General features: G+C 39.8%; 3 protein-coding genes and 1 pseudogene across 3 annotated transcripts; 3 read left to right on the forward strand and 1 right to left on the reverse strand.

Moving 5' to 3' along the window:
* Window positions 1-5,747: 5,747 nt before the first annotated feature.
* On the forward strand, window positions 5,748-6,188 carry LOC149811396 (auxin-responsive protein SAUR71-like). The gene has a single exon (XM_089993873.1). It carries the CDS (start codon window positions 5,748-5,750, stop codon window positions 6,186-6,188), a length of 441 nt encoding a protein of 146 aa, XP_089849999.1.
* A 4,325-nt stretch (window positions 6,189-10,513) lies between these two features.
* LOC149811397 (pentatricopeptide repeat-containing protein At5g66520 pseudogene) lies at window positions 10,514-12,037 on the forward strand (annotated as a pseudogene).
* A 2,469-nt stretch (window positions 12,038-14,506) lies between these two features.
* On the forward strand, window positions 14,507-30,608 carry ARP2 (actin related protein 2). The gene is made up of 15 exons (XM_089992747.1): window positions 14,507-14,823; window positions 16,661-16,771; window positions 17,942-18,076; window positions 18,228-18,299; window positions 18,471-18,549; window positions 19,642-19,691; window positions 20,018-20,121; window positions 20,219-20,287; window positions 26,558-26,621; window positions 27,597-27,665; window positions 27,838-27,921; window positions 29,369-29,427; window positions 29,868-29,934; window positions 30,021-30,104; window positions 30,327-30,608. Exons 1-15 carry the CDS (start codon window positions 14,782-14,784, stop codon window positions 30,405-30,407), a joined length of 1,170 nt encoding a protein of 389 aa, XP_089848873.1. The 5' UTR covers window positions 14,507-14,781; the 3' UTR covers window positions 30,408-30,608.
* Window positions 30,609-33,819: 3,211 nt separating this feature from the next.
* LOC149811399 (uncharacterized) lies at window positions 33,820-36,667 on the reverse strand. Its single transcript, XM_089993874.1, has 2 exons — window positions 36,532-36,667; window positions 33,820-35,045 (listed from the first exon to the last, which is right to left on the reverse strand). Exons 1-2 carry the CDS (start codon window positions 36,665-36,667, stop codon window positions 33,820-33,822), a joined length of 1,362 nt encoding a protein of 453 aa, XP_089850000.1.
* Window positions 36,668-72,089: the final 35,422 nt, after the last annotated feature.

The raw sequence follows: 72,089 nt of genomic DNA on the forward strand, positions 1-72,089 counted from the left end.
GAGAATCCTCTGTGGTGCGATGACTCGCACAGGAAAATAATTGAGAAATCAAATATGAGATTTATGAGGCTCTAGGTATACCTTAAAGAAGGTATGGGTTACCAGACCCCTCGTAGTGCGATAGCTCGCACTTGGTTATAAAGAAAATGTAAAATGAAATATAAAACCTTTGAGACTCTGGGTATACCTGAAAGACGGTATATGTTACCGAATTCTTCGGGCTCTGGGTACACCTGAAAGATGGTGTATGTTACTGGACCCATGATCTACCTTTGAGAGGGTAGGTGGTACAAGCTTCGTGGACATTCTTGTTTTCGTGAGAGCTAGGCGTTTCACCAGGTCCCCAGTCCACGAAGTTAGGGGACCAGGACTACCAGTGCGTCCTAGGTGGTAGATCCAAGTCTTCTGCAGAAGTACAGGGTGCATCCTAATTTTTGTTCTAGCCACTGGGGAGTTCTCTCTCGGTCACTGACCATTCCCTTTGGATATCCGTACGGCTAGTCATACGGGTTATTAATTAATAGACCCCCGTATGGTCTCGGTCCGCTACGAGGTCAATGCCTGTGCGTACCCACAGGGTAAGAGTAAGATAAACATTAAATAATTTAAGTTAAATGAAATACTCATTCTTGAAGAATCGTGAATTGTTGATATGACTTTCGTAAAACTTGTAGAATCTACAGATTATGCCAATGTGAATAATTGTATCTTTAGTTCAGTTATCTTTTGCACTATATCATGAATTAGAAAGCATAATCATTTTTTTAGAATGATATAAATTTCCATGCTAGTTATATCTACAGTTGTTGCACATATTTGTACACAGGACACTGAGCACCACATATAAATATAATGTTTCTTACGCAGACAGGGGAGTCTGACCCTTCTGCTTTAAATATTTTTTTTCATGAAGCAACTAAATCGGAGCATCGAGGAGTCGTTATGGAAATAGCCAAGAGATCTAATTTATTTCAGTATTTTATGTTTGAACTCTGATTAGTAGATTTACATTTCTGTTATGAGATATAGTTAATGACATTAATGTTTTAATTAATGAATGGTATGCTTTTTGGTACTTCTCTGTTTTACCCTATAATGCACCCGACTTGTGTTTTTCGCACTTCCGCTATTTAAAAAAAAAATTTACTCTAAAATTTTTACTATAAAAAGTTGGGGTGTTACACGACCCGTTTACTAAACAGGTTAACCGTGTCGTGTCGGGTTACCCATTTAATAAATGGGTCAGGTTCATTTTTGCCATAGCCGACCCGTTTAATAAATGGGTCGGGTTCGTGTTGAGGTATGCTGACCCGCCGACCTGACCCGCCAACCCGACACGATTGCCACCCCTAGTTGTATGCAGAGAGGGTGAGGGGAGAGAGGGGTGTACGACGGTGAGAAAGGAGATGGGGAGGGGTTTAGGGTGGGATCTTATGGGGCAATCGTAGACCCAATAAAATCTATTGAGAGAGATTAGGTTGCAAAGAGAGAGAGAGAGAGAGAGAGAGAGAGAGAGAGAGAGAGAGAGAGAGAGAGAGAGAGGCAAAGAGAGGAGAAAGGGCAAACTGTTTAGATTGGGTTGCTTGGCTTGACTGATAGGGAGGAGCACTAACGTGCTCTAGAGTGCTTGGCCTCCGGCAATGTTTGGCGGCAGGGCCTTAGGCGACACTCGCAGCACGAGGGAGAGGGGTATGTGTGTTTTGGGTTAAAATGAGTATTTAAATACCCTTAGTGCTGGTTGTTGGTTCTAAGAAAATATCTATAATGTGTAGGCTTAGAGTTGCCAGTCGAGAAAGCGAAAGCGGGAAACGAGGCACTTTTAAAATTTTAGAAAGCGTGAGATAACTTAAAAGCGAATCAAGAATCATCTCGGAAAGCGAATTGAAAGCGACTTAGGAAACAAAGAGAATGCAAAAAAATAAAGATAAAGATAAAAATTATAAAATTATAAAAAAAAAGAAGCAAAGGAGAAGCAAGCTTCCCATTTTTTTGTGTTTCTTTAGCACATTTCGAAAGCACGACATTTCACGTTTTCAAGGCACAAGCCATTAAGCACCTACCACATACTCCCTAAAAGGAAACTATAAAATTGGCCACATTGGTTGGTGGTTGAAGTGATACAATAGTCATTTCATTTCTATCTCAATTAGTATAAACTTCTAAAACGTGGGTCAACCTGTTTTAGTGGTTTTGATAAATCTAGGACAGTAGTAATTTCTTAATTGCATTTTCTAAGAATAAAAATTTAATATCTTGTATGATAATTGAATCCACCTTCCAGTGCAAGCCAAGGTTGAGACGCGGATGCAATAGTGAAATGAATGCAGGAGACGCGGCAATGGATGCAATGACAGATGAAGATAAATCAAACAGAATGCAACAACTATGAAATGATGATCAAAAGCATTCAGATGATGTGTGATAAAGCAAAAATGATGCAACAAATAACAAGAGGAAAAAACATAACAGAGAATTGAAAAATCTATTACGCAAGAACATAAGGAAGAAAATGAGAAATACATATGAACAGATGCACAAAAATGCAGATGCAGAATCAAACAAAACACACAGGATTTAAAAATGCACAATACAGGGAAGTGAAAGCAAATCGCAGGATGATCCGATGGATGATGTGATATATATGAATGCAAATGCTATGGATGCATAGGAAATCCGATGAAATGCTGTAATGCACAGAATGAGCAACACGATACAGAGGAAATGAATAGGCTGGATCAAATCCGATGTAGCAGATGAAAGAATGCAAATACTGAGATGCGAATGAGTGTAGAGGATGGATCAATGTACACCGAATGCAAGATGCCGATGTTGGAATATGAGGATGCGGTGATGATCCGATGTTGCATAGATGCAATGGATGAACAAAGAAACAACATGAATGAATATGATACGTTACAAAGATGTTGATGCAGAGGAAAGATGCAATTAACTACCCACAGATTCAGATCAGCTAACACATGCAGAGGTGATGAAACACATTTCAGATGCAACACGATTGAAGATGATGTGATGATGCGATGCAGAATGGCAGATGAAGAAAGAGGGAAATTATAATATCGTGAAGTGTAGATGCAGATATGAAACAAGGAATGGAAGCGTTGTGCTGTGAGATGCACAGGAAATGAAAATTATGAATGTGTTGGTGTTGCAGAATATTTTATTGCACAATAGATGCACAAATCGCTGAAATGAACACGCAGCGCACACACAACTCAATGAAAATAAATATAAATGAAAATGCAGCCGATGAAAATGAATGTAATAGAGAATACAATGCTGATTTTGGATCGAATCCAATGCGAATGAGATGCAGGATGCTTATGCGATGAAGATCACAGTGCAAATGCTGAGACGCTGAAGCACAAACAAAATGCACATGAGGATGAAACAAAAAATGCGTACACAGGTGAATTGAGGATGCTGAATGCAAATTCAATGATACGCAAAGGTGATTGAATCCAATGTTGTAGCTGCTGATTCGATCCGGATTTGATTAGATTGAGAAGAGAGGGAACCTTCTTCCTTTGCACTGCCGCCAGATTGATCTTCTTCAGCCGTGAGAAAAGAAAAGAAAAGGATAAGAAGAGAGAAAGGGGAAAGGGAAGAAGCGGAAGAGAGAAAGGGAAAAGAGAAAGAGGAGGGAAAAATCAGAGGAGCTTGTGTTCTTTTTTGAAAGATCCTCCCCTTTTTTTTTCTTCTCTTTACGTGAATTTATAAGAGGAGTTAGTTATTTTTTTTTTCAAAAGCGACCTTGCTTATTTTAACAAAATTCTAAAAAAAGCTCAGCTATGAGAATTTTCCGAAAACCCCCTTTTTTATTTAACAAAAACCCACTTTTATAACACTTTCTCTTTTTTTTTTGAAATTTTGCTTTCTTTTTACTTTTCAAAATTAATCCAAGAAAATGTTATGAGGATTACAAGTGACTGAGGAGGTGGGACCCGGAGTTAAAAAAAAAAAGTAATTTTGGAAAATTTGGGATGTTTACACTCGGCTTGACTGATAGGGAGAAACACTGACTTGCTCAACCGTGCTTGGCCTCTGGCAACGTTTGGCGGTACACAACCTCAGGCGACACTCGTTGCAGCAAGAGGAAGAGGGGTCTGTGTGTTTTTGGTTAAAAGGAGTATTTAAATACTCTTAGTGTTGATTGTTGGCTCAAGGAAAATATCCACAATGTTTACGCTTAGAGTTGCCAGTCGAGGAAGCGAAAGCGGGAAGCGAGGCACTTTCAAAATTTTAGAAAGCGGAAAACGTGAGACGACTTAAAAGCGAATCAAGAATCATCTTGGGAAGCGAACTGAAAGCGACCTAGAAAATGAGGAGAACGCAAAAAAAAAAGAAAAAAGATAAAGATAAAAAAATATAAAAAAAAAGAAAAGCAAAGGGAAAGCAAGCATCTCAATTTTTTTGTGCGCTTCCCCAACACATTTCGAAAGCACGACATTGCTCACTTTCAAAATGTGCTTCCCCACTCTCTATGGTGCTTCCGATGACTCCGTGTTGGCTCACAAACCATTAAGCAGCTAAAACTATAAAATTGGCGACATTGGTTGGTGGTTGAAGGGACACAATAGTCATTTCATTTTTATCTCAATTAGTATAAACTCCTAAAACGTGGCTCAACCTGTTTTAGTGGTTTTGATAAATCTAGGACAGTAGTAATTTCTTAATTACATTTTTTTAAGAATAAAAATTTAATATCTTGTATAATAATTGAATCCACCTTCCAGTGCAAGCCAAGGTTGAGAATGAGAATCTAAGGCCGGAGGTCCAACTACCGTCCCCAGATACCTCTACTCCTATGAAAGAAAACAAAAGAAGAACCTTCTCTCTCTACTGTCAACTGTTTCGTGTTGTAGTTGAATTTGATTACTTATTTTCTACGCATGTTATAATATCAAATTGCTTTTTTTTCTTTAAAACTTTGAAGCTATCACGTAGATGATGCCTTTGTTTTCAATTGCAGTTGACTATTTGAGTTATTCACTATAATATTTGCACATATAACCTTGAAGATGGCTGCCTGTTTTCTCATACTGCTAGAGAGTCCTATTACACACGCAAGGCAGGAGGGTGTATCCTGTGAGGTGCTTTCTTCTCTTGTTTGTTTCAGTTGGTCTTCTATAAATGCAATCTCTGCACTAAGATCCCCTTCCAAAAGCAACCATCCATTTTTCTCTTCTGAAAATCTTTTTCCTTATAGCATTTTGGGTATATATCATTAAGTACAGCCATGGTAACCCAGGCCAACCCCAAAACAGGTTTCCTTTAAAAGCAAAAGAGAGAGAGAGAGAGAGAGTCTTTTGTTACTTTTCTTGTTTCCTTTGCAGAATTCTTCCTTGAGTTGTTTGAGAACTTACATTGTCACATCCCTTTTGTTTTCTTTCTTTTTATTTTTAATCCTTTTTTCCCTTGTTTCCTTTCTCCCTTTGAATGGTTTTGGAGTCTGGTTGTTGGTCATGAGTAACACCATGAGACCAAGAATGAAGGCACTTATCCACCTTGCCTATGATAGAGGCTGAACTTCACCATACAACAGAGAACACCCTCTCATCCAAAAATTGTGGGTTCTCTTCTTTGTACCTTAATTTTGTTGTCTTTATCACCTTCATATTGTTGGGTGATCCATAGAGGGTAAAACTTCACCTGCCAACCAGACCAACTTGTGGGCCACATCCGGCTAGAGTAGATCCTTTCCTTCAGAGTTGAAACAAAGCCAAGAAATGGAGAGGGTGCAGATGGGCAAGGGCAAAGCGACCAAGCTGGGCATGCTGTTGAGGGGCCTAGCCAAGACCCCACTTGGCCAGGGGAGCCCAAAGTGGGCTCGGTCGGCCGAGTCGGAAGAGGGTGGTGGGCGTGGTCGCAGCAGGAGCAGGGTGGCTCCAGAGGGCTGCTTCTCGGTGTACGTGGGCCCGGAGAGGGAACGGTTCGTGGTAAGGGCGGAGCACGCAAACCACCCGCTCTTCCCGATGCTGCTGGAAGATATTGAGTCAGAGTATGGCTTCTGCAGCGGGGGCCCGCTCGCCCTACCCTGTGGCATCGAGTTGTTCCACCGCGTGCTGCGGGAGATGGATGCAGACTCAGAGAAGGTTACTCGTCGTGGGTGTGCCTTCTCCTCCGGTGGGCTCGCAGGGTACCAGCTTCTCAGCCCCTATAGTTTCTAAGTCATATAATTCGATACAATTCGGTCATTGCATCGTCTCGGTTTCTTACTTTTTTTTTAAATTGGGGAGGCCGGAGACTTTTTATTATGGTAGGGTAAGAAATAGACATATGCTTAGTGCATGAAACGGGAAACATTTAGAAAGCGCAAGAGACAATATGAGAAAAATGAATTACAATGCAAAGGGTAAGCCCAAGGAGATTCAGTCAGAGGGTACTGTACTGTAGATTGTAGACAATATTTTCCCAAATAAAGTACCATTGTTCTCGTGCGGAAAAGCACGCTTTGGGTTCTTAACTGTGCGAGTTTTTACTTTTTACTACTCATATTAGCAGTAGATTAATCTGTGCTTTTGAGTTAAGGTGCCTTGACTGGTTGTGTTAATGTTACAAGGTCGTTGACTTTGACCAAACTTGGTCCATATCAAAGTGAATCTATAGAGCCCAGATTTGACTCGGGTGGATGGGTCAAACCTGAGCTAGTCTTACAAGAAACAAGGTGATTGCTAAGCTAAGCCTTGTGTTGACTTAGCTCAAATCACATTAATTCTAGCGATCAAGAGCACCGATTTGACCTAGAGCCACAAGTAAAACTTAGATCAATCTCAGTTTATATGCTTAGGCACACAATCTTAGTTCATAAAGGTTAGGTGAAAAGCTGGCTTTTGGAAAACTGGCTTCAGAAGCTTTATCCTCCTCGTTTTAGAAACTTGATGAGAATCTCAATTATCTCGTGGGCAATTCTATATTGAAGTTTAAAGTCAATGAATTGGGTGTGAAAGATCCTTTTCCCGGAAATTCTTTATGTTGAGTTAACAATTGATGCAGAGCAAGACCGGACGTCCCAGATCCAGCAGAAAACAAGAGTTGTCCCGGGTCCAAGGCCGGACCCGAGATCCGGATCCAATTGCAGCATGAAGAATGATCGGGTCCAAGGGCTGAACCCGAGACCCAGATCCAGCCAATCCTTATTAATACCCTGTCTAGTGTTTCGTGCAGGGGGAGATGGGAATTAACGCAGCCTCTCTTTTCTTTTTTGGGTTCCCTGTAACTTTTCTTTCTTTTCAGCACAACAGCCTTTGTCATTCCTTTTGGTTTTCTTTATTACTTTCTTGTCATTCCATTATTGCTTTTGTCATTACTTCTTTGTCTTTCCTATTGTTTTATTTTTACTGAGTTTTCCCTTTTCACGCACAGTCGGCAGCAGCCTCCCATTAGCCTCATACTTTATTGTTTCCTTTTCTTTCATGTTATTTCTTTTCACTGTTTGATTAAGTTGTTTTTTTTATTTTTGAAATAATGCAACCATTGTTCTTTCTACGGTGATCCTTATTATTAATCCTCTGTTATTGTTTCCTGTGGCAGCAGTCGTTATTATCTATTTTCCCACGTTATTTCTCATTCTTCATTGTAGTACGTTACTTTCAATAATCGACTTAAGGAGGATTGATTGACCCGATTCCCAGTGTCATACTCCCAGTGAGTATTTTGTGGTTTCAGGACTGTTGTGCATTGGAGAACCATCGCCAACGTCGGCACCCAACAGCCGACATCGTCACCCCACTTAACGTGACTGCTCCAAATTCCTCGCTGCATCACAGCGATCTGAACATCCAATCTCTATGCTGCCCTCCTTGCTGCACCCAAGTGCATCCCGGGGTTCGATCTCCACGCTGCGTCAAAGAGTGTCAACGCAACACCCATTAACGTGAAGACCACGGTTCCCTCTCTGCATCAAATGGTATCAGAGCCCATCCCCTCCTTCGTCAACGGCATGGCGCAAGGGGCGAGGAACGATCCTACGAACCGAAAGGCACGAGAGGAGATCATGAAGCGGATGCTCGACATGGTGACTGAGATGCAGGAAGATATGCTACGCCTAGAAATTGAGGTAGCTGGCCTGTCGAAGCGTATGGATGGATTTGAAGATCGGCTTGCTGTCCTAGAATCGACGGTGGAAACGCACCCAACGTCCACATTGAAAGCGATTGGTGGATTGGGCGTCTATGTGGTTGGCCTCCCTAGTGCGATGACAGTTGACCCATGCCCAGCGAACCTCCAACTGTCGACCGTGCCACCGGAGTTCATCGAAGCGAGCCTGCACTGGGATGCCGGATGCACCAGCAAGAGGCATGTGCAATGTTTGATAACCAGTTTGAGAGTCACCTTTTGCATCAGAAATTGTCTCAACCATTCAGTGAATATCAGCAACGACAATTGCAAGAGGATAATGAGTCATTTCATCATACAAGTAGTCAACGACCACAATTGTCCTTTTTGTTTGCCTTGTGCCAAAAGCCTCTCTCTGCAGATTCAAGTGATCTTGCGATGGCTGAGGGCCATGTTGACATGTTCGTCCTGCAATTTACTACTTCTGGGTTCCAAAATCCTATGCTAAGTGGTTATGGTTGTCTTGTAGACTCACCAGGAAATCCCCAAATTTCGGGTGAGTTTGGCTGTGTTGGGCGATCACTAGACATTGCTCGATTTAGCAGCTACCATGAGCTTTTCACTCTGTTTGGGATTGCTTTTGGGAACAAGATCCTCGATGGGTATTCCTTTATGAACGGTGAGCAAAGCCACTATGCATCCGGGGCAGATATAGTGAAGTTTTCAGAAGGTGGTCCAGTTTTTGGTAATCATGCTTGTATTGTTGGGATTCTAGCCAAACCCTTAAGACCACGTGCTGGAGGGACAGAAATTCAGCTTGTGCTTCCATGGGACGACATAGCAGATGGTACAGACGGTCCATTTCAAAACAAATCTACAGGCTTTGATTTGGGGTCGTCCAGGAATATCGATACATGTTGTCTATCGTGAATGTGTCTGGTTTATATGCATATCGTGGTGACAACAAGTCGTCAGAGCCGACTTCTTCACAACCAGGGGAGAATGATGCAGAGCAAAACCGGACGTCCCAGATCCAGCAGAAAACAAGAGTTGTCCCGGGTCCAAGGCCGGACCCAAGATCCGGATCCAATTGCAGCATGAAGAATGATCAGGTCCAAGGGCTGGACCCGAGACCCAGATCCAGCCAACCCTTATTAATACCCTTTCATGCAGGGGGAGATGAGAATTAAGGCAACCTCTCTTTTCTTTTTTGGGTTTCTTGTAACTTTTTTTTCTTTTCAGCACAACAGCCTTTTTGTCATTCCTTTTGGTTTTCTTTCTAGGGTGATCCTTATTATTAATCCTCTGTTATTGTTTCCTGTGAGCCTTTCTTTTTTTGTTTCCTGTGGCAGCAGTCGTTATTATCCATTTTCCCACGTTATTTCTCATTCTTCGTTGTAGTACGTTACTTTCAATAATCGACTTAAGGAGGATTGATTGACCCGATTCCCAGCGTCATACTCCCAGTGAGTATTTTGTGGTTTAGGACTGTTGTGCATTGGAGAACCATCGCCAACGTCGGCACCCAACAGCAGTGGCGGAGCCAGGGGTGGGCATGGGTGGGCGGTCGCCCACCCCAGAATTAGAAACCGAGTCGAAATATGATACGACTCGGGTCTTCTTCTTCATTCCCCACGATTTGGAGGTTGCATTCTTGGGAATGCTTGTCGAAGAAGATCAGAGCAGGGTCGTGCAGGAGTGGAGATCACGCCTCCCTGCGATACAGAGTTGCTCTGCCTCGATGCTGTGGCGAGGACCGTCCCCTCCGAGAGAGAGCTGAGGAGGCACCTCAGTTGGAAGACCTTCGGCTTGCTGCTGGATCACCACCGAGAAGGAGGTGGCTCAACTACCGAAACAGGCTTTCGATCTCGATGTATGATCTTCACCACCATGGAAGCTTCGTGCCACTGTGCCACCGACAGAGGTAGATGATCACCACCCGAAGTCTGCCCACCCAACAAAAAACTTCTGGCTCCGCCACTGCCCAACAGCCGACATCGTCACCCCGACTTAACGTGACTGCTCCAAATTCCTCTCTGCATCACAGCGATCTGAACATCCAATCTCTACGCTGCCCTCCTTGCTGCACCCAAGTGCATCCCGGGGTTCGATCTCCACGCTGCGTCAAAGAGTGTCAACGCAACACCCATTAACGTGAAGACCACGGTTCCCTCTCTGCATCAACAATCCCACGAAGGTAATGGAGAATTAGCTCCGATCGCAATTCTCAATGGTGGCGATTGCATCCACTCACGCACCACGGACAGTACCACCATCTTCAGCTACTCCCACCAAAACTCTAAACCCCACCCACCTCCAAGCATGCACCAACCTTCCCCAACTGAAGCAAATCCACGCTCAGATCTTCAAAACCCATCTCCACAACCACACCTTCCTTCTCAAGAGACTCGTAGACTTCTACATCTCAAACGGAGATATGAAACTCGCCAAGAAAACGTTTGAACAAATGGACGACCCCAACGCACACGTATGGAAAAGCCTGATCAAAGGATATGCGTACAGCGGCCAATGCGACGCAGCACTCCGTCTCTATGCTCGCATGCTTCAATGTGGTATCAGACCCTCCGATTTCTGCTTCCCTCTTGCGCTCAAATCCTCCGCCTGTCTCGCCGCCCTTGCCGAAGGAGAGCAGATCCACGCCCACGTCGTAAAATCTGGCTCTGCTGCCGCCGATGTCTTCGTCGCTAATTCTTTGCTCAACATGTATGCTAAGTGCGGCCAGTTTGAATGTGCTCGCCAAATGTTCGACAAAATGCCTGAGAGAAATATAGTCTCCTGGACTGCGTTGCTTGATGCCTGCACCAAGTCTGGTGACATGGAGGGGGCGTGCAGAGTGTTTGATGAAATGCCTGAGAGAAATCTTTTCTCGTGGACGGCAATGGTTTCGGGTTATACCCAGAACGGGATGTGGGAGGAGGCGTTAGGAGTGTTCCGGCAGATGCAGATGGAAGATGTGAGGCCGGATGAAGTTGCTGTCTTGAGTGCACTTGCGGCTTGTGCACATGTGGGTGCGTTGGGGTTGGGCCGATGGATCCATGACTATGCTAGAAAGAGCGGATTGAATATGCAGAAGGTTTCTTTGTGTAATGCACTCATGGACATGTATGCTAAATGTGGGGATGTAAATGAAGCACGGAGAGTTTTCGATCAGATGGTTCGGAGGAGTATAGTGTCATGGAACTCTATGATAGTTGGTCTTGCCGTCCATGGACATGTAGAGGAAGCTATTCAAGTGTATCTGTGCATGCAAGAAGCTGGGTTTAAACCTAATGAAGTGAGTTTTACTGGGCTCTTGCTTGCTTGCTCCCATGGCGGGTTAGTTGACAAAGGAACCAAGTATTTTTATTCAATGAAGAGTGAGTATGGGATTGAGCCTAACATCAAGCACTATGGATGCATGGTAGATCTTCTAGGTCGAGCTGGACGTCTTAGCGATGCCTATGAGCTTATAAAGCAGATGCCTATTGAGCCTAATTCTGTAGTATGGGGTACTTTACTTGCAGCTTGTAGGAATCATGGTGATCTAGAGGTCGCAGAGTATGTAATTGGAAAGGTTACAGAGTTAGAGCCACAGAGCACCGGAAGCTACATTATGCTGTCCAATGTTTATGCTGCTAGCAGGCAATGGGATAATGCTGCAAGGGCTCGAGCAATGCTGAGAGAGAAGGGCATCACAAAGCTGCCAGGGTGCAGTTGGATTGAGCTAAATAACAAGGTTCATTTGTTCATTTCTGGGGACAAGTCACACCCTCAAACAAATGAGATCAATGTGATGTTGGATCAGCTGGGGGAGAGGCTAAAATTGGAGGGCTATGTTTCTGATCCTAATTCGGTATTGCATGTGGAGGTGGAAGATAAGAATTGCTTGGGTGGCACAGATGAGAATCTGGCCGTTGCCTTTACGTTGATCAACATGGAGAATTCGGACCTTGCAACCTGATTCGGATTGCAAAGAACCTTGTGTCTGCAGAGACTGCCACTATAGGACCAAATACATGTCCAAAGTAGGGATCGGCATCGGGCTTCATCATTTCTGTATGGGTTCATGATCATATGGAATTACTGGTCAGGAAGATCTAGATAGTATGTGGTACCAACTTCTTAGTCGCTATTGGTTCCCTACTCATCAGGAATGCTGAAGCAAGGCTAAACTAGCCAAGTAACAATTCTTGCAAATTTTTGGTGGAAGAGAAAGTTATTAATCGTTTGAAGTACATGAGCGACAAGAAGTTACATTAATGCTGAATGTGCAAAGTGGCATATGCTAGTTACAGAGCTCCAAATCTGCTGAGCTCAATCCATTCAATATTGGATTCTCCCCATCTTTTAACCTCATACAGCCTAACATGCCCTGTATTCTGTAAGTAACCTCCTTGAATGAAATCATTTTACTTCCATATATATTTCACCAACGTTATCAAAGGAAAGAAGTGCTTTGTAGATTCAGGATTTCCCTAGGCAGTTTGGGATTCCTTGCTAGTTAAGCATCACTGTATTAGAAGCGTGGAGCTCCCTTGTACAAGTGTTCATGCATGCACAGTTCAATGATTGTTATGTATCAATGACATTATTTATTCCTCATTGATTTTCCCTCTTTATTGATGTGTTTGCTTAATGAAGTAAATTGAAAGTTGAAACTTGTGTAACCAGGTTTTGTTAAGTCTATGATGAGGAACTTCTTTTTCTTTCAAAGATTATGGGATAAACCAGCTATCTCATGAAATTGTTTTCTGAAGAAAATGACAATTCGAAGCCCAATTCCCAAATCTAGTATTATTAAACAATGGGAACTGAGATTTTTTACATTAATTTGGAAAATAATTGCAAATACTAAACGAGCTCCCATGATGGCCTACTAGCACATGACTGCTTTTTCCATGTGAATCTTTCCTCCGCATTTGTGAGAGGATGATTCTCTATCCCCATTTTCTCACGTCATTGGAAACATGACAAAATGTGGTTGTGAAAAAATGAATCAAATATTCGTTATCTGATGAAAGAGAGTTTCATTCATCAGAATTCTCTCATGAGAGTAAGCAAGTGTGCCTTTGTAAATGGAAAAACTAAGAAGCCATTGTTGGATGCAACAGTAAAGTTCTCAAACCGTTAGCATGGAAATGCAGATTCGAGTCCTTTCTCCCAAGAGTAGCTGCCTCATGCAGAAGGCAAAAATATGCGACCATATGAAATCAGCATAGTACCAAAACTTTTAAAATAGCAAATCTTGGCAGCCAAAATCTCGTGAGAAATTGGGAATTTTTTTATATTTCTCTCATTTTTGGTAAAATATCAGCAACAATAAGTAAATTAAAATTTTTTAGAAACAAATTTAAGAATAAATAAAAATAAAACCACATGTTTTTTTTTCATGAAAAATAGCTGTTAAGAAATGCCCATTTTCTTAGTGTGGGACATGCCTGATCTGACATGGCTCAATGGCCATTAGATAGGGATGTAAACTGTCAGATTCAGGTCGGATCTAGGCATTACCAAGTCCGACTTAATCGGGTTTGGCATAATTGGATTCAGATTTGGATGAAAAAGATAAAACCAATCCTGGATAGACTAGCTTAAAACCCGGTATTTACACTTAATCGGTTTGGGTTTTTAGTTGGATTCGGGTTTTAGTCAGTTTTGGGTTCGAGTTTGAATGCAAAACATAATACCAAACTCGGATCCGCTTATTAATCAGATCCAGATTTGGCTACCGAATCCGACTAATGGATTTGGATTCGGATCAGGTGCTGGGTTGCACCCAACCCGTTGACATTACTACCATTAGATCTAGGGCTGTCAATGGGTCGGGTACCCGACCTATCAGGGTCCCAAATAATAAACTGCCGGGTTCGTGTTTTGTCGGGTCACAAAAAATGGAATCCCATACCCAGACCCACATGATTTCATAAATATACTTTTGCTGAAAATACATATAGAATACTCGCTTCAGGTGGGGGTACCCAGCAAAAAAAAATGGGTCGGGTATCCGACAAAAATCATAATCCAAACCTAGCCTGCATATTGCTCAGGTCGGGTTTGAGTCGACCTGAATATTATTCAGGTCAGCACTTTTCATGCCCATACTCGAGAATTCGATTTCCAGATACTCGATACAAACTGGACCCACTGACAGCCCTAATTAGAGCCTCATGGGTCTCATGGAAGATATGTGACCCTTGGTCCCCTAAATTCATGGATCAGTGGTTCGATGGGTACGGGAGTTGGGCTAGATTTCCGGATATGAGATCTAAGGCAATCAAATGCACCCTTTTGTGAAAATCCCTAACGGTAGTTGGTGCCAAAGGGGACAATCAAATAATGCCTAAGCGGATCTGCATCGTGTAAGAATTCCTGAATGCCGGACCCAAATAGCCTGAATCCACTTCGATCCGACCCATTTCTGTATGGTGACATCAGGCTGCAAATTTCTGATGAGATTTTCAAATTTTTCATTTTCCTTGGGGTTTTTACGTTCTCCCCGTGTAAAAGCATAAATATCGCCATGAGAAGCGATATATTTATTATAATATCAGAAGTTTATAACAGATAGCAGCGTGGGGGTATCGCTTTTCTTGCGATATTTTTGAAAATATCGCACTCCAGCTACAAAAAAGGCAACAGGCCTCCCTGGCAGAATCAGAAAGAGCTCGTCTTCGTCCTTTTCTCTCATTTTCCGACGGATCGCTCATGGACAACGGATCCGTCGTCGTCTGCGACAATGGCACCGGTGTAATCTCTCTTTCTCTCAAGATTTACTGTTTTCTTGAAAAATCTGGGACGTTTGTCCTTACATTGAAGGGTGAATAGAATTCCAGAGATGGAGTTGTTTATCGTAATTATTCAATTTTGATCGCTCTATTTTAGATTCAAATCCCTGGCTGTGGTAATATGGGGATAGTCTGATTCGATCTTCTTCGTCAAAGGATCGGCAGTTCTAGGATTCAATCGCTTCTAGTCGACGCTGGTTTCGATCGAATTAGGAATAACCATCGATATGTTTTCTTGAGTTCCTTTCTGATCTCCGCTTCGAACTCTAGATGGGACCAGTTGTTGATCTTCCTCTCTGTAAAATATTTGCATATTCACTGTTGATTGGCTTTTTTATTTTTTTTGGTTGATTGGACACGTTCTTGGAGCATATTTTGCTTGATTCTTTTATGGATTTGTGGCATTCAGATTCTTCGTTTTGAAATTCTTATAATTGTATGGTTTTCTGTGGTTGTCGCTGTGAATTATGCATTTGGGAGAGTTTGATTGTACTGGTCAGTGTTTTTTAGGGCATTTCGTGCTATGTTGTGATCCCCCGCATATCCCTGTGAGGTTGAGTCTGTCGTGCTTTTGTTTTGTTTTTTCAATCGTTTAATTGGATATTGCTGTATCTGGTTGGTGTTATTGATGTAGAAATTCAATTGATGATGGAATTTAACTCTTCAGATATATGTGTTATTGTTTCTAGCTTTCGCATTCTGGAAATCTGAATTTAAGGGAAAAACAATGCATATGGTTGAGGCTCTTAGAGGATTTAATGTCAGAGGGACGACCTAATTTTCATGACCCTACCATAAATAGTTCCATTTCTATGTAAAATGGTACATGCTCTGGTGATGCCTGATGCCTCCTCCCCACCCACCCCCCAGGCTGCAAACATATCCCACATCTGTATCTTGGTGGCATGCATTCAGTTAGGGGGCATTTGATATGCTTTCCATGCACCCATGCAAACGCAGGATGCCAAAACGGCCTCAGCCGCTGTTCCGTCTCCTCTCCCCCCAACTGAATAGCGGAGAATTGGGGTGTGTAGACAGGGCAGGGCAGGACGCGCTGTCCCATCCACGTCCATCCGTGATTCAAATTTCAAACACCCCCTTACCGTTGCATGTTATTGACTTATCAGTGCTAGCATGTTCACTGCCCACTGCTGTAGCCTGCTGATAAGATATTTTTTTCCAAGTATTGCATTCAAATTAATGAGTTGATGTAGATCTGCAATTGAAAGGCGTTCAATTTTGGTTCCCGTGTTTGAAAGGACAATATTTGAAATAATTGCAAGCCACTGGGAAAGGAGTCATCATTTTCTATCTGAAATGCTGTCATTTACAACCCCGGAATCTTTCAGATGCTTGAAGGCCTGCTCATTTACCTAATAATGTCAAACAGATAGTGTGACATTTAGTTGTTGAAATTGAAGATTGATTTATGGATTTGTAATTTTTGCTTTGACCTGCAGTGTCTGTAATTGTATTCCATAAAGTAAGAGGGATCCATGACTGAAAACCATGAACTCCTCGTCATTTCTTGTGGAATGTGGTTGTGTTTCTATAGTTCACACTAGCGAGCTTTTAGTGACATAATATGACATGCTACTAGAAGGAGCACTGGAATCTGTATATAATATCCCATTCCTTATTCTTCTTGTGTACATTTTTGTGGCTTCATAATTTTGAATTTCTGTTTCCAGGAGCCATTAGAAATCATGTCACTAATACAATGATCTCCCTTTGCATTATAATCAACACAAATTAAAGCCTGCATATCTTTGAAAGGACTTTGTTTTGTATTTCTGCAGTATGTAAAATGTGGCTTTGCTGGAGAAAATTTCCCGACATCTGTATTCCCTTGTGTGGTGGGCCGTCCCATGTTGCGGTATGAAGAATCACTGACAGAGCAAGAAATAAAGGTGACTTGTCTCATTTCAAAGTAAAAGTTCTCTTATAAATTTTCTCTAAGGAATTCTGTGATACCAATATTTTCTCGGTAAAAAGTTGTAAGAGATATACTCAACTGATTTTCAGAAGTTTAATTTGCAGTCTGAATTAGATAAGAGCATGGATTATTTATTTTGTACATGGAACTGTGTCTTGGAATCAAGAGTTACATGCTAGTTTGGGGACACACATTAGCCGACACCTATGCTGCTTTTTGATCGGAAATTTTCTAAGGTTATTTTATAGCAAATTTGTTTTATGTGCATTAACAATGTGAATTTTTTATATGTGAACAATATTTAAAACACTGAAAACTGCCCGAAATGCGTGTAGGAAGGAGTGAACTGGAGTCTTCTAACTTTTTTTTATAAAACATATAGGTTTTCCAGATCTTATCTGATAATTGCCTTATTCAATAAAATTATAAGCTTACACGATAGATGATTCAAAAACCTTGTTTGGACCCTAATTTGGAATACTTCCTTATCAGATTGACTGCAATAGGAGGGAAGTAATTTAGTGCTTTATTGTCTGAGCACTCAGTTTGATAATTAAACCTTAGGACTAACATGGTAATGTGCATGGAATTAAGACTGAACTTCCTGAATTTTTGGCTAACTCGAACAAAGGCCTTTGTTCTAGTTATTTCTTTTCCCTTATTATGTAGACATAGGTAAGATTGGGAGCATCAGGTGAAAATAATGTGCTTAATAATCCAAGATGGATTTGGTTGATGCCATTTTTCATAATGACAGTTTGTTACCATCATCTATTGAAGATTGTTATCAGAAGTCGCAAGAGGCATTGAGAAGTTTGTCAAATCTGTACATATGCCATTGTATGGAAAAGATGCTATGGAGACAATAATGAGAAATGATTAAAATTCACCTGATTGATGAAACCACTGTTCGTATGCTTCATCTTTTGTAGCCATTACCTTTTTTAATTACACATCACATGACAGAGATGAAGATTAGTCTTATGTGGTTTATTACTATTCCAGTTTGTGTTGTTCAGGTTCCAAATATTTGTCTTTTAGCATCTATACAACTCCAATATTCACATTACAGTTATAATTGGATGTCACAGCCTTAATGTTTTGATCATCAGTGGTGAAAAAAAATGACTTTTTTGTCATTCAGGATATTGTTGTGGGGGAAGCATGTGCAGAATTGCGCCATCAACTTGACATCTCTTATCCTGTTAATAATGGCATAGTTCAGAATTGGGATGATATGGGCTATGTCTGGGACCATGCTTTTTTCAATGAATTAAAAGTAAATCTCTTGCTGTCTGGTGATTTTCCAGCTTTTAGATTCTGTATCACTGAGATTTTACTCCTCTTTTTCTTTGTAAAATTCAATCACGGATATTGTTCTTATCCACTTGAATCTGAAGCATATTTATGTTCTGCCTGGCTTGTGATAGATAGACCCAACAGAATGTTGGATCTTGCTCACAGATCCTCCTTTAAATCCTTCAAAAAACAGAGAAACAATGGTGAGTGCAGTTTTCAGATTCAATATTGAGTTTTTTAGGCTCGTTATCATTTCCCATTGACAGGTATAGTTTATGTTGTTATTACATTTTATTGTGCTGTTATCAGGGATGTTGAATAGAGTTGCATTTTTTCACTCAATCTCATGGTCTGTTGTATGAAAACTGTTGCAGATTGAGACCATGTTTGAGAAGTATGGATTCAATGCTGTTTTTATCCAAATCCAGGCTGTTCTAACATTGTATGCTCAAGGTGCTTCCCAACATAATTGGAGGTTAAGACTTGATAATGTCTTCCTTACTTCCTGCACTTCCTTTGAAATCTATTTTTCTATTTCATTGTTTCTTAGACCTTATCCCTGAATATTTGTTTTGCCCAGTGGCCAGGATAGCATCATCACATGCATATATTACTCTCTTCTCATCCAAATAAGGAATCTTTTCATGAAAATAAGTGCTCAAATTGATTTTTGGTGGCCCTCTTGGTTTAGATCTTTGATTGTATTTTCATTCTAAAAAACTTAATGTCATTCTAGAATCCCAGAATTCAATTAGTTTTCTTCAAAATCTTATTTTTTCCTGTCTATTATTGAAGTTTCATATTTAAGCTGTGTTGTGGGTCATTTCCTCTAGTAGCTCATAATGCCAGCTGATGTGTTACTAGGTTCACCTGGGCTGTCTCTCCAACTTGGCTGCCTTGTACAACTCATTTTGGACTTGGGCATTCTAATTTGCATTAGAAGGTTCATTTAGGTGACTGGCATGGGTCCATGTGGACTGTGGCTGGTTGTCCTGGTTAAGTTCTTGAATTTCTCGTTATGTGACCCAAGACCAGTGTGACAAATATCGTGAGATTTATGAAAATCTCATGGAAATATGTTGAGAAATTACATAAAAGTTTTAAACTTTAATTTTTCATGATATTTTCAAAATTTAAACACAATATTTATGTTTCTATCGGCTATTTATCATAAAAATATTGCATTTTAAATGCGATATTTATGTTTTTGTCAACCATTTATCATAAAAAAACCATTTAAAAATTGACAATATTTAATTTGTATTTACTTATAAAATTTTAAAAAATTTATTTGTATTTACTTATAAATTTTTTTATATTTTTAATTTTTTTTTATTGCCAATATTTTTTTGAAAAAAATTCTATTTCTCACAAGTTTTTGGTTGCCGATATTTTTCCGTTTTTAACTTTTGTCACTTTGCTCAAGATTCTAACCCTACCGAGTCAGGCTTTCTCCTCCCGGGGCTTGTTTCCTCAAACTATGGTTAGCATTATGTGTGATGTCAATTTAATTGTGCTTGTTATAACATTCAGTTCTTCTGACAGGCTTACTAAATGGTCTTGTCATTGACTCCGGTGATGGTGTCACTCATGTGGTAAGTAACTCTATTCTGTAGCAGTCCTGGAGTATTACCAACTGGCTTTTCTTACAAAAGAAATTTCTGCTAGACTTCTGGAATTAATTTTAGGTTAATGTTTTGAAATAGGGTTTCTGCATTGTGTGAAGCAAAATGGAATATTTATGCTTTATGTGAACTGTATTAATAAAGCTGCATGGTTCTTAAGTTCATCCTTCACATGATTCTTAAGTGCATCTATCATTTGTAGTCTGCATGCAAATTCAGTTATTAACAACAACTTTCTGCACAACCTCAGGTCTGATTCTATAAGTCTAACCAAATCGCTCTCATTCACCTCTTAGGTTCCTGTTGTGGAGGGCTACTCATTCCCACATCTCACAAAGCGAATGAATGTAGCTGGGAGGCACATAACATCCTATCTTGTGGATTTGTTGCTGCGAAGAGGGTGAGAGGCTAGTTTGGGCGAGTTAGGCTTACTTATTCAACAGTTAGTGCTTTTGTTAGTCTTATATAGTTATATGTAATTTTCTTCTTGTTTTCAGGTATGCAATGAATCGATCAGTGGACTTTGAAACTGTCAGAGAAATTAAGGAAAAACTTTGTTATATAAGGTGGATTATGACTCTTATCCTATTACATATCTGCAGTTTAAATTTTCTATTAAGGACAAAGAAGTTGCATCTCCAGCGTTTTTTTGGGGGGTGGGGGTGGGACGGGAAATGAAATCAAATCATCTCTCATCCCATGGATTTTCACCTTACAATCTTATGATGTCTACACACTATGCGCACAAAATGAATAGGTATCTTTAACCTATTTCGTGGAATGTGTATTCAATGTTTTTTATCATCATAGTAAAATAAAATCTTTTTGGGTTGTTATGGACTTTCTTCCACCCTTTTTTGAGATTGGTACTTTATAGACTTTGCCCGTCTTCCTAAATAGGTTAACCCTGTGCTGAGAATTTGTGGTGCTACAAAAGTTTCAAGGAACAATTGCTGCTTAACAATTATTGGTGGTTTTAAAATCTTCTTTTCTCCAACCCATTTTTTAAAAGGGTGTCATTTTTTTCTCTAGAATTTGCAATTAAGCATGAATAATTAGAGAAATCTGGAACTCAGGATACACCTATCCCTGAAGGTTGTTGTGATGAAAGACTTATCTATTCCCCACTAAAGTTATGTCCTTTCTAGCTATTGGAACGGCTTTTGTAATCCAAACCGAAGTTATTTTTCAAACATGGTAAATTTCTACTTGTTGAGGCCCTCTCATAATTTATGGTGATTTAAATTAGCATCTGTTGAATTTAATCTTAAAAAGATAACCCTTAACAATATAAGCAAACTGGTATCTACACATAAAACACATTTTTACTCCCAAAAATTCCCTTTGGCTATTGTCTTAAGGTTCTGCTATTTGAAAGACATTTTAAAGTTCTACTTGTATTGTTGTAATTCTCTGCAGGAAAATAATGAAATTAGTTGAATTAAATTGTATTGATACTTTTATGGTCAGAAGATCTACTCCACATAGTTATTGTTAAATTATGTATATATACATATATGTATATTTATACATATTTCTTTTTTTGTTTTCTTATTCTCCAAATACCCGATAGGGGTATTTTGGTAAATCCCTATGTAATCCTTCCCCCTTTTCTTTTCTCTCCTTTTTTACTTTTTATTTTTCTTTTTTCTTTTTTTGTTTTGCTTTTTGTAAGACCACAAGGGGCCCCACTCATCTTGTCGTTGGGGCCCCAACGGTCATATTTATGACTGTTGGGGCTCCCAACGACTAGATGGGGGGCCCCTTGTGGTCCCTCCTCTTTGGTTTCCTCCTCTATAAATAGAGGAGTTTTTTACCCTCTTCTTTCTTTCTTCAATAATATCCAACTTATGACTTTTAGTCATTTTTCCCTTTAGTGGGTTTTTGTATACACTTTTAGTGTTTGTGTTCTTGGCTCTTGAGATCACTCTTCAAGAGTGGTTTGCTTTATTAATGCTTTCGCCTCTTTTCATTACATGGTATCAGAGTGAGGTTGGTGATCAAGCTTCTCTTCTTTTTGGTATCTTGGGACGTGTGCCTCTCAAGCTTTTGAAGAAAGAAAGACTATTCGGTACCTATGGAACGCGAATCTAAAGTAGAGCTTTCTTTTAAGCTCAATGGATCCAATTACCTTATGTGGGCCTCCGCTATGGAAAATCATCTAAGAGGTAAGAAACTTTGGGGTTTTGTTATGGGAACTACTCTCAAACCCTCTCTTCTCACTAAAATTGAAAGTGGGATTGAAAAAGCTTTAGATGGCGATGAGCGCATCAAAGCTATCAATGACCATCAATCCAAAGTTGAGGATTGGGAAAGTAACCATGTCAAAATTTTGGCATAGTTTATGAACAATGTGGACCTCAAAAATTGTGCCAACATTGCTAAATTTAGAAGAGCCAATGATGCATGGTTCTTTCTTAAGGGTATGTATACCCAAAAGGATCTAGCTAGACAATTTTTTTGTCAAGAAAAAATCCGTTCTACTAGACAAGCAGATATGAGTGTCCGTGATTACCTTATTTCTTTAACCCCTCTTTGGGATGAACTTGTTCTTCTTGAGCCCAAATGGGTGGCTCCGGAAGATATTGAGTTGAGAAGAGAACAAATTGAAAATGAGCATTTTTTCCAATTTCTCCATGGTCTTCGGCCGGAATTTGAACAAGTTAGGGCATCCCTTCTCCATAGAAGTAAAGCCTTACCCATTGAAGACGCCCTTGCCGAAGTATGCCAAGAAGAAACTTGACTTGGCCTAAGTATTAAGAGTGATGAAGTTTTGGCCGTTACTAGGCCCGGATCAAATGTAAAAGCATATAGACCTCCCCACTTTAACAAAAATAATGGATATAGAAAGGGAGTGATTTGTCACTATTGTAATAAACCGGGACATATCAAGCCGGTTTGCCCAAAGCTTAAGGGAAAAGTGGCCGCGGTTGGAGAAAATTCTCCAAAGAAGGAAGAAGAAAGTGTCAAAGAAGGAGATATCAAAGAAACTCTTAATCATATCTTCAAAGTTCTCCAACATCTTCTCAAGACTTCTTCATCTTCAACATCAGGAGCCGCCATCGCCTATTCTTCATCACCTCCAGGTATGTGGATACTAGACTCCGGTGCTTCTTTTCATATGACATCTCATGAAAACTCTCTTTCTAATGTTTCTTCCGAACCCATATCTTCTTATGTTTCAACGACCGATGGGGACATCTTTAAAAATTGAAAGTATTGGAACACTTGATTTTAAAACTTCTCAAAACTTCTTCATTCCTAAAGTAAGAGTCGTTCCAAAAATTAATCTAAATCTTTTTTCCGTTTCCCAAATCACCGATCATGGATGCCAAGTCTCTTTCTCACCTAAAGATTGCACCGTGCAGGATCTCCAGTCAGGGAAGCTGATTGGGCAAGGCCATAGAAGGGGTGATCTTTATTTTATGGACTTTTTGACTCTTCCATCAAAGTCATTTTGCAATCTTATAAAGGACAAAAGTATTGGAATTTGGCATGAGAGACTTGGTCATCCAAATTTTGTAAAGATGTCTCTTTTTCCTTTTTTGAACAATACTTGTAAAGACAAACACATGACTTGTAAAGATTGCATTTTTGGGAAATCTAAAGCTATTCCATTTCCTCAAAGAAATTATGTCACCACTCGGCCTTTTGAACTTGTTCATTCCGATGTATGGGGACTTTCCCCTATTTTATCCAAAGGAGGATTTTCGTACTATGTGGTCTTTATTGATGACTTCACTTGATTTACATGGATTTACTTCTTAAGTCGCAAATCCGAAGTTTTCTCCTTCTTTAAAGAATTCCATGCAATGGTTAAAAATCAATTTTTAGGAAATCTATCAATTCTTAGATCCGATTCGGGGGGCGAATATATGTCCAATGAATTTCAAATTTATTTGAAAGAAAATGGTATTTGCCATCAACGTTCTTGTCCAAACACTCCGCAACAAAATGGTCTTGCGGAAAGAAAGCATAGACACATAATAGAAACCATGAGAACTCTATTAATTTCAAAAAATATTCCAAAATCCTTTTGGGCCGAAGCGGTTCTAACCTCAACATATCTTATCAATAGAACCCCTTCATCTTCTTTGAAAAATCTTTCTCCATTTGAAAAACTTTACAATATGTCTCTCGATTATAAAAGACTAAGAATTTTCGGATGTAAATGCTTTGTTCTAACTCACAAAAATGATAAACTTTCTTCAAGGGCAATTGAATGTATTTTTTTATGATATGGCGAAAAACAAAAAAGGTTATCGATGTTTTGACATATTCAAAAACAAACTTTATATCTCAAAAGATGTCACATTCTTAGAAGAAGAAAATGGTTTTTCGCATAAACCAAATGAAAATATTGATTATTCTTTTTTATTTGACTTGTTACCTCAAGAAAAGGTCATAGATGATCATGTTGAATCTAGTGAAACTCTCGTAGAGGATCATTTTGAACCTCCAAATGATGACCAAAATTTAGAAGAAAATATACCAAGGCAAACGCAAGTCTACTCTAGAAGGAATGAAAATAATCCTCCTTGTGCCCTTGAAAAATTCTCTCAAAATGAGTCGATTGAAGAATCCTCTCAAAGAAGATCAAATCGTACTTCTAAAATACCAAATAGATTTGTATCTTATGATTCTTTTTCTCCAAATTTTCGAGCATGTCTGCTAGCTCTTCACTCATTTCATGAACCGTCTCATTATAATGATGCTAAACAATATGCTCATTGGAATGAAGCAATGGAACTGAAACTTAATGCACTTAAAAAGGCACAAACTTGGGAAATCATTGATCCACCCAATAGCAAGAAACCCATTGGATGTAGATGGGTTTTTAAAGTAAAAACTAAGAGTGATGACTCTTTAGAAAGATATAAGGCTAGGTTAGTAGCCAAAGGGTATGTCCAAGAATATGGGGTGGATTATGATGAAACTTTTGCCCCAGTTGCTCGAATGACTAGTGTTCGAGCTCTTATTGCAATAACCTCTATTAAAAAATGGCCAATTTTTCAACTTGATGTTAAAAATGCCTTTTTAAATGGAAGTTTAAATAAAGAAGTTTATATGGAACCACCTCTGAGTATGAATTTAAATGGTAAAATTTTAAAATTAAAAAAGGCCTTATATGGACTTAAGCAAGCTCCTAAAGCTTGGTATGACAAGTTTAGTAATGTATTAATCAATTTGGGATTTACTTCTTGCTATTACTGACACTGCTCTTTTTGTTAAGAAGACAGGTGATTTCATTGTTATTCTTCTGTTGTATGTTGATGATATGATCATCACTGGGAGTGACAAAAATGGGGTAAATGATGTGAAGTCTATGTTAAAGAAAACTTTTGATATGTCTGACCTTGGATTCTTGAGATATTTTTTAGGAATTGAAGTGGCTTACTCCTCCCGAGGATACATTTTATCTCAAATGAAATTAGCAGCAGACATTTGTACCAAGTCAGGAATATCTAATGAAAAGAAAGTTGAGACTCCCGAAGTTATCAATGCAAAACTGAGACTTTAGGATGGTGTTCTACTTGAGGATCCAACCCACTATCGTCAATTAATTGGATCTCTCACCTATTTATCCATCACCCGTTCAGATATAGCTCGTGTGGTTCATGCTGCAAGCCAGTTTCAACATGCACCTACTTCAGTTCATATGGCAGCCATAATGCGAATTGTGCGATACATCAAAAATACCATCTCCAAAGGGCTCTTCTTATCCTCTTCCTCATCTCTTGAATTAACTGCTTTTACTGATGCTGACTGGGGAGGAAATCCCAATGATCGTATCTCAACTACTGGTCTTTGCATTTTTTTAGGTGAATCTCTTATTTCGTGGAGATGCAAGAAGCAGCAAAATGTCTCACTATCATCCACTGAAGCTGAATATCGGGCCATGACAATGACAATTATGGAAATCGTATGGCTCAGAAGTCTCCTTGGTGACATGGGCGTCCTCATTTCCTCTCCCACCAAGCTCTGTTGTAATAACAAAAGTGCGATCTACATTGCAAGCAATCATACTTTTCACGAGTGAACAAAGCATATCGAAATAGATTGCCATTATGTTCGAGACGAATACCTCAGAGGAACTATCACATTACCATACGTTACTTCAGAATATCAACTGGCTGACTTCTTCACCACAACGCTCCCAACTCCACGATTTATGTTTCTTCTTAGCAAACTTTCGGTCTTCTCCCCATAAAGTTTGAGGGGCATGCTAAATTATGTATATATAAATATATATATACATATACTTATATATATACATACGTATATATAAGTATATATATACATATTTTTTTTTGTTTTCTTATTTTACCAAAATACCTGATAGGGGTATTTTGGTAAATCTCCATGTAATCCTTCCTCCTTTTCTTTTCTCTCCTTTTTTACTTTTTATTTTCCTTTTTTCTTTTTTTGTTTTGCTTTTTGTAAGACCACAAGGGGCCCCACTCATCTTGTCGTTGGGGCCCCGATGGTCATATTTATGACCGTTGGGGCTCCCAACGACTAGATGGGAGCCCCCTTGTGGTCCCTCTTCTTTGGTTTCCTCCTCTATAAATAGAGGAGGCTTTTTCTTGTATTTGCAAGGGTTTTTTGCCCTCTTCTTTCTTCAATAATATCCAACTTATGACTTTTAGTCATTTTTCCCTTTAGTGGGTTTTTGTATACACTTTTAGTGTTTGTGTTCTTCGGTCTTGAGATCACTCTTCAAGAGTGGTTTGCTTTATTGGTGCTTCCGCCCCTTTTCATTACAGTTATTTCCTCTGCTGTAGTATTTCTAGGACTTACTGCTTTCTGTTCTTCCTTTTCTAATTTTGTTGCAGTTATGACTACAAACGTGAGTACCAATTGGGTCTAGAAACCACCATCCTGGTTAAGAATTACACTGTAAGATGATTACCCTATTTTTCAGTGTATAAAAATATATATTTCAACAATTATCATGACAATATCTTGTTTCATATCCTGTACTATGTGGTTGAAATTTACGGATATAGCATGCTTTGGTTTGGGCATATTCAGTCTCCTTTATTTTCACACTGTAGGATTCTCTGGGTTGCTTTCCACATCTGCAAGTCCATCTTTAGATTTCTGCTGCTATTTACTAAATAATGCCGTTGCGCTTTGCAAAGACTTCACAGTATGCTTCAAAGCTGCAAGCACTTAGCTTTGTAATCATGCTTATCACGACTCTGATTAGGCTCCTGCTTTAAATTTTCATTACAGTCTAGTATGCTGATAAGTGATGCGTCAATGAGCCAAGCAGTTTGAGGTGTAGGTTTCTCAGACTTGGTTTGTTAAATATAGAGCTTGAAAGTGGGTTGCTTCAGATTATCACTTTGATCCCAAGTTCTATCCTAGGTTCAAGATCAAGTTTTCTGCTAATATTATTTGTAACACGGAACAAAAAGTAATAAATATTACATCCGAGTGCTTGCAACTGTCAAGTTACAATTGGATTAGGACTTCATTTTGCTTCAAATGTGGTCTACATTGATATGAAGTTAAAAAATAATATATATCCAACTATGAAGTTCAAGTATTTTATAATGATCTCCATATAATGCTATCAGACTTTGTGAAACCAAGTTCATGGAAGTTTGGTGTGGCTCAAGCTTGGACTATGGGCTTGAGCTCAGATCGTTAACTTGAATGTTTGGCTCAAAAAGCTTTTTCACAATCCAGGATCAAGTAGCTTTGTTTCTATTTGAATAAGCATGCTATCCTTCTTTGAGTAACATTTTCTTCAATCATCAATTTTGCTGAGTTGATTTGTATATTTCCTCTTCAGTCGCTAGATAATTTTGCTGAGGCATTTACTACATTGTCTTTTTCTTTTTTGCTAATCTTGTTTGGGGTCAGCTTCCAGATGGCAGGGTTATAAAAGTTGGAACTGAACGTTTCCAGGCACCTGAGGCTCTTTTCACTCCAGTAAATCTTTTTGTGTTTTTTCTTACTAAATGATGTATCTTTTGACTTGACAGTATAACTAGTTTGATGTTATCATCCTTTGATTCAAAGTCTTCATCTTACTATATCTTATTTGAAGCCAGTCTTTTCTTCTTCTTTTTTTCCATCTCATGGATTAATTTGCTTCATGCAGGAGCTTATAGATGTTGAAGGCGACGGTATGGCTGACATGGTATTTCGCTGTATCCAGGAGATGGACATTGACAACCGTATGTTGGTATGAAAGTTTTCTGCTTTATTGCTTAACTGTTGATAGAGAGTACCTCGATTTCCAGAAGCTGTAGGGTTAAAGTATGAGTTACTGCATAGGAGCTGCCACATTTCATTTTCAATGGCTTACATTTTGGTTTATTTCTGTTATTATATCCATGACTAAACATGTTAATCCGCTGCGGTTATTGTAATGTCTGGTAGTTATGAGCATCTAGCTGTGGTCACTTGTATGATTTTCTTATCGTATGAGCTTAGGAGCTATCACAAGGATTTAACTTTTCTCTACTAAGAAAGTACGTATTGGATGTCTTACACAAGAAAAGTGAAGTAACCATGTGTTATGGATCTCTCTTTATTACATTTATGTTAGGGATATTGATCCTACGAGAGAAAGACTCACTATTGATTCTTAAGCTACAAATTTGAAAAGAAATTACAGGATTAGGATCTCTCTCTCTCTCTCTCTCACACACACAAATTCACCATCCACTTACTGTGGAAGAAAGGTGAAGATGGTTGTCAGGCCCTTTGTAACTGACATAGTGTCATGTTTTGCATTTTGGTCAGAATCTTTTTGCAAAAATCTGACTAGAATGCATTACTAGCTGTATTTATTGACAATGTAACATTCTCAGATTGAATAACTTGAGCCATAAGATTTTTCATACACGCCTAATCCGGTGATGAACCCAAGCAGTGGCAAGTGTTGGCATTGTAAAAGGCCTTTAGAAGATTTTCTTGGCAGGGGTCTTATTTTTTCATCATCTTTTAACAAAATATATATATGACACTGCAGTTGAAATTCGAAAAGTTCATACTAACCATGTTTCTCAATCAGAATCGCTTGCATGCTTTCAGTAACTGGTTGAGAGCATTACAGTAGAAACCAGGCATTTAAATAGGAAAACCAGAGGATGGAGTATGATTTATTTATATCAATAGAAGTTTCATGCTATTATGTTGCATCCCTATTGACTGAGACCGAATGATGTCTAGGAATGACAGATTTGCAATATTGATATGCTGATCTCTAACCTCATCTTCAAGAATTGACTATTTTACATGCATCTCTTACAATAAAGTGCAAGATCAGAGTCAAAATTCAGAATCTCTTTCTGCTGGTAACCTTACCTATTCTTCAGCCATATAGTTGTAATGATAGTGAAGTCTGCTGGTAAGACATCCATCAGTATGAGGCTTGTGACTTCCCACATTCAGTGCAAAGCTTATGCTTTACCTCCAATTTTCCTTTGAAAAGTGTATTTTCACCTATCTGTTCACTTACAAGAGCTATTCTCTTTGGCATCCATTCTTCTCAGTGACAGAACGGAATGACAAACATTAAGTTGGAAACTTAGCATTATAGAATCTGGCTTCTTTTATAAAATGGTGTGTTCAATTACCGTCAGGGCATCTATTTCTGCATTCTAATTTTGCTTTATTTTATGCAGCTTTACCAGCATATCGTTCTCAGCGGAGGGAGTACCATGTACCCTGGATTGCCCAGTCGGTAATGATTCAAACTACTCATCTTTGGTACAAAATTGGTGAAATGGTTCTTCCCTGTGTCATGGTACATCCCTCGCGCAGATGTATTAAGTTGACAGACCAGTTAGGTGGTCCAAGGCATGACGATGAATATGCAGCAATTACTCCTGCATTTGCTCGTGTTAGGAGAGCGGATCATATTAAATGCTGGGTGACATTAGCAATGTTAGCCAGCATCCAGAACTGTTAATCCCGTCCTGACTGGGTCCCGCTTGAACTGAACTACAGTAGAGGGGGCAGGATTAATGGGCTGCTGGGTAACATTGCTAATGTCATCCAGCTTTTCATACGATCCGCACTCTGTTAGAAGAGAAACTGATTGATGGTTTCTCTATTTTCTCCTACTATAACCATTTTTTCTGCAACGTGAGATAGTTCCTAATTGGACACCGAAATGTGCAGCTTGGAGAAAGAGATACTCGACCGTTATGTGGAGCATGTCTTGAAAGGAAATAGGGATGGACTGAAGGTTTGAATCTCTCTCTCTCTCTCTCTCTCTCTCTCTGGGTGCATGCTTGAGCGAGCTCAACCACTTGTACCTATACTTTGGTCCAGAAGCTAAGGTTGCGAATAGAGGACCCGCCACGGAGAAAGCACCTAGTCTATCTTGGAGGCGCTGTACTTGCAAGTATAATGAAGGTATGTTTAATCGTGCCTTTGAAAACAACCGATATTCAGTACTCAAGTTCTGTAGAATATCCAATTTTGTGTGAGATCATGAAAACCTGTTCATGTGATTGTAAAGCCTGCACAGTTTGCATGGATTCCACAAGCCACAAAAGCAGATTCTTGACCAGTTTTTTCTAACTAGTTGAAGGAACATCCCCTCACTACAAGCTTGTGAACATACAATCTCTGCAGGACGCTCCTGAGCTTTGGATCAGCAAAGAGGACTACCAGGAAGAGGGCGCTGCAAGCTTAAGAAAATGCGGCCAGGCATGATGTACTTGTCACTTGAAACATTTTCAGATTTACATATCCTAGAAGTTGAAAGCTTAGATTTTGAAAAACTTTGTGAGAAAGATAGTTCCAGAAAAAGAAAGTCTTTTTCCAACGTGTAATTGTCTTCCAGAACGCACTTTTCATGTTAGAAAAATTGTGTTGCTTTTAAATTATGTTTTGCTTATAAACCTATATGTTTCAGTGATATTTTTTGTAAAATGGTTTCAAAGTTGGGATCAAATGAGATAGCAATATGTAGGGATGGCAGTGGGACTCCGGGAAAACGGCTCCGGCCCCCACCTTGCCCCGGGGATGGAGGTGGGGCTGAAGGTTAAAATCAAAATCCGTGCAGGATGGATTTTAGCTTGCCGAGGGAAAACCGGGATCCACCCTGCCTCACCTTGTTTGGACCGGGGATGAAGGACATGAAACAGGAATGGGGGGCAAGATTTTTAAATTGGGGAGCCGGGTAGAGACCTTGTCCCCCGGCCCCAGTCCCCTGCCATCCCTAGCAATATGGTTACGTCCCACTATCATATAACCAAGGGGTCTTGAGTTCGAATCTCTTATCCTTCAGCTTTGTTTATACCCCACAAAAAAAGAAAAAAGTTGCAATTTACTGAAAAGTGACAATTGGATGGTGGGGCTGCACTATCTTAACTGAGAGATCTCTCCCATATTGCAGAAATCGGTTCCACTCATCTCCAATGTCATTCCTATTTTTATAGTTTACACCCCTCCAGATTTCATTGATGTTGTGATGAAATCGGACTCTACAAATGTGTTGGATCTTGGTATTGATCCAGTGTGGCCAATCGGTCTCACGCATATGAAACCCAACCCATATGTTGGATCCAAAGTTGGATTCAGATCTAAATCTAATTAATTAAATCCAATGATCCAAAGTGGGGCATGACCTTTGCAAAGAGAGCTCGATAATTAAATTGAGGAATCATGTACTTTATAAGAAATCTCTCATCCTTATTTCTTCTTAGCTGCTCCTCCTTTACGCACCACCAATGTTGTGAAAAGCGTTGAGGCGTAAGCTTCAAGGCGTAAAGCGTAGGCCTTAATTTTTTTTTTGAAAACTTAAAAAAAATTATAAAAAGTATCTAAAATTATAAATAAATAAATAATATGTTATTGACAAAACAATAACCAACAAAAAATAAAATCTAGGTACAGCTATGGGTATGTATGCAGGTGTGGGCACATAGGGTACAACATCATAATTTACAAAGGTATGGGGTACGTGTATGTGGGCATGTATGTATTTTTTTGTTTGAGAAAAAATAAGTATACCTGCATGTGTGTATCAAGCACCATACAATTAGGGGTGGCAATCGGGTCGGGTTGGCGGGTCGTGTCGGTGGGTTGGCGGGTCAACATACCTCAACATGAACCCGACCCGTTTATTAAACGGGTTGACTGTGGCAAACACGAACCTGACCCATTTATTAAACGGGTAACCCGACACGACACGATTAACCCGTTTAATAAACGGGTTGGGTAAATGGGTTGGCAGGCGGGTCGGGTCGGGTCGAGTAAACGGGTTGGAGGATCGGGTTCGGGTAAACGGGTTGGCAGGCGGGTCAGGGTTGGGTAAACGGGTTGGCGGATCGGGTAAACGGGTTGACCCATCTGCCTAACCCATTTATTAAACGGGTCAAACGGGTTGGCATACCCCTAACACGAACCCAACCCATTTAATAAACGGGTTAGGCGGGTCGACCCGTTTACGACACGAACCCGGCTAAGACATGGGTTGGGTTCGGACTTTTCAAGTTCAAAGCCCCAAATAGTATAGTATGGGTGTATAATTGGTAGGGGTCAGCCTAACCCCAGCTTTCTCTGTAAAAAAAAGTTTTTACATTGTATGCAGCAACCTGCCTGACAGACAGCCATTCATCTTGGCATTTCTAGAGATGTGTGTGGTTCCTATCTAGAGAAATGTTGATGGATGGTCAGCAGTGGCCGAGCGCTGCATAAAAAATGACCTCACTTAGGCCTCGTTTAGTAAAGGGTTAATGTTTGCTACCCTTGTGGGTAAAGAATACTCTTGTAAAAAGCACTAATATTTTTAACTTTTTAATACACCCTCTTGATATAATCTATATGTTTAGGTAGGTGAAAGTTCGTGCACCTTAAAATAGATCCTTTAAATTTTGCCACCCATACATACAATAAAAACAATCCTTTATGCACCTTAAAACAGATCAAAATAGGTAATGAATTGAGTTTGATTGGTCAAATCCAAAACAGGTCTGACCCATGCCCATTGAAGTACCAATACTTGATGAGTTGTGAAGCTTGATTCAGAATTTGAGTTTTTGATCTTGCAGTAAGAGGGGTCGGGTGGCACCCTCGGCACCGGTCCTTAAGTTTTTTTCTGGGCTTAAATTTGAAACCCAGTTTCTTATGAATCAAACCCAACTTGTTTAGGTTTAAAGATGCCGCCCTTGCATTGTATAAATTTACCTTTCTTTTTATTTTTTTAAAAAGACAAAGGCAAGAGGTGGGAGAGACCTAGACGAGCGACTAAATGAAAGACGAGTGAGTGAGAGATGAGCGACAAGCAACCGAGAGATAAGTAGAGATGTGAGAGACGAGCGAAAAGTTGGAAAGAGTAAGAGACCAAGACGAGCGAGAAGTGGGAGAGAGTGAGTGAGACGAGACTGACAGAATGAGGGCTCCCGACCCTCATTAGAGTCGGAGACTAATATTTAACTATAATTTTTGGTCAAATAGGGGCTTTGATCCCATTTGACTAAAAATTTGAGGCATAAACACCTCACTTTTTGAGGAGCGTCTCGCCTCGAGGCATACACCTCAAAGTGTACAAGGCGTAAGCCTCAGGGCATTTGGGCTTTTATGCTGCACCTCAGGGTGCAAAGACCCTCCCTTGAGGCAAGATGCACTTTTTGAACCTTGAGGCTTGTTTTTAATAACACTGAGCAACACTATTCAGATCTCCTTCAATATGTGATCTATATCATTATTAATCACTGAGATCCGACTCTTATTTGCCAGGATATTATGGCGATTCAAAAATCAACTACTGACAAAACACAAAATTTTGTGATTCAAAAAAACATATTTGTTTTTGTTAAAAGGATCTGATCCAACCGTGCTGAATCCATCCATAAAGTCAGATTTGATCTAGAGTATGAAGATGGGGGATGGCACAGTGGAACCGAACTCCGATAGTGCATGCTTAGCAATCGCATATTATTAAGGCATTTCCTAAACACTAAGCATTCGCATATTTTCACAAAAAGTGGGGAAGATCAGTTTTTGTCGTTCTTTACAATATTTTCACGAACAAAAAGTGGAGAAGATCAGCAGATGGGATATTCACAACACATGCACACCTGCCGCTCTTCTTTTCGCCAATCGAACACGTTTACGCGGACTAAGGGCTCCGTGCCTTCGTAGCGTTGGCCGCTACCTTCTGCTTCTTCATCTTCTTCCTCAGCTCCTGCTGCTTCACGATCCTCTCCAGGTGCTCCACCCTCTCCGCCAGCGAGCTCATCAGCCGGCTCTGCACCACGTTCCTCTCGCACAGCCCGGCGATGAGGCTCCTCAGCTTCTCGTTCTCCGCCACCACCCGCTCGATCGCTCCCTCGACGGCCGATCTCCGGTCTCCCCCGACGTCATCGGCTGCTTCTGCGGGCCTCACGCTGCTCTCGATGACTTGGATCTCCATCGCGTCCTCCTTCTCCACGCCCTCCTCTCTGGGGACCTCGCTCTCCACTCCATTCTGCGATTCTAGGGTTTTCTCGGCGTCTCGGGGCGCTGAGTCGTCGTTCTGCTCTACGAGAACTCTCTCGCAGGCAGAAGCCCCCACATTTCTGGCGGTCTCCTGATTTTCTAGGGTTTCTTCCACGAGATCGGCGTCTGATCGTTGCAGATCTTGGCGATCGCGAGCTGGTTCGACGGGATCGCGTTCCGCCAGGGTTCCTTCGGCAGGATAGCACCCGAGTTCGCTTCGATCTTGATCTTGATCTTCATCTTCTAGGGCTTGCTCGATCGTGCCTTCGGCACCACGTCTATCTCCGTCTTCCGGCTCGTCTAGGGTTTCACCGGCGGCATCTCGACGGGTACACGTTTTCCCGTCGGCTCCGTCACCGTGAATCGCGTCAGGTATCGCCTCCGTGTCCGCCTCTCGCAACGGAATCGCGTCCACAGACTCCTGCAACAAGATTACCTTCCGGATCGCGGCTTTCCGGAGATCCCTCACCCCGGAGTCGACCCCGCGAACCGAGTCCAGCTGAAAGAGCAGAGACATCAGCGACTCGTTCATGCTCAGCCGCTCCTTGGAATCACCCCGGAGGAGCCTCGCCGTCTTCGCCATCGAGATGGCCTGCGCCAGCCGGTCCGCCTCAGCCGCGACCCGAGAGATCTTCTTGACGTTCTTCCTCACTACGAACCCCTTGAACGCGCTCTGGATCTTCAGGGCCGCGGCCGACCTCTCTCTCTCGGCGGCGACGAAGCGGACGGGGATGGAGACGACCTTCGGAGACTCGGTTTTCGCGGAGCGTACCGGAACACCACGGATCGCCGGTGAGTAGTATCGTGGCATGGCGGGGCTCCTCCAGGGGTTTCTGAAATACGCGCTCTCCATGGGAAAAAACGACGCTGTGAAGCAAACAAGGAAACTTGGGAAATCAAGATTTCAAGAAAACCTCCGGCGTTGTTTTTTCGGGGAGACGGAAAATCGAAAAATTTCGGGTTTTTGCCTTCTTTTGCGAAGATGGAAGATCGATACGAAATCTGTCGATGGGACGAGGAGGCATGCACAGTCCTTTATATAAGGGGGTCTCATTCCGCGCGGCGGGGTGTTGGAGTTCCGGAACGTTCTCGAAGTAGCGAACCTTTTGTGGAAGCTTCTGGACGGTTGTTTCTAGTTGCTTCTTGTTTTTTGGACGAAATTACTCAAGTGCCCGCTCCTTGGCGAAGATATTTATCTCGTGGTACATAGAGAACCCTGCAGGTCAAGCTTTCTTTGTTGTGCTGCCACGTATACATTGGAAACTAGCCACGTGCCCTAACGTGGGGCATTCCAAGTTCGATATTGGATCTAGTTTTCGGGCAGGGCTCGTGAAGAATTAGATCCAGATCTGTCTTGGATATTCCTCGAGCCGACCCGGCCCATAATACTCCATCCTGAGCCCTGTTTGCCTAGTTTTTCCAGTCTCCACTGTCTAGAACGAGGCTGTGTTGGGTGGAAAATATTATGAAGCTGGAACAGGCAGTCCAGATTGGATAAGCTCTGCTCACATAGTTGTATAAAGAAATTAGATTTTCTATTTTCAAAAGATGGACACAAAGCAGATAATTAGCGATTTTCTAATAATTAAACAAGGTTATTGAGAGGGAGAGATGGAAATGGATGCCAAAAGGACACTGCAATTTATCATCTTGCGTCACAGGGACACGACGCATCATGTTGACATGCCACATGATACATTATGATACTCGTGCAATTTATTTTGTAATTTAGTAATTTCAATTATATTTTCAACAATATCAAAAAACTAATAAATTAAATAATTGAAAAAACCATTTTCTCAGACCCATCTTTCAAAAAATTGTGAATTTGTGCCTCATATTGAATCCCGGTTTGCTTCCATGTCGTCGTGACATAGTTTACGATTGAATAATTTTATTTTAATATTTCAGGTGAATAATATTGGCTAAATGCTTCGGGATGTTTAGAATTATCATTCGTTTAATACTTTAGGTTTTCTTCTCCTCTTTCTTCGTTTCATGGTTTCAAACTTATGAAATATTTTTTCGTTTAAATATATATTTGTATATTTAGCTTCTATTTATGTATGTTGTCCTTAATTAAAGATTTTAAGTAAATTTTATCATTATAAAAAAAATATTATTAAAAACAATATACAGAATTAATTTACTGATTAATCACAATCAAGTATGATTTTTATTTACTAAATTATCAACTAACCACAATTTCTCAAATTTTTTTTTGACCAAACAGGGTCGACTTTTCTTTATATGACGTCAAATTTCCTGATTTTCATGATAGTATCTCCATAGACAACATCACCAAGGGGAAGCATCCACTACCAAGGATGGATCTCAAAAGAAGAGTACAGACTTTGGGTGCCATCAGGCAGTTGTGGAACCTGAGCACCATATTGAAGCCATATGTCCTGCGCATAGGGAGATTTCGAGCATTCTAATGACAAGGGAAAGTCAAGCCTTTCCCTTCCCTTAATGGTAGCAAGCTCCATCGATGCCGCAATCGAGGTACGCACCCTACATTTACCATGATGCCTAAGGAATCAGGGAAGAGAAGAGATCCCTGGTGGGAAAGTCCGGGCAAACAGTGCCGGAGTAAAGAAAATTGTGTGGGTCGCGGTGCTTCGCCTTCTCGCCCGGGTGGGAATCCTGTGCTGCAGCGTCAGGGCATTGAAGCTGTCATTAAGGAGCGGTGGTTCGTGATGAGGATTCAACGAGATCACAGAAGGCGCAGATGAGCAATGACTCCTTCTCAAGCCTCAGGGCGTACGACTCCGGCCTGCTGGAGATACCAGCGAGTTTTTCCTGGCAGGCTAGGGCAGCGTCGACGACACTGGAGGAGATGAGCAGCATTCGGGTCCAACAAGCAGAGGAAGCTCCGGTGGCACGACCTTGTGGGACTGGGCCTAGGAAGAATGGTGGGTGCGAGCGAGTTCGTCACCGTGGGCTCCGCCGATGCCCACAAGGCCCGACTGACTATCGTGGCCATCAGAGTCATGGGGCGAGCAGAACTCAGCAATCTCGTTGAGGGCTCTGTCGTTGGTCTTATACCCCCAACATCCTGATGAGAGTGGGAAGCGGGTGTTGGAGAAGGAGACAGAGGAGGTCGTGAGAGGCAGCGGGAGGACCTTCCTCTGTCAGGCCCTTGCCGCTGCAGGTGCTGTCAGAAGAGGAAGCAGAGAACAGTGATGGTGCTCGGTGCCCCGTCAGAGACAAGCGAGGCGCTCGAGCGGATGCATCAGGAGCCACGCCAGGAAGAAGAGGAGGGCATGAATGATGCAATGCTCTCTGAGTTCCCCTCGCTCTCTATCGCCGCCAAGTCCAAGCCCTCCCGCAAGAAGAAGTCACAGCCCATCTCCCTCTCTGAGTTCACCACATGCAAGGTCGTCATCCATGGTGCCAAATCTTAGGCGGCCGAGCCCACGGGCCTCACCCCCCGACGATCTCCTCCTCCCCACCGGCCCTTGCCAACGCTCACCCGAGGAGCTTGAACGCGAAAGACTTGGCGGTGGATTCTGATCCTATGGTCGACCCTAAGAGCCCTTTTACGAAAAGGGTAGCAAAAAAAAAAAAAAATGATAGCTTGTCGATGACAATGCGATCTCGCAGCTTGTATCTGACCTTGAGTCAGCGTCACTTGAGATGCAGCGGACCGCAGCCATGGAAAGCCGCTCCCTCTGGCCGGTGATCTACATGGATCGGAGGAAGGAAGTTGTTGAGGGCGCTGATGTTGTCGCCAAGCAGCTGGGCTCCAGTCGGCTGACTGTCGGGAGGATGCTTTTTCATCGGACGCTTCCTACCAGACTGTGTGGCTGTAGTGAAGAATGCGAACACTGCCAGAATAGAGGCAGCAACAGTGTGGTTATCGACTTTAAAAAAAAAAAAAAATAGGTGATAGGATGTGGATCGGCAGACGGGGAGGAAGATCCTCCACTAGTCGAGCCACCAGACCTTTGCCAGCATTGCAGCAACAAAAAAAAAATTTAATGAAAACAAAGGAAAAACAAAAACGACAGAAGAGGGAGGAAAGAAAAATAAAACACAGAGATAAAAAAAAAAAGTGGGGGGAAGATGAGGGGTCGAGAGTTTTTTTTTTTTTAATTATGAAAAATGCCCTTCTCATTTTTCATAATTTCTCCCAAATAGTTTAATTATTACCTATCTTCTATCTTATTTGGTAATTTTGTTAGTTTATTCAATTATCACGTTACCCTTAATGTTTTACTAAAATTCCTTTCTATTAAACTTTATTCAAAATTTTATCTTTGTTCTTTTTTGGTAATTTCTTAAATTGAGGAAGATTATTGAATTGTCCCGGTTTAATTATTGTTGTGCCCCAAATATTTTTCATACATGGTCCCTATTTTTTGAGAAATTTCAGAAAAGATCCTGGTAAATAACCCAGATAGTGTTGGATGTTCTTTTTTATAATTAGGTTACAATTTATGGTTTAATTTTAGAACAATCTTTTAACTTTTAAAACTTTACAGAAAAGTTATTTTATTTTGCTAAAAACCTCACAATGTTTATTTTTGGCAAGACCTGTTTTGGATGTAATCTGAATTAAGCGTAAGTTTAGATCCAATTTTTTATGAGGCAAGTTGTATTAGAATAGCACCTATTGAATCTTTTGCTTGGGTACATTTGCATCTGGATAGATCAAATTGATTGAATATAGATCCAGTTGAATTAGTTTTTGGATCCGAACAATGTTATTAGGTTTTGTTGAACTTATGTGGATATAGATTTGATCCATATGTTGGATCCAGTTAAGTATATATGGAATATGAATTTAGATTTGATCCATGTTTTGGATCCAGTTAAGTATATATAGAATATGAATCTAGATTTGATCCATGTTTTGGATCCGGTTAAGTATATATATAATATAGATTTAGATTTGATTCAAGATTTATGATTCGATCTGGATAAGTGTTATGCTCAGATATATGATATGGATCTAGTTTGATTCAGTTTTATGATGGATCTAAATAAGTATGGATCTAGAATTGATCCAGAGACAAATCTAAATAGATATACATATACTATATGGATCCAGATTTGATCCAAGTTTTATATTGAATTTGGACAGTATCAGGCTAAATATTTATATTTAATAATGATATATATTTTTTGTATAGATTCAAGATTTACACGGTTAGATCCAGATATATAGAATACTAGATGTATAATATGGATCCATTGACATTTGAAATATATGGTTTTAGATGTAGATTTGGATTATGGTCAAATCTTGGGTGATACATGGTTTCATTTAAGCCTGTATGAAGATCCTTTTTAATATAAATCGTGTTGGACTTGATAGATAACATCTCAAGTCAGATATATATATATATATATATATAGATATAGATCCGGTAATGGATCTAAACTTAAATGTTCAAACTTGTGGTTTGCTTAAAGCCTGGTAATTGGCTTATCATAGTTTGACATATCTAAATAATAATGAGATAACTCTTTGAATATGAATCTGGTGTATATCCAAATTGGATTTGGATATAGAGATTTATGCTTAAATTCATGATAAAAAATTAACCTAGTTTGTAAGTATTCTCATGATGATGATATATCATGAAGGAAAAGTCCAGCTAGTGTATGTAAAACCTCATGATGTCATGACTTAATGCAAATATTGCTTAAGTGTAAAGCATTGAAATAGTGAGAGCTGAATTTTACACATGCATGCGAGGATATTTATATAATAATAAATAAATCATTATAAATAACGTTCTCTATGATATGATTATATAAATACATGAAAGAATATTTTTTTTATACATAAAATGCTAAATAGTGTTGGTCAGTCACATTTATGACTATTTAGATCTGGATATACTAATCTAAAATGATCAGGTAGTGATCAACATGTGATAACACACATGAAAAGTGAAAGTATAAGTTATGGTAAAAATTTTGAAAAATAAGAATATTTGCTATGTTTGGCAAATTATGAATTTTTCATAGTACTCCACTAGTGTGCATGCCTATGGTTTAGTTATAGAAGAGCTACAAAAACCCTATGACTATGTGAGACCCACATTATGATGTATTCATTTTGATCTATAAGATGCATGACTTAGTATACAGTGAATGATGAATACTTGAAATATGTGACATGATGAAAAAATAACCTAGTTTGTAAATAGCTTCATGATAGAGATATATCATGAAGGAGAAATCCAACTAGCCTATGAAAAAACTCATAATGTCATGAGTGCAATACATAATGCACTGATTATGATAAATGTGGATGTTTATCCCATGTAGCCAATTGGGAGATATTGGATCATTGTATAGATCTAGTGTGGTGAAATGGGTCTAACTTGGAATCCAATGACCCACTTCTCAAGTGGGCATTGAGATATAACCACCTGGATTATGGTGAGCCCTTTCCACATTGGATTCTCAACATGTTTGGGAATCCAATGGGACAGTTAAGGCTGGATAACGGCTACCCAGGGAAGGTTAAATTCCCAGCCCTTGTCCCTGCAGCACAACACTGAAGAGGTCTTGATAGTTATATCGAGCCCCCCCCGGATGCAGGCCGTTAATCAATTCTCATTTCTCTCCTCATGTCTTCTCGATGCACACCTCGATCCTCTGTAAATACAATGCCCTTTATTGGCAAGCGATGTATATTATTTCACTAACCCATCATAGCCGGTCATGGGAGAAAAAGAGGCAAAACAAAAATCAATGGACATGCTTGAAACAACCAACATCAACCTTGTATGTAGATGGACTTGTTATGGTCACCACCCACCATCAGCCTTGATGAGAAATGAAAGCTTCTACAATGAACTTGTAATGGCCACAAGATTGGTGCTCGTTAAGAGGTTGCACGATGGAAAAGAGGAAGGAAAAAGTGGGGTGCTCCACTAGCACCAAAGGACCTTAATCTAGTACCGTGGTGGTAGAGTTTGTGCATCTCCTCACAGCAACTCCAGTTCTCTCCATAGGCCTTAAATGAAAACCAATCTTTTTCGGTTAAGAGGGAGAAGTACTTTGTGGGAAAGACCAAAATGGCAAGCACCTACTAATATGCGATTGAGGAAAGAAGCGAAAGGCCATGTGAAAAAGGAAAGAGAAAATTATTCACCATTCACATAGAGGGAGAATCCAAAAGGAAAGTGGTGCTTGCTTGAAATGGCACCACCACCACCTTTGTGTATGCACTATTTGAAACGGCTTTAACTATCCATGTGAAGGAGAAGGAGAGAGGTGGCTCTCATGGTAAGTTCAAATGGCCCACATGGTGCATGGAAAGAAAGAAAAAAGGAAAAAAGGAAAAAAAATGAGAGTGCATACAAGTTTTTGAAGTGGAGAGGATCTTATTGGATCCAATTTTATTCAAATTGGTTCAACCCTATTATATCAAAATTGGCTCAGACCAATAATGATTTGGCCACCTTAATTGGACTAAATCGATCCATAGATGATTGAAATGGATCTTGCCATTCTCATCTGGATTGAGATGGTTCAAGTTGGATTGGACCTGATATGTTTACCTAAACTAGATCAGAACTGTTGGACCAGCTTGCACAATGGACAATTAGACCAGAGTGGGGGCTGCACGTGGGGACCCCAATACAAGTTTGATGGACCTTTCATTAACAATATCAAGGTCAGTTCTCAAACTTCATTTATTGGTCAATTTGGATCTATAATTTGTATATTACAAGAATGGGTCAAACTTATGACTTTTGTGGACTTTTATGAGTTTGATCAAGGTAACCCAATATTAGATCTGAATATTGAGATCTAACTTTAGAATTGTTGACACAAAACTCAAAAGTACTTTGGATCTAGTTATGGTTTGATTGGATTGCTACCTATAATGAGTGAGTTTAGATCCAAACTAGCATTATGTAGATCCGAGGTTATTTAGTTTAGTTTTGGTGACTATAAACATCTTGATGTATGTCCTCATTGGATGCCTTTGTAGTATGGACCTATTATTGGTCTAGTTTTATGATTGATCCGAATAATATAATGCTAGATATGTTTGGATATAATTGTGTACATTGTATGGATTCATTAAATTTTAGATCTTAAGAACATGGATTCGAACTATAGTCAAATCCTAATTACCCATGATTTTATATGAGAATGAACTTGATAAATAATCACTTTGAACCTATAATATTGCATAAACCCAAATAAGTAATAGACCCATGATATAAACTTTGTGCTTACTAATAAGTTTATTTTGAATATTTAAATTTTGTTATTTTAACAAAACCATGAGATCCTAGAACATCATACACTACAAGAAAACACGTTGTTAGCGACGGAATATTTCCGTCGCTAGTTAGCGACGGATTAACGAGCGAAAAACATCCGTCGCTATAATCCATGAAGCATACGAAACCAGCGACGGAATATAGTCCGTCGCCCAGTCCATCGCTATTTTGCGATGGATTTTGCGACATACTATTTTGTCGTTACGTCCGCACGATTTACCGACGACTCTTGCGACAAACTTTAGTCCATCGCTAAGTAGCGACGGACTTGGCGACAACGTATCGTCCGTCGCTGGTTTCGTAAATTTGATTTACGTGGGCTTAACGACGGATTGAATCTGTCGCTAAGCCGTCGCTAAGTTTCGAATAACCCTAATCCCAGACAGCTTTTCCTTTTCTTCTTTCGTTGCTCCCGCCGTTCGCCGCTCCCGCCGTTCGTCGGTCCCGCTCCCGCCCCGCCGCCCGGAGAAAGGTAAAGGACCACCCCCCCCCCCCCCACCCACCCCCGCGTTTTCCGGCAGGGGGTTAACCCCCTCCTGTTTCTGGCAGAGGGTTTAACCCCCTGCCTTTCCGGCAGGGGGTTGACCCGGGCAGGGGGTCGACCCCGGCAGAGGGTTAACCCCCTGCCTTTCCGGCAGGGGGTTTAACCACTTGCCGTAATAGGCAGGGGGTCAATCCTTTCCTGCTCAGGCAGGGGGGCGACCCCCCTCTGTTCCGGCAGGGGGTCGACTCACTGGCGGAAAGGCTGGGGGTCGACCCCCTGCCCGAACATGGGGTCAGTTAACTCCCAACGTTTTGTAAGGGGGTTAACCCCCTATGTTCTGTAAGGGGGTCGACCCCCTGCCGGAACAGCAGGGGAGTCGACCCCTTGCCAGAATATTTTTTTTTTTGTTTTCGTGGTGACTTCATTTTAAATCAGTATTTTTTGTGCAGATTTTTCAACGGAACCAGCTCGTGCTCAGCCACCTGTGTTAAGTAAGTGTCAAAAATAATGCAAATCGGGTAAATACCCGTGGTGAGTAAGTGATGCAAACATATCACATGTTATTTAATTTATTAGATGTAACACTTTATTGTTCACACACTCACTTAGTTGTTGATATTTAGGGTTGCTTCGTTGGAGTTCGGAGATCATGCTGAGCATGATTTTAATGTGTATTGAAGTGTTCTTATTTTTGGAGTACGAAGTCCAAGCTAGGCATGGTAGTAGTTAGTGAGATATTGAAGTGTGTTTGCTGCAGGTACATGTTTGCCATTTGTTTGATATGAATGATTACAATGTATTGCAATGTTTGATGTAATTGTGTCCATGCTTGCATGTAACTTTCAATTTGATTATGACTTCCATGTGAAATTGTATAATGAAAGCATGTTTCAAATTATTGTATCGTGTCATTAATAGTTTGCACATGAAAATATTAAGTTATCAATACATGCATCAAAATTCTTGTTATTATATGACATCATATATTGCATGATAAATTTGATATATTTTTCATCGTAGCATTCTGATTGTTCTCTTTTAATTTGTTAGGCTATTATTCGTCACTTCATAAAAAAATGACTGCAAACCGTGAATGGATGTACCGTAGGATAGTGGACAATGAGTTATCGCATGAATATATGGATGGTGTTGACAGTTTTATTGAATTTGCAACGGCAAGTGTCAGTACAGTCGATCCTAAAGGTCAGATTAGGTGTCCCTGCAAGATTTGTAAGAATAATCGATTTGTAGAACCTCATAGCGTTAGACATCACCTATACAGGAAGGGTTTTGTGAGTGATTATCAGAACTGGACGTTTCATGGAGAAGAATTTAGAAACGATTTTGATGCATGGGTGAATGTGGTGCACGATAATCCATATACGGATTTGATATTTGATGCCGCAGGAACAAAACTGGGTTCTGCTATGAGTTCTAGTGATATAAGAACTGCAGTAGATGAAGAAACACCAAACCATGCAGCTAGTAGATTTTATGATTTACTTAGAGATGCTGATGAGCCACTTTGGAACGGTTGTAAGAGTCACACTATCTTGTCTGCAGTTCTTCAACTAATGAATTTGAAGTCCGAGTATAATTTGAGTCAATCATGTTTTGACCGTTTGTGCATGATTGTGAAGAGTATGTTGCCCAAAGATGAGAAATTGCCACAAAATTTCTATCGTGCAAAAGTTATGGTCAACGCTCTAGGTATGGGTTACAAAACGATTGATGTTTGTCCAAATCACTGCATGTTGTATTTCAAGGAGCAGAAAAACAACATATCATGCCCGTCATGTGGGCATCCTCGGTTCAAGTCAAAGACAAGAGGCAATGATAGCACTAGACCAAAGGAAGTTTCATACAAGTCGCTCTGCTACTTTCCTATCACTCCTAGATTTCAGCGATTGTATATGTCTTCAAGGACAGCTAAACACATGAGATGACATGCAAATAAAGTTCGACACGATGAAAACAAGATCACGCATCTTGTTGACGCTGAAGCTTGGAAGCACTTTGATCGTACTCATCAGAACTTTGCAATGGAAGTGCGAAATGTTAGACTCGGTCTATGTACAGATGGATTTAATCCATTTGGGGGTAGATCAACTCCATACTCATGTTGGCCAGTATTTGTAACTCCATACAACCTTCCACCAAGCTTGTGTATGAAACGTCCAAATCTTTTCTTGTCTCTGTTGATCCCTGGTCCGACCTCACCTGGCCAAAATCTTGATGATATTTAAGGCCATTGATTGATGAACTAAAAGTATTTTGGGATGACGGTGTTACCACGTATGATGCCCACAAAAAACAAAATTTCAACATGAAGGCCGTTGTTCTATGGACAATTAGTGACTTCCCTGCATATGGTATGCTATCTGGTTGGAGCACACATGGGAGGTTGGCTTGTCCGTACTGCATGGAGGATTCCAAAGCTTTTAGATTGAGGCATGGAAGGAAGTCTTGCTGGTTTGAGTGCCATCGCCGATTTCTACCCAACGATCATCCGTTCCGACGACAAAAGAATGCGTTTAAAGCAGGCACAACTGAAACAGAAGGTTCATCCTCAAGATTGTCTGGCATAGAGATTCTAAGAAGATTGTGATACTTTCTAGATGTATTAACAGATGCCCGCAGTCCTACACCCTTCCGTGGATTTGAAAAGGATCACAATTGGACGAAGAAATCTATTTTTTGGGAACTACCGTATTGGCCGACCCTATTGATACGACATAATTTGGATGTGATGCATGTAGAGAAAAATGTGTTTGATAATGTGTTCAATACAGTAATGAATATTAAAGGAAAAATGAAGGATAATCCGAAGGCCCGTATGGATTTAAAATTAATATGTAAAAGACCAGAATTGGAACTCAAAGAGTATAATGGCAAAGTACTGAAACCAAAGGCAAAGTACGTGCTCGGACCTGATCAAATAAAACATGTATGTCAATGGTTGAGACAACTGAGATTTCCAGATGGATATGTCTCTAACATTGCTCGGGCTGTGAAGATTGATGATAGACAGTTATATGGGTTGAAGAGCCATGATTGTCATATCTTTATGCAACGATTGATACCCCTAGCATTCCATGATATGTTAGACAAACCTATATGGGGGGTATTGTCTGAGTTGAGCGGATTTTTCAGAACATTGTGCGCATCGGAGGTCGTAGTATCATATGTAAAGAATCTCGAGGACTTTGTCATCACCACTGTTTGTCTGCTAGAAAAGATATTTCTGCCAGCATTTTTTGATGTTATGGAACATTTGATCATACATCTGCCATATGAACTAAGGGTTGGTGGCCCTGTGCAATATCGATGGATGTACCCATTTGAAAGGTATATGTTGTTTTATATTTGTCTCTTTAATGACAGATATTTAAAATTTGAAATGTATATTCTTGTCAGATGCATGTTCGACCTAAAAAAAAAATGGTTCGTAATAAAGCAAGAGTAGAAGGCTCTATTTGTGAGGCGTACACTTTAGAAGAGATTTCAAATTTCTCATCTATGTACTTCGAACCTCATATTCCAACACGTTACACATGCCCGCCCCGTAACGATGATGGAGAACAAGTAACTGTAGCTGACAAGCTGTCGATATTTCAACCACTTGGGCATGCATTTTGTAGTTGCCGATCAAGGCTATTGACAGATCGAGAGCAAGATGCAGTACACATATATATTCTTTTTAATTGCTCAGCGATCGACCCATACATCGAGTAAGTATATATATATGCAACTCAATTATAAATCCTTTTATGTTCTATATGTGGATACATGGCTCGGTAATATAAGTATTTGTGGTTTACAGAAGATTTGATCTGTAGTTGCAAAGCGAAGTTTCACATCTCACTGATGCAGAAGTACAAAAAGAACGTGAAACTAAGTTTGTGGAGTGGTTGAAACAGTTGGTAAAGAAGCTAACATAAATTTTGTAATTATAAACAACACTAAGTTACTTAATTGATCGTGATCACAATCATTGTTTATGTCTGTGCGTAGGTTCGCCATGGTGATGTTAAAGATCAAGGAATATGTGATTTAGAAAATGGTCCGACCAAAGTTGTGCAATGCTACAACGGGTATATCGTAAATGGTTATCGATTCCATACAAAAGATTACGATATAAACAAATCAATGATAAATAGTGGCGTGTGTGTCAAGGGTAGCAGCTACGGTAAAAATGAACATGATTACTACGGTGTTATAGAGGAAATAATGGAGTTGACTTACTTAGGCATGAATAACAGGGTAACTTTATTCAAGTGTCATTGGTTTGATCCAACTGCAACAAGACTCGACAAAGCTTCAGGCATTATGGAGGTGAATCATAAATCCAGGTTTGGAACATATGAACCATTCATATTAGCCTCGCAAGCTCAACAAGTTTATTATACTTCATATCCGAGTATAAAAAAGTCAGATAGAAATGAATGGTGGGCAGTTTGCAAGGTGAAGTCCAAACTATACCCGAGTATGATCAGTTACAAGAAGATGAGTTAGCTGAAGACAGCGATTACTATCAATCAGATGATGTCTATGACTTCGCTTATGGTCACGATGTTGCGCATGATATGCATGTCATATCTCCATTGGCCGATGAAACATTCATAGAGGAATGTGATCCAAATGATGTACCAAGTGGATGGGCAAACAATAAAGAAGAAGAAAGTCAAACTAGTGACGAGGAAGAATTCTCAAGCTAGTGAGCAAAATCTTATACTACAAACCTCTATTTAAATGCATTGCAGTACTTGATGTGAGTTGTATTGCAATACTTGGTGTGAATGATTAAAAATTTTATTTGAATGTATTATAATACTTGATACGAATGATTCGAATGCATTGTAATACTTGATGTGAATGATTTGAATTATTTGAATATATTGTAATACTTGATGCGAATGCATGAGTTGTATTGCAATACTTGATGTGAATGATTAAAAAATTTATTTGAATGTATTGTGATACTTGATACAAATTATTTGAATGCATTGTAATACTTGATGTGAATGATTTGAATTATTTGAATGTATTGTAATACTTGATACGAATGATTCGAATGCATTGCAATATTTGATGTGAATGATTTAAATTATTTGAATGTATTATAATTTATGCAACGAATGATTTAAATTATTGCAATACTTGATGTGAATGATTTGAATTATTTGAATGTATTATAATACTTGATACAAATGATTCGAATGCATTGTAATACTTGATGTGAATGATTTAAATTATTTGAATATATTATAATTTATACAATGAATGATTTGAATTATTGCAATACTTGATGTGAATGATTTAAATTATTTGAATGCATTGTAATACTTGATGCGAACAAAAGAATGCATTGCAATGCTTGATGTGAATGACTTGAATGCATTGCAGTACCTGATATGAATGATTTGAATTATTGTAATACTTGATGCGAATGACTTGAATGTATTGTAATCCTTGATGTGAATTATTTGAATGTATTGCATGACATATGATATTTGTTAGAATATGGTTCGTGGAGGTTACAGTGGTCGCTCATCCAGTAGTAGCCAGGCCCAACCTTCATCTTAACGGGCTCCTGTGATAGGTATATTGATTAACTAATTGGATGTTTGATTAGTTCAAATGCGCATTCTGAGAACTTCTAACGTATTTTTTTACAGATGATGTTTCGCCTATAGACGACCCACCTACACCAGTTGATCACACAAGTCAGGAGCCAACACAGGAAGCAGGATCTTCTCAGTCTGGCACAAGAAGACTCATTCGAATAATGTATATCGATAATCGACCGTAAGTATTTTGTTTTCAATTATTGCATATCTTATAAATATTTTATATTGATATTTACTGTGTAACAATTCATGTGCAGCACGAGGTTTGAGCCACAAGAAGTAGTACGGGAGATTAGGAATTCACTTCTTCAACATCTACCAGGACCGGTTGCTCAATGGAAAGAGTACCCAAAGGAGGTGTTAGACAGATTGTGGTCCTCATTCACGGTATACAGTTGTTCCTCATAGTTAATGTGTTTCATATTTAATTTATTTAAGTAATGTCTACTAACTTTCTGAAAATATTTGTAGGCTTCGAATCACTTCGCAACTACGGTGGAAGAAAATGATGCAAGGAAGGTGTGGCAGAATGTGGCTGCCAATCGATTTGCAAATATGCTGCACACTATGAAGACTGCAACAAAAAAAGCATCTGGCGTAGTAGATGATCCATTATTGTGGAAGGGCCATGACCCTATTACTATCAGGAGAGATTACTGGGATGAAATGTGCGATAAGTGGGCGGGAGATGCATTTAGAAATCGCTCTACGAAGGCTGCACAAAATCGATCGAAGATGCCCGAAGCCCATCTACACACAGGTGGATCTAAGACATTTGGGAGCCACCTGAAGAAAATGGTAACCCATCAATATATAATATTAATTTTATAAGTATTGTTGCAAACTTGTGTACTAAATCTTTTGTCATTTAACTTCGCAGGAAGCAGAAAAAGGAGGCAGTGTACCATATAAGGATGTGTTTGTTGAAACACATAAACGGAAGACCACGGGAGTCTTCGTATCAGAGAAGGCGAGAACGACAACGGTATGTATTTATTCTATTAATAATCATTGCAATATATATGCAAGTTATCATAATGTTATCATTAATTATTAATGAATACTTTAAACATTATTTTGTAGGAGGCATATGAGCAACAGATGTGTAAGACCCGCAATTTTTCAGAAAATATCTGAATAAAATTCATGAGGCATTTATCAATAAAAATAGCATTTTTTCTCAGAATGCGAAATGAATCAATTCCTGCGAGCCAGTTATACTTAGGATATTCGTCGAATCGTGAATATATGCTCAAACACTCTGGAAGCCATAACTTCCTACCTGAACGAAATCAAAGGATTCTTGCGAGCCAACTTTCTTAGTTACGTCAATACGAAGGGAATGGCGTACTCAGAATTTTTCGGAAAAAAATCGCCGAAAACCCAAAATTCTTGCGGGACCCATGAAAATATTGGTGGGACCCACTGAAATATTTCTCAGAAAATATTCTAGAATATTCTAGAATATTCCAGCACCTTCCAGCATCTTCCAGAGCCTTCCAGCATGTTCCAGCACCTTCCATGGAAGGGATTCTCAGAAAAGCCCAAGGGTAAAGAGGGTAAAGAACCTATAAATAGAGGACCCCCCCCCCCTTTAGAAAATCGCCAACCCCTCTCTCTCTCCTCATTTTCCAAACCTCCCCTACCTAGCCTAGCCCACCTGAGCCCACCTGACCTGGTCTGAGCCTGCCTGACTTAGCCTGAGCCTGCTTGACCTGGTCTGAGCCTGCCTGACCTGGTCCTAACCCAGCTGACCTAGGTCTGAACCTACTTGACCTAAGTCTGAACCCAGTTGACTTGACTTGAACCTGGTTTGGTTCAAAGTCAAAGTCCAAGTCCTTTTTCGTCTGAAGTTCGAAGTTGATTCTTTTTCCAAATCGAGCCTCGTTCGAAGCGTTTGAAGCAATCAGAGTCGTTTCTTCCTCAAATTGAAGTAAGTTCGCTTCATTAAACCATCTCTCTCAAGTATTTGATTGTTTGTATATAGCATATACTTTCTGAAGTAGTATCTTGCTTTAGTTCTTGGTTGAGCCATCTAGGACGCTTCGGTGTTCACGCGCTCGCCTCGTAACTATCGTCGGATATATATGTTCGAATGCGCAGTATATGCGTTCTTCAAAAATAGTATCTCGCCTTAGTTCTTGGTTGAGCCCTCTAGGACACTTCGGTGTTCACTCACTCGCCTCGTAACTATCGTTGGATACAGATCTAGGTGTATATGTGCTGATTCTGCCGACGCGTCTTATATCGCACAGGCTATGTAATTTACCTTTGCCGTCGCGTCGTATGATGCCAAGGCTCCCTGTTTTCTGCATTTCCGATTATGTAATGTATTTACTTACGCTGTCGCGTCGAACGATGCCAAGGCTTCTGTTTTGTTATATATGTAGAATATTTCGTTCAGTTACACACCCTGAACAATAGTATATGCATTAATTTACGCCGCCGTTGTATAAAGCACATGCTTCTGCTTATACTACATATATAGCGCGTAAATGAGCGTTCAAATGGAGATCAAACTCCAAATCGCCCATGCGATTCCCTGACCGCTCCTCGTTCAAGATTCTGCTTGACGAATGAAGCCCTATTGGAAAGGCTTCGCTTTTTGGCAAAATGCTCTTTACGTAAAGACTAAGTCAATTACATATGACCTGGCTATGGCCAAGGGTTCCTGCAACCTTGATGGATGCAAAGTACACACAACGGTGCGCATCCATTTCCCGAATTAAGCGTGGCAATTTCCTACCAAAGAGGGGAGATGCCGCTGAAATGGATAAAAGAAATGCACGCTTTCTCCGTAAAAGAGAGGAAGTGCTGCTGAAATTTCTGAACAAGCTAAGAATAGCTCAGAAAGAACATAGCAGGATACTCTGACATATAGCAGAGTGCTACCCAGTTCATGGTTTGCCCTCTACAACGTAGAAGGGTTCGTCGCACCACTGCTAGTAGAGCAGGGGAGGTTTTGACGAAATGGTCGGCAGAAGAGCTGCCAGAACCAATGGAACGACATAATGATGTCCGTTGATGGAACGATGCCAGATCGGCTCGTATCCTTGTGCCTGCAAGGGCACCTTGCTCGTAAGGGCCGCTGAGCCTGAGTAGAGGTTGCGCCTTGGCTAGGTTTGGACTCGTTGCGTAAAAATACGCCGAGTAGCCGATCTATTTAGATCGAGTCATATGCATGCTCATTGAGAACGGTTACACAACCAGACTCGTAAGGGCCGAAGAGCCAGAGTGTGTTGTTTTCACCCAAAGAGGTGTGATGCTCGCGGTGGCCGAAGTGCCAAGAGCGGTGTTCTGCATGCATATGAATAAGACTTAAGGTCGCACATACCCCGCGGTTGAAAATCGTGTTAGGGGTACCCCCTCAGTAATGACTGTGTTGGGGCGGACTGAATGGGGTCGGGTACATACTCTCGTAGTGCTGAAAGCACGGGCTGCCTAAATGGCATACAGATTCTGTCCAAGTAATTGTAAGACTGGCAGACCCCTTCAGGAATTATGCTCACTGTAGAATGACAGTGATAGTACAGCCTTGAGTGACACGTATTTTACTTTGGACCTGATAGAGTCCACGATGGCCTCAGTCACTCATGGGTTTTGGGGTCGTGGTTATCCTTAAGATCTAAGGATTGAACCCAACTACTGCAAGTAGAGGATGCATCCGAATATGGGCCTAGTAGGATTCTCCCAGTTGAAACACACTGCCCTACTATGGATAGGGTCAACAGGCCTCTGGGGTATCTAAAATACATAGAATAATCAACCCCCAGAACGTCGCGTTGATGCCCGGACAATAGCTCTACCTGCGTACCAAAGGCGGGAGCGGTTAATTATCGAAACAATGCATTAGCTTAGGTTCAGCGATGCTTGAATGTATGCATGGATGTCCGTTGTTGAGTCAGTTCTGCATAACCTTTGTGAAGGTGTCATGTTCGGTATACTACTGGACCGACTGGGCAAAGACCCGTGTTGTATCCGCACGACTAAGCGAAGCTCGAGGAGTTGTCCTTAGATGCGTGGGATACGGATGTGCCAAGTATGAGGACTTGAGCTAAACATCACTTTGAGACCCGAAAGAGGTCATGGCTAAGTCGTGGAGACTTAAGCGGTTATTCAAATCACAGCCCTGAAAAGGCTTGCTCTAAGTCATGAGGACTTGAGCGGATGCTCAACTCATAGCCCTGAGGAGGCTCTTGCGATATACGCTAAGTCTTGGAGGCTTGAGCGTCGTTATTGCGCATTGCGACCCTGAGTGGTCATTATTGTATTTGAGTTGAATGGATGTATGACTGCATGCTTACCAGACCATCAGTGGTTCTGACCCCGTTTAATGGGGATTTCAGGTGTTGGACCTGCGTGGCGATATGCGGAGCAAGGCGGCATCGAGTTCCAGGGTTTCTCTAGACAGAGTTGTACTGCTTCCTTTTATTGAACCTACACTGCTTTTCTAAGCAGTAGTGTTGTAATAAACATGTGGTTTTCGATAAAATGGAACCCCTTGGTGGTCAATGAGTTGCTTGGCCACATACCTGCAACATGCTCGGAGTTTTCTAAAACCGACGACTCATTATCGTCTTATTCTGCTGCTAAAAGTTTTTCTAAGTTCCGCTGCAAAAAAAAAAAAGAAATTCATGAAAATTTTAACTTAGCTTTGTTTTGGAAATCCGGGGCGTTACAAGATGGTAGAGCGATATGGCGATGACGCTACTCAGCATCCATCATTTGATCCTACAGCATGGGTGACTGCAGCAGGTGAACCCAAAAAAGGTCGTGTGTTCGGGTTTGGGAGTAATATGAACACTTCACTAGTTATTGCTTCTTCCAATTACGGCTCACCGACTTCTTGCGCCGACATAAGCTCCAAGCAGCAGACTATTCTTTCCGGTGATGATGTACGCCAGATCGTTACGGAATCACTGAATAACTACTTCCATGACACCATCGCCCCCTTTCACCGAAATGAGATCAAGGCCGTTGTTCTGAACAGGGAATCTTCGATTCCAGGTCCCTCTCAGGTATAATCACATATTCAGTTTTTTGTCTGCCTTAGAACACATATGAGCATAATCGAATCACATATATAACTTTTTGCCTGCCTTAGAGCACATATAAGCATGATAGAATCACATATAGAGTTTTTTGCCTGCCTTAGAGCACATATGAGCATGCTATAATAACATATAGAGTTTTTTTATTGCCTTAGAGCACATATGAGCATGCTATAATCACATATAAATTTTTTTGCCTGCCTTAGAGCACATATGAGCATGCTATAATCACATATTTAGTTTTTTGACTGCCTAAGAACACATATGAGCATGATAGAATCATATATCAAGTTTTTTTGACTGCCTTAGAACACATATGAGCATGCTGTAATCACATATTCAGTTTTTTGACTGCCTAAGAACACATGTGAGCATGTTATAATCACATATTCAGTTTTTTGACTGCCTTAGCACACATATAAGCATGATAGAATCACATATAGAGTTTTTTTATTGCCTTAGAGCACATATGAGCATGCTATAATAACATATAGAGTTTTTTTATTGCCTTAGAGCACATATGAGCATGATAGAATCACATATAGAGTTTTTTGCCTGCCTTAGAGCACATATGAGCATGTTATAATAACATATAGAGTTTTTTTATTGCCTTAAAGCACATATGAGCATGCTATAATCACATATAAAGTTTTTTTATTGCCTTAGAGCACTTATGAGCGTGCTATAATCACATATAAAGTTTTTTTATTGCCTTAGAGCACATATGAGCATGCTATAATAACATATAGAGTTTTTTTATTGCCTTAGAGCACATATCAGCATGCTATAATCACATATAAAGTTTTTTTGCCTGCCTTAGAACACATATGAGCATAATCGAATCACATATATAACTTTTTGCTTGCCTTAGAGCACATATGAGCATGATAGAATCACATATAGAGTTTTTTGCCTGCCTTAGAGCACATATGAGCATGCTATAATAACATATAGAGTTTTTTTATTGCCTTAGAGCACATATGAGCATGCTATAATCACATATAAATTTTTTTGCTTGCCTTAGAGCACATATGAGCATGCTATAATCACATATTCAGTTTTTTTACTGCCTAAGAACACATATGAGCATGATAGAATTACATATAAAGTTTTTTTTACTGCATTAGAACACATATGAACATGCTATAATCACATATTCAGTTTTTTGACTGCCTAAGAACACATATGAGCATGTTATAATCACATATTCAGTTTTTTGACTGCCTAAGAACACATATGAGCATGTTATAATCACATATTCAGTTTTTTGACTGCCTTCGCACACATATGAGCATGATAGAATCACATATAGAGTTTTTTTATTGCCTTAGAGCACATATGAGCATGCTATAATAACATATAGAGTTTTTTTATTGCCTTAGAGCACATATGAGCATGCTATAATCACATATAAAGTTTTTTTGCCTGCCTTAGAGCACATATAAGCATGCTATAATCACATATTCAGTTTTTTGACTGCCTAAGAACACATATGAGCATGTTATAATCACATATTCAGTTTTTTGACTATCTTAAAACACATATGAGCATGCACAAATCACATATAGGTTTTTTTTACTGCCTTAGAACATATATCATTTATGATAGAATCACATATAATTTTTTTTGCTTTGCCTGCCTTAGAGCACATATGAGCATGCTATAATCACATATTCAATTTTTTGACTGCCTTAGCACACATACGAGCATGATCGAATCATATATATAGTTTTTTGCCTGCCTTAAAGCACATCTGAGCTTGGTAGAATCACATATAGAGTTTTTCTAGCTGCCTTAGAAGACATATGAACATGCTATAATCACATATTCAATTTTTTGACTGCCTTAGCACACATATGAGCATGATAGAATCACATATATAACTTTTTGCCTGCCTTAGAGCACATATGATATTAATCGCTAATCTACTACTTTGTTGTAGTGATATTAATCATGCTTTTGTAGATGGTTCATGTTTTGGATCCAATGTCTTTTCTTAATTGATGGGTCTATATAGTGGAATATAATAGTAAACTCATGGATCTAATGAATTTTGACTATATTCTAATCCCATATAACCTATAGTTTTGTTTAAGCAATCTAGACATGCATGTATCTATACTACATCATGAAATGCTTTGTGTATCACATATTGTTTTTGTATACTATTATATATGGATCAAGATTTGGTATGACTTAGTATTGATCAAATTTTTAAGATGGATCAAGTTTAGTTAAACTAGGATCCATTAGATTTGATGTTTGGATCAAGTCAATTTTGGATCTTATCAGTATTGAATAAGATGTTTGGATCTAGTGAGGTGACATAGACCTAGTTGGATTAGGTGAAATATTTTGGATCTAGTTGAACCTGTACGAATTTGGATAGATTCTATTGAATGAGTTTGGATCCAGTTGTATTAGTTTAGTTTCAAACAATAGTATTGGATATTGTTGAGCTTTAATGAAACTAAATATATCCAGTTAATATGTTTTGGATCCAGAAAGTATCATTGAACCTACTTAAACTATTATTATACTTGAATGGGTTACTTTATGAGTGTTTTTGGATGTTGAGCAAATAACTCAACATAGATCAAATATTGAAATCTAGTTTAGAATTGTTTTTTGACTTAAAGCTCATAATATGATATGAACTTAGATGCATGGACAATTGAACAAATCCAATATTGGATCCTGAAAGTATAATCCCCGGATATGGGATATGAATCCAAATTTGATCTAGAGTTTATGTTGAATCTGGATAATATCAGGCCATGAGTTTTGGTTTGACCCGGATAGATCCAGATAACTATAATGCTGAATGTATGGTGTTGATCCATTTGAATTTTAATATGTATTGTGTTAAACTTGAAGGATAACTTATTTCAAGTCAGATTTGGATTTGGACTCATATAAATCCAATAGATTTAAATATATTTTTTTTTATTGAATCCAACAATAGATTTAAACACATATATACACAGACTTATGGTCTCATTGCTTATGAATGAGCTTATCCAAATGGCAATAAGAAAGAAAAAGATAACTCTCATTTAATATGGATATAAAGACTTAAATTTTAGTCCTAATACATATTGCTTCTAATGAACATATATTGTTGAATTGCAATGTGTTAGAAAAGTAGGAGCTTAATTAATTTTACATATGCATGTGAATATTTATTTGCATATGATGGTAAATAATCATCATAAATCATGCTTCTTATGGTATGCATGCATGAAGGGATATTTTCATACTTTAAAAGCTTGTACATGATATGCAACATGGTGATATTCATATTATATGGTTATTTGGATCTAGATATATTGATCCAAGATGATCACATGATAGTTAACCTGATAAGAATTTAAGCATGTTATATATGATAATGCACATGGATAATAGGAGTATGTACTATGGTAAAAGTTTGAAAAGTAAAAATATTTGTTGTGTTTGGCAAATTATACTTTATCATGGATCCATGAGTCTATAAAATTCATAGTATTCAACTAGTATTCTTGTGAACATGATTATGTCCTATGGTATGGTCATGGAAGAGACATAAGAACTCAATAACTTACTAAGAATGTGAGATCTATATATTATAATGAGTTGTAAGTAAAACAACCTAATCGATGCATATGTAAAATAGTTCACCCTGGTGATTTGTATTTGTTAACTCTAGAACTATGGACTGCATTATTGTTATTGCACTAGATGTACACATGAAATTGCACATTAAGAGTTATGATTAAAATCTTGATCACATGATCAATAATTCATATAACTATCCAAAATAATTTTGTGATATAAATCATGAGAGAGAATGCATGCAAAATGTCTTATGATATCATGAATAAGGCATAAAATATGAGGATAATTCTTATGGTTACATCATATATGCATGATAACTTGATAAATTCATAAATATTGATTAGTATATTCTCAAGATATTACAATAATTTAGTTTCATGCATGAAATGATGGTTTATGATATGATAGAATAGTTCACATGATTATGTGATAAATAGTCCATAACATTTGCGAAAAATCTTATAGTGATTTCTGATATGATAGAATAGTCCACATGATTATGTGATAAATAATTTATAACATGTGAGAAAAATCACATGATTAAAATATGATATAACTCTTGAAAATATATGCAAGTTTTATTTGTTTATGTTTAGCTATGTATGCTAAAGAAAGATAAACTCTTAATTGATTATTTACCTTCGTCAGACGAGGTAGTTGATCCATTGTGAAGGTGATTTCAAAAGATGTCTTTGCAAGACATGTGAGTCAAATATGACTTAAGTGAGTATAAATGAACCTGAATGAATAATCCACTTGATGTGTGAGAAATCCTCACAATGGTCGCCCCATATGGCCAAGTGGGAGATGTTGGATCTTGGTACCAGATTCAGATATGGTCATAGGGTTTCACAAGAGGAACCCCAAGCGCCACACTCCGGTGAGCTCATTATAAATTACAATTAAGTCAATTAAGTAAAATTAATATGAATATTAATTCTGACTTAATGGTTGAATGCATAACCTACATGATATTTATGGATGGGGTTACAAAACTAATGGGGCATTATCTTCAAGTTTAATGATGGAATTAATCCAACCTCCTTGGTTGCCTATATAATGGCTCATGGATATGACAAAGATATAGAGCATAACAAGAACTCTAATGGAAGACTATGAAAAAACCTAGAGCTTGGAGAGGACACACACGTGCCCTATTTGTTTAGGTGATGCCATTCATATCAGCTTTGGGATCATCTTAGATCCTACAAAGCCTACCCATCAACTCACTAATACTCCATCTAGAAGGTTTATGAATGCATTTCTCTTTAAGGTTCTTTCTTATTAGGGCCATATTCTTCCATCTACCATCTGCAGCATAAATATTGGATAGAAGAACCTAATACCATCAATCTAAATCTACCTTACTGATGTTGTTTGTTATCTCTTCTCATAATTCTACATGTCATGCATTCTGCAGGCGTTCAACAATGCAATCCATATGTGGGAATTAGGTTCAAAAGGCATACTTTTGATAAGTTTATGAGCCTCCTCTATACGCCATGCGCGATCGAGTAGATCGATCATGCAACTATAATGCTCAATCCTTGGATTTAGATTATAATATGTGCTCATGGCATCAAAATGTTGCCACCCTTCTTCCACCAACCATGCATGAGAACAAGCATATAGAACAACAATAAAACTGATATGGTATGACTGAATCCCTTCTGCCTTCATATCCAAAAATAGTTTCATTGATTCTCTGCCACGCCCATGCATTGCCAAGAATCATAGAATTCCAAGTGAAGATATCTCTATTAGGCATCTCACTGAATATTGTGTAGGCCTTGTCAATGTTTTCGAATTTTGCATATGTTTATCAGTACATTGTTTAGCAACTGTAACGACTACCATGTGAGAGTAACCCTCACCTGGTTCGGTTACGAAGAGGAGAGGTCAAGACCCTTCTCTCTCTCTCACACACACATTAAATGGGTAAATGGGGAAGAGGAAGGGGCCCTGCCTCATCCAAAAATGATAGGGAGTAACCCCTCTCTCTCTCTCTCCCGTGTATGGGTAGTGAATTTTGGATCCTTGGATTCTTCTTTTCGAGTAGTATCCACTAGAAGATGATATGATGACAAATTCTGAGAAAATAGAGTTAGAGTTTGGCATGAAAGCGTGGGGGTATTTTTATAATTTTTTATAAAGACAAAAATTTAAATGATGATACTAGATTTTTGTTTATTTTATATCAGAATTTGCGTCTGGGCTAAGGTTATTTCTTAGAGGTAAAATTTTAAGCATTCCAGAAAAGTGAACATTTGAAATTTCTCCTTAGTTGAGTAAAATATATGTTGTTTAATTTAGGTATTGTATAATGTGATTCCATGTGTTATAAGTATGCTAGTGATATCATATTTTGAATAGAATAACTGAGTAGTATGATTAGGAATATGTAACCTTGATGTAAAATATGGTGCTTAAATATATTGATATATGTTATATATTCCTTGACTTTTGACACAATTTAGATTATGAATGTATCATGTATAGAAATAATCATGACATTGATGCATATAAAATGTTGTTAAATGTTGATGTCTGACTTTAAGAAATGAGAGTAGTGTTTTAGAGTTTCAAGATATAATCTGTCCTGATAATATCACGCTTATGCCTTGGAAGGGACATTATAAGTGTCGTGACATGATGAGCTGACTTTGTGATGAGTTTTTATCCTTAGATATATGACATGTGTCTACATGTTAAACATAGTTAGTGGTCATACATTGATAATTGTATAATGTACTAACGCCAATAAGTGAAAGTTGAAAGAATAACATGCAAAGGATAATGATACAAAGCATAATAAGGGACTATGCTAGGTGAAACATAATCAAGGGCATTGTTTGGGGTATGTGTACCTCTCTCTTACCTTAGGATTTACTCAAAAATTCCTAGGTAACCCTTAAGGGTTAAAAATATTGCCCAATAGACACATGTAGGATGTAGCATGAACAACAAACCTTGGGGGTAAGTATTGCTTCTCAAACACCTTGAGGGCAGGTATAGCTCTTTATGCACCTTGGGGGCAGGTATAGCTTCTTGAGCTCTTCGGCTAGCTACCAATGAGCACTTTATGACTACCGACGAGCAGTTGCAGCGATTATGAATCCGTAATATAGGCCAGTTTGGACTATGTTGTTGTGAGTGATTTATATGTTGGGCCAATGTTGTAGACTCTGAGTTGCCTACATGGGTTGCTATGCCCAAGGAGGCTATTTTCGAAATAGACGATTAGAGTAGAATGTGAATGCCTACTTTAAGAATGATGATAAAAAAATAGTAAAGGGGATAAAATTCATAAATAACATGCATGCTTAGTTAGCAAACTAAACTAAGTTTAGGAGCTTAGAGCTCACTACAGTTATAATGGTAGTGTCTAATTTATAAATGAGAACTTACTGAATTGTAGACTCACATTTTGTCTTGGTTACAACTATATGTTCAGAGACTGCTGCCAACCGAAAGAAATGACTATAGACTTAGACTCAGCTGCTACCAAATTTCTCAGCACTTCGAGTATTATTCATCTTGCATTGTCTGTTTATGCTGCTTATATAATGTGGATACTTTTATTTGGGATGGTAATTATTACTAATGACGGATGTATGGACCTTGTAAACATTATAAAAAAAATTGGCATGATTTTGAGCTTATTTTCGTAATTTTCCTTTAGAAACTAACATGCACGAACCTGGGCTCAATAGGCCCCGGTTTGGGTCGATACAATTGGTATCAGAGCCAAATTTTGAAAAAAGAAAGATTTTGAAAAAAAATATCATGGATTGAGGATTATCAAGATTATAAGGTCCAACAAGAAAGATAATTTATATCATCCAAGTTGAATCAATAGCATCGAGTCGTAGAAAAGCCCACATAGTTGGTTAGATCCCAAACTTATTAAGTGTTTAATGTTAGCAGATATGGATGCTAACAATAGCAACGTGAATGGTCGTAGGAATGGTAGGGATGCTGAAAGGCGGAGGCATCTAGAGATCATTCACACGGTCTAGATGGTCGTCCTATCACTTTTTGTCACAATTCTGATGGATATATATAGGGCAATCGAGAGTATGACACCTCTCACTCCTCTCCTAGCTCCAGTTGTCGTGATAATCAACAACTGGGGGAAAGGGAGGCAAGGGTATGAAGTTGAAGTGGTAGCACCACCCTAACCAACCGTTGGTAAATCGCCAACGTCATAAGAACGTCCTCCCTATAGTCATGTTCGGAGTGGACCAACGAGGAACTGTAGATGCAGTGGTGCAGCAACTTGTGGTGCAAGTTATAGTAGACCCCGCTACCGCTACTGCAGAGTAGGACCAAGCAACGTTGCACCTGCCAGTAGCTGTGGAAGGAGTAAGGAGCAGCACAAAATATCTTGTCATGAGGATGTTAGGCGGATAGTAGTGAAACATGATAGGAGCATTGTCGTCCCAAAAGAAGAATAAGTAAGAAGACTAACACAGCCTCTGCGAGTCATGCCTCTGCCTAAGAGAGGTAGAGGGCATATGAACAAGCACATATACCTTCGTGCCTTTCACAACACTGCAACCCCATCACCAGTGAGTGTTCCTTAAGACTTCGAGGATGATGAGAAACCCACGTACACCCCAAGTACCTCTTAGTGGGTTTTATGATGTTCGTCGAGTAGTGTCTTGTTAGTCGAGCAATAAAGGCCTATTGTGGCCTAGTTGTTATTGAGGATTCATGAGTTGTATTACATAAGAACTCGTGATAACTTTGTAAAGATGCCAATCAATAAAATAATAGTTTATATATGATGGATGTGTTTGCTTACGTAAATGTTGAATGATTAACATACGCAAGTGTATTTATTCAGTAGTTTACTATACTTTTAATTGCAGTATAAGAACTCACCAAGGTATATTGCACCAATTCAAGGGTTCTCAAGCAAGCAGGAGTCGAGTTGCTCCTTCTCAAGAAAGTTGGGCAGATGAGGGTTCTGCAAGGAGTACTGCAAGCCCTAGTGGTCCTATATATCCATAAGCATCAGGAAATTTGCCTCCACGTAGTATGAGAACAAAAGGTGGAGGAGCATCACTAGCTTCACTCAGGTAAGAGCATACTACATAAGGAGTGGTATGCCTCCCAGCTATACCACAGAAAGAATTTTGTATGAGTTACTACAAAATTCACTGCAGTAGAGCCTGAACCAAGTAGCATATGAAAGCAATTCTTAGGCTGAGAAGTTCAAGAATATGAGAGTGTCTGCCTTTGATGGAACTCCTAGGAGAGAGGCAACAGAGAAGTGGATGGTGCAAGTAGAAAAGACATCAGATGCTATACAATACCCCAAGGACCAGAAGGGTTGGGTGGCAGCATCCAACCTAGTTGGTGATGCAGAGTACTGGTGGCGATCCATCAGAGATATCCTGGGTAGTGGAGAGCTTGTTTCCTTGATCACTTTCAGTAACAAGTTCTACAAACATTTTTTCCCAGGATTAAGAGAATGAAAGAAGAAGAGTTTAGGAAGTTGAAGCAAGGAAGCACGAGTGTGACGACCTACACCGTCAAGTTCATTTTATTGTCCAGATTTGCCAAGGCTTTGGTCTCTACTCAGAAGTAGAAATGCAAGCTCTATGAGTGCAGACTAAAGCCCAAGATTTTGAGGATGGTGGGACCACTGCAAATTCGAAAGTTTACCTGATTGATGAGATGACATCTCGTTATGAGTTTTGAGATGCCAAGACATCAAAGCCAAAGGCAAAGGATAAGCTAAAGCAGATACAATAGAGACAATCCAGTTCATTATCCCAAGGTTTCTTCAAGAAGAGAAAAAACAACAACCAATTTTTGGAGGCGCAAGAAGGAAGCAACAATAAGTAACAAGAGAAGAAGCCTAAACAACAAGAAGCAAAGAAGCCCTGGTACCAAGAGCTACCTTTCAGGAACAACGACAACTGTAACTATTATGATGAGAAGAATATTAAGTGTTATAATTGTGTACAGTCGAGACACATCACAAGGAAGTGCCTCCAGTCAGTGCAAGAAGATGAAGCAAAACCCAAAGACAAACAAGTTGCTCTAGACCGAGTTTATGCGGCAACTCTATAGGAAGCTCTAGCTAGTTCGGATGTTGTGGAATATACACTTCTTATTTTTGGTGTTTGTGCTTATATTCTTTTTTACTCAAGTGCAGTACATATCTTTGCTACCCCTACTTTTGTTGTACTATTACTTGTTCCACCTACGTCTATAGACATAAATTATCAAGTAGAAACACTAGTGGGAAAGACTGTTTGTGTAGATAAGGTTACCAAAGTATGCATAGTGTGAATTAAAGAACGTTTATTGTATCATGGAATCATGGAAGAGAAGAGATCCCGGGTGGGAATCAATGATTTTTTGTTATTGCATAGATGTTCGCTCTGCTTCGATGTTGCTAAACCTCTTTCCATTCCATCGGAGTTGAAGAAGACAGCAACGCTCCACACTCGATCGCGTGCCTTTTCCACAATGACTACCATGTGTTGTTTAATCAACAACTTATGGTGCAATCGACCTTCCTGCTATATTCATTTGGATCACCACCATGCAGTATGTAACCTAATTAAGCTTGTACATTAGAAATCTTTCTGTCACGCTGGCCATCTCAAAGCCACTACAAGGAAGAGATCTCATACGATTTGACCATGACCAAGCCACTTTTGGCAATCGATTTGTTGGATCTTGGTATGGATTCAGTGTAACCAAATGGGTTTCACTTGGAATCCAATGACCCACTTTTCAAGTGGGCATTGAGATGTGCATCATCGGAATTATGGTGGGCTATTTCCACGTTTGATTCTCAACATGTTTAGGAATCCAATGAGACAGTTAGGGTTGGATAACAGCAACCCAGGAGAAGTTAAATTTTTAGCCCCTACCTCTGCATCATATCACTGAAGAGGTCTCGATAGTTATATCGAGAATCTTCCTTGATGCAGGCCATTAATCAATTCTCACTCATCTCCTCATGTCCTCCCGATGCACACCTCGATCCTAATCTATCAGTAGTATTAGAGTTAGGTTTCTCGGTGTGAACGGTCCCAACGTTTGAAGGGTTCTTTATTGAATGGGTCTTACAGCCAGGCGAGGAATGACTCTGGCCAGCCTAAGACCGCAAGTGGACGCAGAGCTGCTCAAGGGTGTGAGCAAAGAAGCAAACCCTACAATAATAACATGTGTAGTCCTTACAGGGCTACGTGCGGTATCACATCGAGTGGAGCCAGCACCGAAGACACCATGGGCGAACTCACAAGTATAGCCGTGCTTGCGGTTGTCCTTGCGAAAGTCCAGGCAAACAGTGCCGGAGTAAATAAAATTGCGTGGGTTGCGGCACTTCGCCTTCTCGCCCGGGTGGGAATCCTATGCTGCAGCGTCAGGGCGCTGAAGTTGTCATTAAACAGTGATGGTTTGTGATGAGGATTCGACGAGATCATAGAGGGTGCATATGAGCGATGGCTCCTTCTCGAGCCTCAGGGCATACGACTTTTCCCTGCTGGAGACACCAGCGAGTTTTTCCTGGCAGGCTAGGACAGCGTCGACAACGCTAGAGGAGATGAACAACATTCGGGTCCAGTCTGGGTCCAACAAGCAGAGGAAGCTTCGGTGGCACGACCTTTTGAGGCTGGGCCTAGGAAGAATGGTGGGTGCAAGCATCTTCGTCACCATGGGCTCTGCTGATGCCCACAAGGCTCAACCGGTCGTCGTGGCTATCAAAGTCGTGAGGCGAGCAGAACTCAGCAGTCTCGTTGAGGGCTCCGTCGTTGGTCTTGCACCCCAACATCCTGATGAGAGTGGGAAGCGAGTGCTGGAGAAGGAGACAGAGGAGGTCGTGAGAGGCAGTGGGAGGACCCTCCTCTGTCACGCCCTTGCTGCCGCAGGTGCTGTCGGAAGAGGAAGCAGAGAACGATGATGGTGCTCGGTGCCCCATCAGAGACAAGAGAGGCGCTCAAGCGGATGTATCAGAAGCGACGCCAGGAAGAAGAGGAGGGCCTGAAGGATGCGACGCTCTCTGAGTTCCCCTCGCTCTCTATCGCCGCCAAGTCCAAGCCCTCCCGCAAGAAGAAGTCACAGCCCATCTCCCTCTTTGAGTTCACCATATGCAAGGTCGTCATCCACGGTGCCAAATCTCAGGCGACCGAGCCCACGGGCCTCACCCCCGACGATCTCCTCCTCCCCATCGGCCCCTGCCAATGCTCACCTGAGGAGCTTGAACGCGAAAGACTTGGCGGTGGATTCCGATTCTATGGTCGAGATGGATTCAGCAACAACGGTGGTGCTGGAGGTGACCGCAATTGCGGCAACGGGAATGCTCACTTCGGTGCCAACGGTGTTGGTGCTAGAGATTTGGCTTCTTCCTGCTCCCCCTTCTTGTTCCTCTGACGACAGCCAGAGGGCAGCGACACTACTAAAGGGTTGGTAAGATTTCCCAGATCAGAAGGTTGGTTGCCCTCGTGGTGAAGGCGGCGGTGAGGGCGAAGGCAATGGCAAGGACGACGATCGTTGCCTCCCTCTTCCCTTTTATCACTTATGTGGTTTTCCCCTTTCCTAAAAGGGGGGAAACCCTAAGAGAGCTTTTACAAAAAGGGTAGAAAAAAAATTGATACCCCGACGATGACAACGTGATCTCGCTGCTTGTGTCTGACCTTGAGTCAACATCACTTGAGATGCAACAGACCACAGCCATGGAAAGACGCTCTCTCTGGCCAGTGATCTACATGGATCAGAGGAAGTAAGTCATTGAGGGTGCTGAAGTTGTCGCCGAGCAGTTGGGCTCCAGCTGGCTGACTGTCGGGAGGTGGTTCTCCATCGAGTGGTGGTGGCCGGTGGATAGGAGGTTGTTGAGGGAGCATATCATGTCGCACACCATCTCCATAAAGCAGAACCCGGTGACGGTCGAGAATCTGACAATCCGACCACGAGTTTGCTAGTGTCACGAGATTGAGGTAGGTTCGGCCTGCATTTTTGTTTTCCTTTCTCATTTTTTTTCTCTGGTTTGCTCTCACTGCCGGACGGGGTAAGCAATAGCCTGCCAGATGGTTCTGCCATGAGAGGCAACTAAGGAGGATGCAACTTCATCGGATGCTTCCTTCCAAACTGTGTGGCTGTAGTGAAAAATGCGAACATTGCCAAAATAGAGGCGGCGACAGTGAGGTTATCGACTTTAAAAGAAAAAAAAAAACAGGTGATAGGATATGGATCGGCGAAAGGGGAGGAAGATCCTCCACTAGTCGAGCCACGAGACCTTTGCCAGTATTGCAGCAACAACAAAAAAATAATGAAAATAAAGGAAAAACAAAAACGACAGAAGAGGGAGGAAATAAAAATAAAACACAGAGATAAAAAAAGTGGGGGGGGAAGAAGAAGGGTCAAGAGTTTTTTTTTTTAATTATGAAAATGCCCTTCTCATTTTTCAAAATTCCTCCCTAATACTTTAATTATTACCTATCTTATTTGGTAATTTTGTTAGTTTATTCAATTATCACATTACCCTTAATGTTTTACGAAAATTCTTCCCTATTAAACTTTATTCAAAATTTTATCTTTGTCCTTTTTTGGTAATTTCTTAAATTGAGAAAGATTATTGAATTATCCCTGTTGCTTTCGGTTAATTACTGTTGTGCCTCAATATTTTTCAAACAGGGTCCCTATTTTTTGAGGAATTCCAGAAAAGATCCTGGTAAATAACCCAGACAGTGTTGGATGTTCTTTTTTATAATTAGGTTTCAATTTATTGTTTAATTTTAGAATAGTCTTTTAACTTTTCAAACTTTACAGAAAAGTTATTTTAATTTGCTAAAAACCTCACAGTGTTTATTTTTGGCAAGACCTGTTTTGGATGTAATCTGAATTAAGCGTAAGTTTAGATCCATTTTTTTATGGGGCAAGTTGTATTAGAATAGCGCTTATTGAATATGTTGCTTGGGTCAATATTTGATCTGATTAGTATTAAATCAGATGTTTTGAATCTAGTAAGGTGACATATATCTAGTTTGATCCAGTAAAGCATATTAGATCTGGTTGATTACATTTGCATATGGATAGATCAAATTGATTGGGTATAGATCCAGTTGAATTAGTTTTTGGATCCAGACAATGTTATTAGGTTTTGTTGAACTTATATGGATATAGATTTGATCCATGTTTTGGATCAAGTTAAGTATATATGGAATATGAATTTAGATTTTATCCATGTTTTGGATCTAGTTAAGTATATATGGAATATGGATCCAGATTTGATCCATATTTTGGATCCAGTTAAGTATATATGGAATATGGATTTAGATTTGATTCAAGATTTATGATTGGATCTGGATAAGTGTTATGCTCGAATATGTGATATGGATCTAGTTTGATCCAGTTTTGTGATGGATCCGAATAAGTATGGATCTAGAATTGATTCAGAGACAAATCTAAATACATATACATATACTATATGGATCTTGATTTGATCCAAGTTTTATATTGAATCAGGATAGTATCATGCTAAATATTTGGATTTAATATTGATATATATATATTTTTGTATAGATTGAGGATTTACACGGTTAGATTTGGATATATAGAATATTGGATGTATAATATGGATCCATTGACATTTGAAATTGTAAACACCCCAATTTTTCTATCTTCATTCACAAACACCTTTCCTCCTGCCACTGGGATCCACTCTCTAAATCCTTCATGAAACCAGTCGGTCGACACCCGAGCCAGGGCTATTTAGAGCCTAAATTTTGCACCAAATTCAAATACTTCATCTTGCAATCAAGATTTAATCTCCATTTTGGCTAGATTTCAATCATCAATTCTTGCCTTCGAACAAAAATGTTCAAATCTTTATCTCTGCCAGGGGTTCGGGATTTCAAATCCCTTATCCAGAGTTTGCCTTTTGCATCTCATTGCATATCATTTCATATCATCTCACATCATTGTATGTCATTGCATGTAATTTCATTGCATTGCATCTCATTCTTGAGATCCAGCACTCTGGTTTTTCAAAATATTTAATCCAAATTCGATTTTAAAACTTTTCTTTCAAAATTAATTCCAAATACCTGGGTTTTAAATCGATATTTTTCTATTTGTTAACCCTCAGGATCTTATATCCTTTTATCGAGGAGCGTTACTCTTGGTCAAATAGGCGGATTCGCCCATGCTACAGAGTTCTTGACAGGGTTTTTGTCACTCCAAATTTGATGGATCTCATTCCCGACGTCAAGTGTGTCTTGCTAGCTCCTTCTATCTCAGACCATGGCCAGTTAATCACTCTTTGGGGGGATGGTTTTAAATACGCCTTGAGCTTTGTGTTTGAACAATGGTGGCTTCAGGAGCCATACTTTCACACGATTATTTTGGACTCTTGGAACAAGCCTTCCAATGAGCAGTGGGCGGCTATCCGGTGTCATGAGAAGTTGTCTCGTCTCTCTAAGGATATCAAAGCTTGGCACTATAATCGAGATGTGGTTAAATTTCAACAAATGGCCGTTTGGGAGCAAAAGATTTTAGCATTGTATCAAACTATGTCTTCCCCGGAATCTCTATCTGATTTGCACCTGCAGAGTTTGCAGGCCAGATCTATTGAGTTATCAACGCTTTTGAAGAACTAGAGGGTTAAGGAGGAAATTAGATGGAAGCAACAGGCAAGGGTGAAATGGCTTGCGGCTGGAGACGATAATACTAAATTTTTTTACTCATATGCTTCTCATCGTCATAGGAAGAATGCCATCCCATCAATTACCATTGGGAGTGTTTCGTACTTTAATCAACACGTTATTTCAGCTGTCACTCAGTATTTTAAAGATTTATATTATGTTTCACTTACTGCGAAGGGTATCATTGGTCCTGTTTCTGTTTTTGTTCCTGTTTATGCAAATGAAGTTATCTAAAGATGAGATTTTTAGGGCCATCAAAGGTTTGTCGGGGTGCAGGTTCTGATGGGTTTGATGTGGATTTCTTTAGAATTTTTTGGTCTTGTGTGAAGCCTGATGTTATTAACATGTTTGATGAGTTCTATCACAACTCTAGATTGCCTATTCAAACCCACTTGGCAATTATTTCTTTAATTCCGAAAGATGTTGCTGCCATTGATATCTCTAGGTTTCGCCCGATTTCTGTTATGAGCGCCCTTTATTGGATGATTGTCAAGGTGTTGGCTAATAGGTTGAAGGTCGTGGCTCACCAATTATTTTTGAACTCTTAGTTCGCTTTTATCCACAATAAGAGGATTCACCATTCATTCATCTTGGCCTCTGAAGTCATTTACTCCTTATATCTTAGTGGTCAACCCTATCTTTCTCTTAAATTAGATTTTCATAAAGCCTTTGATTCTGTGCATTAGGCATTCTTATTTTAAATGTTATCCAATTTTTGCATTGGTTATCATTTTTCTGGGTGGGTGAGGGAATTGGTCTCTAATGCTTAGGCCATGATTAAGATTAACAACATTAGAGGTGATCAGATCAAGTTGAGGTGTGAATTAAGGCAAGGCTACCCTCTATCGCCTTTGTTGTTCAATGCCATTGCTGAGGGTCTCGTGGTGTTGCTCAAGCGTGCTGCGGAGAAGTGCCTGATAGATCCTCTAGATGTTTCGGATTTCTGAGACCATATTCTTATTTATGCTGATGATATGATTATTTTTGGGTGAGCAAACGTGCAGCAGATGCTTAGATTCAAGCTTATTCTCTAGTTTTTTTTTCTCTTTCCAGACTTTCCCTAAATGATAGCAAATGCTCTCTTACTATGTTCAATGTTGAGTCTTTTATGCTTGCAGCGGGTCAACGGATTTTTAATTGCGCAATCTCTGAGTTGTCAATAACGTATTTGGGCATGCCGTTACAAGTGAAGCGCCTCTCTTCCGCTGCTTGGGTTCCAACTATTCAAAAAGTGAAAAACAAGCTTTTTTGGTGGCAGTCGTCTTATCTCTCCATCGTTGGCTGTCTGACTTTAATCAGACATGTTCTTTCTTCTATCCCTGAATTCTTCATGTCAATGCTCGTGATGCCTGTGAGTGAGGAGAAGCAGATTTGTCGTTTAATGGTGAATTTTCTTTGGTCTGGGTGTCAACTTAAGAGTAAGCGTCATTTGGTTGGTTGGCGAACGGTGGTGTTACCTAGGCGTATGGTTGGCTTAGGGTTTTTTGCTCCAAGACAGAGGAGTATTGCTCTTGTGGGCAAGCAATGTTGGTTGGCCCATCAACCAGGTTCTCCATGTACTCGTTTGCTTCATGCTAAATATGGTGCTCCTGATTTATCTCTTTTTCATCATGAAACTCGGGGGTTGGCAATCTCGCACTTGCGAAGCATGTGGCTGCGAGCCTTATCGTTCTTCAAAGATCAAATTGGGGATGCGAGAAATTATGATCAGTGGTTGCAATGGGCGATTGTGCCAAATGGTGTGTTCCACATTCATAAAGTGCATAGATCGTTGTTCCCCCCGGGGGCAGATTGGTTCCCTGAGTGTGTGTTATGGGAGAAGGGCCCTTCCCCAAGATCTCGGGTCTTGGCTTGGTTAATTTTGCATGACAGAGTTCAGACTCACAGTTATTTAAAGAAGTTGGGCTTTCAGTTTCCAAGCTGGTGTGTGCTTTGTCACGCTGCTGAAGAAATTACTTCTCATTTATTTTGGTCCTGCCCAATCTTTGTGGCCCTATTTAATATGACGTGGAGATCTCCGGATGTAATTGTCAAAGAGGAGTCTTTTGCGCTTGATCTGCTCCTGGGCCCTATTGAAATTAGACGATGCAAGCGATGAAGACTGATCTGGAAGACGTGGTTGCTTACTACTTGATGGTTTATTTGGATGGCACACAATGATGCTACTTTCCATCAAATTTCGGTCATCCTTAATAAACTTGTTCATAAAATCCTGGTTGATGTATATGTGATTCTATGTCTGCGTCTTAGAGACCTCTTATTCCCTCTGAACAACATTCACTCATCGGTGGTTTCTTCTAATCCAGCGGATCCAGGTTGAGCTTGGCTTTGTTGTCTGTTGCTAGCTGTTTGTAGTTTCTTTTTCTTTAGCTTTTTATTTTTCTATATTTTAGTATTGTTTTCTATATTGTTTAGTTCATGGGTTCAACATTTTGTTGATCTTCATGAGTGGTAATGTTGATCCTCTCTCTCTCTCTCTTGCATGTGCACGCGTGCACACACACACACATTAGACATTGGATCTTAATTTCAGTCTAAACCCCATGTCCTCAGATCCAATTCAGATCATAGATTTGATGCAATCGAGCGGGGCCTACAAGGCAGACTAGAAGTCATTCCCAATGCCAAAACCCACCTTAAACCAGCCTCCACAACTGAACTTAGACCATGGCAGGACTTGAATCCAAATAAACTTAATGCTTAATCAGGTCAGCATCTAGATCCAGATCAGACACTCACAATCAGAATCTGATCCCACATTTTCTGTATATATAAGTTTTCTTGGGTATTTTACATGGTTTGGATCTGGGCACTGAGCACATAAACGTGAAAACAAAGTAAAACCTGACTAAACCTCACTGACCACACAAACCCACTTGTGAACTTTAGATGCTGTTCGGATCTGGGTCTGATCCGACCCATTGGACTTTTACTAGGTATATCAAGGTTAGCCCGCTTGGACCACCCGAGCAGCTTTGATGATCTCATGGGGAACTTTTGCAGAATCTCAATGCTAGTTGGACTCGATTCTTTGATCGGCTATTCAAATTATATTTTGGATATGAGATTAATATTTAAAAAAAGGATAAAGCACTTTTTTCCATTTTTTCTTGAACGTCAAAAAGGTAACCATGAGAAAATATTTGAATACCAAAAGTGTATATATCAAATAAATATATCATTTTTAGTTAAAAAAATATTGAATAGACCATATTAAACTCT

Source organism: Nuphar pumila, chromosome 17, assembly GCF_984573655.1.
Source record: "Nuphar pumila chromosome 17, dmNupPumi1.hap1.1, whole genome shotgun sequence".
NCBI lineage: Eukaryota > Viridiplantae > Streptophyta > Magnoliopsida > Nymphaeales > Nymphaeaceae > Nuphar > Nuphar pumila.

Coding starts and splice junctions, on each gene's coding strand:
- LOC149811396 (XM_089993873.1), top strand. CDS start 5,748: ATGGAGAGGGTGCAGATGGGCAAGGGCAAAGCGACCAAGCTGGGCATG.
- ARP2 (XM_089992747.1), top strand. CDS start 14,782: ATGGACAACGGATCCGTCGTCGTCTGCGACAATGGCACCGGT. Junction 29,428..29,867: donor TACCCTGGATTGCCCAGTCG/GTAATGATTCAA, acceptor CGAAATGTGCAG/CTTGGAGAAAGAGATACTCG. Junction 30,105..30,326: donor TACTTGCAAGTATAATGAAG/GTATGTTTAATC, acceptor CAATCTCTGCAG/GACGCTCCTGAGCTTTGGAT.
- LOC149811399 (XM_089993874.1), bottom strand. CDS start 36,667: ATGGAGCTTGCTACCATTAAGGGAAGGGAAAGGCTTGACTTTCCCTTG. Junction 35,046..36,531: donor ACTGCCTGATGGCACCCAAA/GTCTGTACTCTT, acceptor TTTGCTTCACAG/CGTCGTTTTTTCCCATGGAG.